This window comes from Leptodactylus fuscus, chromosome 8 (genome assembly GCF_031893055.1).
Source record: "Leptodactylus fuscus isolate aLepFus1 chromosome 8, aLepFus1.hap2, whole genome shotgun sequence".
NCBI classification, from domain to species: Eukaryota; Metazoa; Chordata; class Amphibia; order Anura; family Leptodactylidae; genus Leptodactylus; species Leptodactylus fuscus.
Window position 1 is genome coordinate 21,993,906 of NC_134272.1, and position 56,739 is coordinate 22,050,644.

At 42.8% G+C, this 56,739-nt stretch overlaps 3 protein-coding genes across 3 annotated transcripts in view; 1 reads left to right on the forward strand and 2 right to left on the reverse strand.

Annotated features, from left to right (window-relative positions):
* The window catches only part of LOC142217200 (taste receptor type 2 member 40-like), a 942-nt gene extending 61 nt beyond the window's left edge, over positions 1-881 (reverse strand). Inside the window, exon 1 of the mRNA XM_075285389.1 lies at positions 1-881. This exon is cut by the window's left edge and continues 61 nt beyond it. Within this exon, the coding sequence (XP_075141490.1) occupies positions 1-881 (881 nt within the window).
* Positions 882-49,245: 48,364 nt separating this feature from the next.
* LOC142217201 (taste receptor type 2 member 41-like) lies at positions 49,246-50,082 on the forward strand. The gene has a single exon (XM_075285390.1). The coding sequence runs from the start codon at positions 49,246-49,248 to the stop codon at positions 50,080-50,082; it is 837 nt and encodes a 278-aa protein (XP_075141491.1).
* A 974-nt stretch (positions 50,083-51,056) lies between these two features.
* On the reverse strand, positions 51,057-54,495 carry LOC142217202 (taste receptor type 2 member 1-like). The gene is made up of 2 exons (XM_075285391.1): positions 53,656-54,495; positions 51,057-51,221 (listed from the first exon to the last, which is right to left on the reverse strand). Exons 1-2 carry the CDS (start codon positions 54,493-54,495, stop codon positions 51,057-51,059), a joined length of 1,005 nt encoding a protein of 334 aa, XP_075141492.1.
* Between the last annotated feature and the right edge of the window lie 2,244 nt (positions 54,496-56,739).

Below are 56,739 nucleotides of genomic sequence, written 5' to 3' on the forward strand. Positions count from 1 at the left end.
TTTGGGTTACCATAAATAATAAAAATGGATTGTCCTGTGGGAAATGAGAGCAGAAACATTACACATATCCAGTATCCTTCACTTCTCTCAGGAAATATTTCTAGCGCACTTATGATTACAGCAATAATGACAAACAGGTAGAAGATCAGAAGACCGGTCATTGTCTGGACTGCGCTCCGATAATCCTTCACGTTGGAGTTGGCTAAAGTCCCATTATTCTTCTTCATCTGGCTGTTGTACATTCTGAGGACCCAAGCGCTGGAGAGAGTTGTCAGAATGATTACCATGAAAGGCAGACCATTGAGAAACAAGGTGATACTTGTAAAGTAAAGTCTTTGTCTTCTCGTTTCTTGTGTTTCAACTTCAATCATAGTTGAGTTTTTTTCATCTGGACTTTGTAGTGATAGGAAACTTACAACTACAGATATAGTTTCAGCCATCAATATCAACTGTAAGATAAAGGAACCAATTTTATTCTTAATGTTCATGAGAACTCCAGGTCGGGAAGGTATGATCTTCATGAAGTAGAAGAAGCAAAGTATGGCAGTCAGCCATGAAATGGATGTAATACTATACACGTTCATATAGGAGATTAAGTAAAACACAGACCTTACACTGTAGTAATATGACCATAAGGAGCTGGTGAGTAAGTACGCTGTCATAAATACGGTGAAGGACACATTGGAGACATTCAGGGATATCAAGATCCTGTTCAGTGGAGCAATAGTTGTCCTTTGGAAACCAGCAAGACAAAGAGAAATGATTATGAAGATACTGGAGGACAAGTCAGAAATAACTTCAAGAAGAAGAAGAACAGAAAGAAAAAACTCTATTTTAGAATTACTCATGTCAAGACTTGTAAGGTCGTTGTCCAGAGTCATCCAAGGTATAAAGCAAGTGCTAAAATCTTAATTGCAGAAAAGGCTGACCTTCAACTAAGATCAAATTGATATTCTGATGAGCCAATTACAGTATGGTCTGATATCATCTTAAGCAATAAAACCCAGTAAAAATAATTGTTCTAAACTAATTCAGAGCAAAAAGAAAAATCTAAGTTTAATCAAAAGCCCATGCAGATGATGTTCCTTCAGTAAATTTCCATGTTCTAGTGTAAATGCAGCTCTGGCTTAGAGAAGGATGTGTCCTTTATTCCAGCAGCCAAAGCAATGGTCACATGATCACGTAAGCACTAATTATCTGTATACCCATCATGGCCGCCCCGATGTGTTACTTTTCATATATGCAAACTCTGTATGTTCAGAATGATTCACGATATTTCAGCAGCACGGTACATCGAGCTCTTCTACTATGTTCACCCTTTCATTGGTACAAATATATGCAGGGCCGGCGTCAGCGCACGGCATAGTCGGGCAAGTGCCGGGGCCCACAGAGCCTCTGGGGGCCCCCCGGCACTTGCCTGTCACAATTTCAGCTCATCGGCGTCCGTCCGCCGATGAGCTGAAATACATACGCGATGCAGGAGCTGTGAGATCAGCTCCTGCTTTAAAGCTCCGGCCCCGGCTTGCGTGTGTAGGCGCGATGACGTCATCGCATCACGCCTACACACGCAAGCCGGTCCGGAGCTAAGCAGGAGCTGAACTCACAGCTCCTGCATCGCGTATGTGACTAGAGAGGAGCATTGGGGGAACGAGGGAAGGTGAGTGATAGAAGGTGAGTGATGTAAGTGTTTGTTTTGTATTACATTACATATTAAGGTGAAACATAATGAAGGGGGCCCATGAAACTGGGGGGCAAATGAAGGGGAGGGGGGGAACGGCATGACACTGGGGAAGATGAATGGGATGGGGAGAGAACGGCATGAAACTGGGGACAGAGATGGAGGGGGCCCAAAGAAACTGGGGGGGCAAATGAAGGGGAGGGGGGAACAGCATGACACTGGGGCAGATGGAGGGGGGGAGAACAGCATGACACTGGGGCAGATGGAGGGGGGGAGAACAGCATGACACTGGGGCAGATGGAGGGGGTGGGGAGAGAACGGCATGGAACTGGGGACAGAGATGGAGGGGGCCCAATGAAACTGAGGGGGCAAATGAAGGGGGGGAGGACGGCATGACACTGGGGCAGAGACGGGGGACATTAAACTGTGGGCAGATGAAGGGGGAGAACGTGATGAAACTGGGGACAGAGATGGAGGGGGGACATGAAACTGGGGGCAGAGGAAGGGTGTATATGAAACTGGGGGAGAGATGGAGGGGGGGCATATAATTTGCGGGTGACTGTAGGAGGATTATACTGTGTGGGAGCACATAATAAATGAATGAGAATGGGTGGAATCAACATAAAAGTGGGTGGAACTAAATTTGCCGCGGCGCACAGAGCGCGCCGCACATTTTGCCCCTCTTTCTACTCTTTAAAAGATTGGGAGGTATGGCGTTGGTGACGCCACACTCCTGCATGACGTCACTCGCTTCATCTGCAACGCACAGTGTCTCGACTCCCCCACCTCCTTTACAAGAGGGCCCACTGAGGCTCTGTCGCCCAAGGGCCCATAAAAACCTGGAGCCGGCCCTGAATATATGCCACACCATATCAAAAAGTATGTTGTAAGAAATTAAAAATGAAAATCTGAATTTTCATGAAACACATCGACCCCTAAATAAAGTCACCAGTTGGGGGTTTAGGGACTTTTCTAGAAATTCAATTTATTTAGACAATGTTTTATTCTAGAAATGTATTTCTACTGTTAAAGACCATAGGGATGCAATGGATTTGCACTCACTATTCTACTAGTGCAGTGAGGGGGCATTCACACTTGTGCCCATATCCGCCCGCCCGGTCTCCATCCTATTGCATAGGGATGGCTTCTCGGCAGTTAGTTTTAAAACCCATTCATTTGAATAGGTTTTTAAAGCAAACCGCCAGTGTCCATATGCAGCCTCTCCACGGGGAAACAGTTTTTTCTGGACGGACACAAAGTCCTGCATGTCCGACTTTGTGTCCGTGAAAAAAATTGGTTCCCTCCGGAGAGGCTGCATATGGACACTGGTGGTTTGCTTTAAAAACCTATTCGAATTAATGGGTTTTAAAACTGACCGCCGGGAAGTCATCCCCTATGCCAATTCCTGGGGAATAGGACGGAGACCCGGTGGGCGGACATGGGTGCAAGTGTGAACATCTCTTCACTATGTACATTTCTGATATTAGAGATCCTGTATTTATTTTGAGCTACAGCCTAATACCAGAAGGCTCCAGACCAGCAATCTGACAAAACTTCTGCTTTTATAGAGCTGCTCCTACTTCATGATTATTCAAGGGCATTTGATTAATAGACTTGACTGGTACTACTCTCTCATTTCCTATGGAAGCATTGAAGGTATATTTACATTTTGGACTTGTTCTGTTAAGTAAATAATGCCATGGAGTAATTTGTTGTCTATTATTCATCTGAGGTTAGATTTACCTAATTTTACCTAAGAACTAGATTTGATGACCATGTATATTTTTATTATACAATAGAACTTAGTGATGGCCATGGGTTGTTCATATGGAAAAGGTTACAATTGTGAAACATGAAAATGACTTCTGTTTTGCATCACCTTTGTTTATGTTTCCCTCCCTGGAGAAATTGGAGATATTGGGAATTTGAATGAAGTCAAATCCAAGCTTTCCCTCAGTTTTCTACGTTCAGAGATAAAAACATACACAAAAAAATACACAGTGAATTTTTCTTTTATAGAATTGAGTGTAAAAAAGATACATAAAGGCAAGACTCCACATATAAGATAAGAAGCTCCCATTGGATTTGGATTGAAGAACCATTTTTGAGCTAAAATTGAAGGGAAACAAGAGTGAGATGAATCCTGACAATAGTCACATGGTCTTGGCTCCCGTCATTGTTATAATCCTGGAGTTGATAGCCGGACTGTTTTTGAATGTTTTTATTTTAGCCATAATCTTCTATGACTTCTACAGACAGAAAAACCTGAGCACCAGCAATAAAATCATGAGTTGCCTCATTGTTTCGAATGTGAGTTACAACATCTTCATATCTGCTGGCTTACTGGATGAGTTTATTGGCCTTCAAGCCTCATTGACTATTTACTTGTCTTTGTTGTACACCACCTTACTGCTCTATAGTGTCGGCTCCTGTTCCTGGTTCACGGCTCTCCTCGGAGTCTTCTACTACTTAAAAATATCACAGGCCAGATATCTTTCTTGGATCAAGCTCCACCTGTGCTCCATTATTTCTTGGATGCTGTTGGTGGTAGAAGTTGTGTCTTTCATTGTCAGCTCCTTTAGTAGTTTATTAGTCATTTTGCCTCAGAACAGTTTCCGAAACATCACGGACAGTCTTCCATCTGTTATGCAGGTGGTAGCAAAGAACAGATCAGGACTTATTAATGCTGTCCTAGTTGCTACTTCCATGCCTTTTACGATAATACTCATCTCCACTGTGTGCACTGTGTGGTTACTGAGAAGACACAGTCATAAGATGGAGAGAAGTATGGAAACTGCGGACAATGGACAACTGATGGCATACATGCGGGTGGTTTGTAGAATGACGCAGTCTCTCCTCTTCTATGGAATATTTTATACGTTAATTTTGATTTTTTATTTTTCCATTGTCACAAAATTTGAATCAGGATTCTGGGTAATCTTGTCGCTTATGTGCTCCTTCACCCCTGTACAAGCCGCCCTCCTCATTCTTGGTAACCCAAGACTTAAAAATGCCTGGAAGGACATATTTACCAGGTTGTCTTGCAAGACCAATGAGGGATGAGCATGAGTATATGGTACAGTAGATGTTCTGGAAGGTCAAGAAATATTGTACTCAGTAAACTTGTGATACTACATGTGTGCCGGTGTAAATAACTCCATCGGACAGTAGAGTCATGTAGAGTTGTGTGGTTTGTGTTGTGCATATATAGCATATATATATATATATATATATATATATATAATTCTATATTAGAGATGAGCGAACAGTAAAATGTCCGAGGTTCGATATTCGTTTTGAGTAGCCCCTCAATATTCGACTACTCGAATCGAATATCGAACCCTATTATAGTCTATGGGGGGAAAATGCTCGTTTCAGGGGTAGGCAACGTTTGATCAAATTATACTTACCAAGTCCACGAGTGAGGGTCGGGCTGGATCCTCCGAGCAGTCTTCTCCTTGCAGTGTCCTCGTGGCGTCTTCCGGCTCTGAATTCACTCTGCCAGGCATCGGGCCTGGGCAGAGCCGACTGTGCATGCCCGCACTACAAGCAGACATGCGCAGTCGGCTCTGCCCAGGCCCGATGCCTGGCAGAGTGAATGAAGAGCTGGAAGACGCCGCGGGGAAGCTGCACGGAGAAGACTTCTAAAGGTAGGAGAAGAACCAGCATTGATTGGCCGACTGTATAGCATTCGGCCAATCAATGCTGGTTCTGCATCGAACTTTTACATTCGAACAGCGAGTGGTACTTGATTGAGTACGAGTATTTCGAATACCGTAGTATTTGATCGAACACCTACTCGATCGAGTACTACTCGCTCATCTCTATTCTATATATAATTTGCAAAACTCTATTGGATTATGTGCATGGTAAAGGCTAAAGGTGATGTTATGAGAAGTCACAATTTCTATATGTTTTGCATACAATTTGCTCACTGTTTGCTTGTTGCTTACACATGTCAGCAGAAATTGTGTATGTTAAATTTTGCATAAATACAAATCTTAGTTCTCCATCATTTTACTAGTCACATAGATTAAAAGTACAGAAACCCAAGAATCATCATATGAAGAGTTCTGGACAAAATTCTGGAAAACCCTTTTTGTTGAGCTGAGAATGAAAGCATACAGCGGTGACATGGATACTGGTTTTGACATTCAGAATGTTTTTGGGCCTGTCATTGGTTTAGTCGTGGAGATAACATTGGGATTATTTTTCAATCTTTTTATTTTATCCGTCATCTTCTATGACTTCTACACACAGAAAACCATGTGTAACAGTAATAAAATATTGGCGTCCCTCGGTATATCAAATGTGATTTATAACATTGTGATATCTGCTGGCCTCCTGGATGAGTTTTCTGGTCTTCCAACCTCCTCGACTTATGACTTGTGTTTTTTGTATATCACACTACTGCTCTATAGTGTCAGCTCCTGTGCCTGGCTCACGGCTAGCCTCGGAGCCTTCTATTTCATAAAAATATCACAGATTAGACTTCTCTCTTGGATCAAGTTCAACCTGCGCTCCATTGTTCCTTGGATGTTGTTGGTGCTTGAAGTTGTGTCTTTCATCAACAGCTCCTTCAGCAGTTTACTGCTCGTTCCTTCTCAGACCAGTTATCAAAACATCTCGGATAGTCCTCCATCAGTCATGAAGATGATAGCAGAAAGCAAGTCAGAATTTATTACTGCTGTTTTATGTGTTACTTCTATACCATTACCTGTAGCAGTAATCTCCACTGTGAGCACTGCATGGACTCTGAGAAGACACAGTCTTAAGATGAAGAAAAGCATAGAAACAATAGACAATGGACACCTGACGTCATATCTGCGGGTGGTTCGTAGAATGACGAATTTATTTTTCTTCTATGGAATCTTTTATGTAATATTGGTAGTTTTGGTGTTTTCTGTTACTGCGAAAATAGAGTCAGGTTTCTGGTTAACCGTATTGCAAATGTCTTCCTTCACTCCTGTACAATCTGCTCTCCTCATTTTTGGTAATCCAAGACTTAGAAATGTCTGGAAGGATATGACGCATTACCTTGCATTTACTAGGTTACTATGTGCAAGCAGTAAGTGATGAATTGGAGCAGAATGTACAGTAATAGAGATAAGTGAGCAGGTTCGAATCAAACCCCATGAACCCAAATTTTCCAAAAGTTTGGGGGGTTCTTCACCAGAGAACCAAAAAAGAAATTGTTATAATAGGTTGAGGCCCAATAGAAGTGTGAAAAAAATAATGTCTTCTGCGTCATCTGGCACTCTCTCTGGGTCTTTAGAGATGATATTTGCAAATTTTCAAGCCCTATGACTGGACCTCAATGGCTCAGAAGGTTGGAAAACGCCATAAGTGGACCCAAGGGAAGCGCCAGATGTCAAAAGGTTGTCCCAGAAGATGAGAGGGTAGAAGAGTATAACTGCTTGGTATTTTTTTATAGTATGGGGGTCTATGGAAACTCCATAGTATAATAATTTCACTTCTGGCTGATGATGAATGACTCAAAACAAATTTTTGGGACATCCAAAACCAAAACAATATGAATCTTCAGATATGTGTGAAAGTCTATACAATAGATGTTCTTCTGTAGAAAATTTGTTATATCTGGAATAAGATATGATGGAAAAAGTGATATATTAAGAAAAACTCTTTGACATGGCTATCCAAATTTCCATTAAGATGCCCTCTTTTATATGCTAACTAGAGATGAGCGAGTAGTATTCCATCGAGTAGGTATTCGATCGAATACTACGGTATTCGAAATATTCGTACTCGATCGAATACTACTCGCTATTCGCAGTAAATATTTGATTCAGAACCAGCGTTGATTGGCCGAATGCTATACAGTGTATAGCATTTGGCAAATCAACGCTGGTTCTGCAGCAGGCTCGTCCTTGCTAGTCGGGAGAGCTGGCAGCTAGCTGTTACGAGGGAGCTTACTTTTTCTCATAGGAATGCATTGACCAGCGTTGATTGGCCAGTGTACAGCATTTGGCCAATCAACGCAGGTTCTGCCAGAGGCTCGTCTGTGAGGAGGCGGAGTCTAAGATCGGACCACAGCATTGTGGTCCGATTTTAGATTCCAACTCCTCACAGACGAGACTCCAGCAGAACCATCATTGATTGGCCGAATGCTGTACACTGGCCAATCAATGCTGGTCAATGCATTCCTATGAGAAAAAGTAAGCTCCCTCATAACAGTAAGCTGCCAGCTCTCACAACTAGCAAGGACGAGTCTGCTGCAGAACCAGCATTGATTTGCCGCAGGCTCGTCTTTGCTAGTCGGGAGAGCTGGCAACTTGTGGCTACGAGGGAGCTTACTTTTTATCAACGCAACTGCAAGCGCTGTGCAGTTAAAGCGCAAAGTCTTGTTGTTTTGAAAAGTTGGTCATCTGGTGACTAACCTTTCTTCACATCTTCAGAGAAACTAACAATGGACACACCTGTAGGAATAGATCATTTCTTATTACATTATTATTATCTAGGGATAATTAGGTTACTTAGGTGGTTGTAGACACATCACATGCTTGAACAAGGTCTACGAAATGTACATCTTAATGTAATAGCAAGCATACAAAATAAACTTCTTAAAAGTGGATATTCAATTCAAAAAAATCTTTAATAAAGTGTAAGTTTTGTCCTTTTGAACAAATGAAGAATTCTTGGAAGTCTTTAGTTTTGTTAATTCTATTTCTATCCCTGGGTGATATGCTATTCCCCCACTAGGCCACTCCGAAGAAGATGGCTGAAGCCACTACAGAGTTGAAAAAGGCCCTAAGAAGTGTCCTCTGGACTACAAAGGCCCTCAGCCTCCTGAGCAGGTAGAATCTGCTGTAACACTTTCTGTGCAACGCATTCAGATGATCAGCCCAGTCCGGCTTTTTATTAAGAAGCACACCCAGGTGCTTATAGGTCTTGACTACCACAATACCTGTCTCATGGATGACCACTGGATTCAGAGTACTTCTCTGCTTACTAAAGTCCACCACCATCTCCTTGGTCTTACCAGCATTAATCCTGAGATGGTTCCACTGGCACCATTCTACAAAATCCCAGTTTAAGCCTCTGTATTCCCTATCATCTCCATCTTTGATTAGGCCTACGAAAGCACAATGTCATGTGTCAAACAGAGTAGTGTAAAGTACAATGCCACCATCAGAGCACTGCACTTGTTATGTGTAGTAACTAATCCCACTTCTCTAGCTGGTAGTCAGATGGACTAGTCTGGGTTTGATGAATGCCAGGAGAACATTATGTGGAAGAGGGAATAGTCTTATATTGATATTTTTCAGGGGTTGACTTAGGCCCTTAGAACTAGTTAAGAGAAATCTTCATAATTCAGCAACCCAAGACATTTTAAACAATTGTGTCTTCCAACTTTGTGAGAACATATTTTGGGAAGAGGCTTTTCTGTTCCAGCATGACTGTGCTCCATGCACAAAGCAAAGTCCATAAAGAAATTTAGTATGGATGAACTGACCACAGTCCTGACCTCAACCCTATCCAACACCCAAGGGATGAACTAGAATGGAGATGGTGAGCCAAGCCTTCTCAATATTCACCTCACAAATGCTCTTCTGGATGAATGCGCAAAAATTCTAACAGATACCTCCAAATTATGGTAGAAAGCTTAACCAGAGGAGTGCAAGAGGGAGGGAACAACTCCATATGAATGCCTATGGATTTAGAATGAGATGTCAAGTATAGGAGTATAATCATCCTTAAAACAGTATACACAAGTAAGTGGTTTTAGAAGTGATTTTGATAGTAGACTCCATATTAGCTAAGGATTCTTTAGGTGATCCTCACTGTGCTCTACAAATTGATGAATCTGTCAATCACACATAGTGACCTGTAGACCCAATAAAAAATTATTTATAGGATTTATAAACAAAGAGACTCTGTTGGCTCATATTTACCCCTTAAACCTTCAGTCCACCCTATTAGTTAAACAAACTGAACTATACTGAAGTAAATGACTAGCTTTGCATTTATTCAAATTAGCCAACCAAGGACTTTACTCCAGCCAAGCATCTGGACTTTGCTGTGCTCACAACTCACATAGGAAAACAAGGGCACTGAAAGTGGAGGAGACAAGGGTCTACAAAGTCTTAATTTATTAAAGTCCATCATCCACATCAAGTAAAGAACATGGATCCCAATAGTGATTGTACCCTGAATCTTCAGGGCTTCTACCTATCAGTGGTCTCTCTATTAACTATTGTTGCAGTACTGGCTAATGGCTTTATAATAACTGTGAATACCTGTGACTGGTTGAAGGGTAGAATTCTGAGCCTAGTGGACAACATCCTGGTGGGAATCGGCCTCTGCAATGCTATACTATCCTTCTGCTTTGGAAACTACATTTTCTTTGCATTTTTCTGGCCACAGTCCATTTTAGCAGGCTCTCTCAGCCTCATGGCTCACGGCTTGGCTTTGTCTTTACTTCTTTGTTAAGATTACTCACTTTAAGTCTTTCTATCTTGTTAAACTCAAGTTGATCATTGATGTGGTGGTTCCATGGCTTATTCTGTTCTCTGAGGTCATGGCGTTCTCCAGCTCTCTCTGTGTGATTTGGTCCTTCACTGGGCCCGCGGCTTACAACTCCACATCATACAATCAAACCGGACCAATCATGTTCATGCAGCTTAACAATGCGTATTATAACTCTGTCCTTGGTTTTAGTAGTGATTCTGCTTTATTGATTATCCTCGTGTCCACAGTCTGTATAGTTTGGTCTCTCTGTAGACATACATATCAGATGAAGAAGACCATCTGTAGTGAAGAGTGTTCTCGGATAAGGACTCATCGGAGAAGTGCCAAGACTGTGGCATCTCTTCTTCTCATCTACATTGTATTTTATGTGACTTACGTCTTGATGACTCCATTGTACTCTTATAATAGTTTCAGCATTTACTACTGGATCATTGTATGGATTTTGCAGTCCACATCTATAGCAATGTCTTTGGTACTTATACTTGGTAATTCCAAGCTATGCCAGGCATTTCATAAGATACTGTATTGTTCACCTTAAAGGAGTTTTCCAATCTCACTGTTTCAACAGTCTACTGTCTCTTCTTCTCACTTCCTGTATTTCTCCTTCCCCCATCCCAGCTTGCTGAATGGGACAATGAAGTATCACAATACTTATGCAGAACAGATAATATGCACATGCTTGTAAAGAATGGACTTAGTGTTATCTGTGTGTTTAAATAGAGAGATAACAGACTTGACTGCAGTTAGCTGAACTGATTGTCTTGTTGTCAGAGCAGTAAGTGACGTCACTTGTCCTATCTCACAGATTCATGATTATGGAAACGTTGTGTAAATAATTGGAAGAATAAGGTCACATAGCAGAAAAACAAAGCAGAATTTCTAAAGCAATATTTAGGAAAAGTCTTCAATTTACATAAGCTACCAGTATAGATAGGATCCTTGAGATGGAAATACCCCTTTAATACTGAGGTGTTTCATTGTCCAAAGACCAACCAGAGTCATCTCCTAAAGTTCTTATTTCATCACATATAAAGAACAGAATGAGTCTTCCGTAAGTCAATGATGGCGGACTGACTTCCAAAACATGTATCACACACAGCCTATACAGTATTGTGAAATGTCTCACACAAGTGAGGAACGAAACGCTTCACAGTAAGAATACATTCAGAAATAGAAGGGTTAATAGTATATTTTGGTCAATTAGGATAATGTCAATGAAGAAAAGTGGCCAATATTTGGTGTGATCTTTGCCTTTGGAGAAGGAGTCTTGGAAGTGACAATGTGGCCCCCACAAATATAGCCCTAATCCCAACATCATTCAGTCTGTCAGGATGAGGGGTTGTCCTGGATATTAAAAAAAAAAAAAAAATTGCATTAAACCCACCCCCCCCAACAAACACACCCAACTACTTTATAAATTATGTTTATTAGTAAAAGTGAATATTTACCATAATCACTGGGGTGGTCACATGATCGCCCCAGGCGCATTCATAGTATCCTGTGACTCTCTGTCTTTCTGCTTCTGGAGATGGGGTCACATACTATATCCTCCTTCTCTCTCCTCCCCTCCCCTCACTACACCCCACCCAGCATACAAACCTTTCCTTCCTTCCATCACCTGTCAGGTTGTCACCTGTCATCAGCGGCACACGCTCATCAAGTTTTTGTGGGCTATTGCGCATGCATTAGGTGCCTGGCGACATCACAAAGATGTCTGCTGGCAGTGAAGTGGGTTAGCTAGCTAGGTTAAAAGGGAGGGGGAGTGTTTTGAAAGGGAGGGGGATAGTGAGTGTGAGAGGGAGGTGTGATGATGGATACCTAGTATTCTAATGATGGCTGCTGAGGGTGTAATGGGCAGGCTTGCTAAGGAAACAAGGAGGGGGAATGTGTGAGAAAGGGAGGGGTTAGTCAGTGAGAGAGGGAGGAGAAGTGAGGCATCCTGGAACTTGTAGGAAACACAGAAGAGGAAGTTATGGATGTAAACAAATACAGAAGATGCAAGGAGCTCACTGAGAGCCCCAGAAATCACTCAAAACACTGCTTAAGGTATTTAGTGGCATTTGTTAACCCATTAATAGCACTAATCGGCCTTTTTTATAAAATGATTTTTTTGCCCAGAAAACCCCTTTAACTATTAACACTTTTATTTCTAAATGCATCCTTGCTTTGTGCATTTCCCATATCTTCCTAAAAATTTAGCACAATACTGTATATGTATGGTATTAGAAAGATGCACTCTCCTAGGTGTCTAGAAGTGAGTGAAGTGAATAGATCCCTCGAGATCTGATTTGGTTCTGGGTTACTGTGGATAAGAAAAATGGATTGTCCTATGGGAAACTAGAGCAATGTTATTGCACATATCCAAAATCCTCCACTTCTGTCAGCAAATATTTCTAGATTCATGAATGATGACAGTGAGAATAATAAACAGATAGAGGATAAGAAGACTGATCGTTGTTTGGACTGCTCTCCCATAACCATTCACTTTGGTATTGGCTAAAGTCTCAATATTCTTCTTCATGTATACCATCCTGATGAAGGGACTGTTATAGTAGTCCCGAAAGCTCGAAATATGTCATCAAAAACTTTTTGAGTTAGCCATTAAAAAAGGTATCAACTACTGAGGACTTCTCTCAGAAAATTTCTTTCATTTCATATCCACTGGCTAACACGGTACAAGGATATATATTTATTCTTCTTCATCTGAGGAACCAAGCACTGGTGATGGTCGCCGTTAAGATTTCAGTGTAAGACAGACAATTGGAATTCAGTATGATATTTGTTATTTTCAGTTTTTGGCTTCTTATTTCTTCCTGTTTTGAGAAGGTGACAGGCGGAGTGCTGGAGTCCAGATATATCAGCCTCAGACATATGTGTGGTCCAGGGCGGATCTGGAGTAGGCCTCAGCCCAGGTGTAGATCCTTGGCTCATTACTGGGCCAGAAAAGTCTGCGATTCCTGCATTGTGTGCAGTTCTATGAGGGGAAAGGAGGTATATGGTTCTGTCCTGTAACTCTGAATCCGGTGACACAATATTGCTCCTGTTTTGTTTATGTGGCAGGAAGTATGATTAGGTTATCTGTTCTGTTTAGTTAGTTGCTCAGACGAGCAGGTTTATATTTTGTTTTTGCCTGAAGTTAAGGCTGTATTTTGTTTTGCTCATTTTATGCCTGAAGTCAAGGTTTATTTATTTTCCTGTATTTTCTGAATAAACCAGTTTGCTGCACATTTTGTGTCCACGTCTTGACTGTTTTTTCACATTGTGTTTTGACTTTATTCATAGTTGAGTTTTTCTCACTTGGATGTTGGAGTGATATAAGTATTGATAAGAATCTCTCAACTACAGACACAGTTTCAGCCATCAATATCAACTTTACATTGAAGGCACCGATATTCATGAGATGGGAAGGTGTGATCTTTATCAAGTAAAAGGAGTAAAGTATATAAATAATATTGTAAGTGATGCCTGTGTAATATGTTATAGGCTTCACTCCTTAAAGATGTACTAGACACTGATCTTCAGCTCAATTTGCAGTAATGGATTAGAGGTCGATGTTTTCTTTATACCGACAACCAAAGCAATGGTCTCAGGTTTACCTGAGGATTAATTACATGGAAAACCAGCAGGAGCTCGCCAGGCCTTTACTTTTCATGTATGCAAATACTGAAGATTGAGAATTAGTTAACGCTTTTATTAGAACCTAGTAGAAAAATATTCCTTCAGCACAAGAGGTCTATAGTAAAACTTGACTTTTATTGGAAAAATATAAAAAATAGGTACCAGACATAGGAAAAAAAGATGTAGAAAAACTTACATGGTCAATTCCAAGTATGCATGTATGGTTGAAGACAGACAAGCCTACGCGTTTCGGGACATCCGTCCCTTACTCATGGCAATACTGCCAATATTGCCATGAGTAAGGGACGGATGTCCCGAAATGCGTAGGCTTGTCTGTCTTCAACCATACATGCAAAAGGTAGGAGAAGAACCAGCGTTGATTGGCCGACTGTATAGCATTCGGCCAATCAATGCTGGTTCTGCATCAAATTTTTCCATTCGAATAGCGAGTAGTATTCGGTCGAGTACGATTATTTTGAATACCGTAGTATTTGATCGAATACCTACTCGATCGAATACTACTCGCTCATCTCTAGCAGTGACGTATCAGTAGTGACATCTATAGTACTGCACTTGTGACTACTGAGACCAATTGGCTGTCATATGAGAATCAACACTTCTGGTCAGCCAGTCCTGGAATCAAAAGGAATGGGTGATGTGCCATCCAAATGGAGGAATGGGTTTACTGTATTTTACACCAGCATTGGCCACCCCTGGGTTTCCTATTTATCCTGGAAAATGTTTTTCAAATGTTTCAGTTGTTTTCAATGTGTTTTTTAAGGGATCATGTCAGTGTAATGATATAACATAGTTGATCATAGAGGGTTTAAAAAGCAATTAAATGTGTGTGACTACTATGTAAGTCAATGGCTAATAGGTTTCTAATGTACCTGCTCCCCTAGTCTTCATATGGCAAGTAATAGATTCTTTGTCTTCTCAAAGTGTTCTACACATAGCACTCTATATATTTAATGTGTGTATCATATGTTATGGCAATTCTAATTGGAAGTAATGCCCTAAAGGCATAATTTCCATTGGATCGAGTCTGTTGGTCGATGCTGTGAGGTCAGTTTAGAAGACTCCACACATTTCATGAGTCTTGAGTCCTGTCTTCTCTCCAACTGGAGTCCATCATAATCCCTATCTCCACAGGTTACTTCAGATTCAGAAGCAGATGTAGTAACTGTTAAGTGTGGATGTATATTCAGGGCAAGAGCTACATTCCTTGACATTACTGGTTAAAGGTACCCTTTTCTGAAGCTGGTAGTGTAAGTCAAAATCATCATATGGGATCTATAAAGCAGTATATAATAAGCAAAAGCCCAGTGGAGTTGTGGAAAAATAATACACATTCATATTTATCTTCCCTCAACTCTATTGGGCTCCTTCGTAGTGTCTGGTACTCCTTTGCTGCTGTCTTTGAACTTCTTATGGTCAGCTCTAGCCTCCTGAGGCCTATGATTGGGACCAACCAGTGTACCTCACATGACAGCTGAGACCCAACCACAGACCTCATCAGTCCCTAGGGCCACTAACATCAAAGAGGCCAAAAGAGTATTGAAGATGTTAGCAAAAAAGCGACCAACAACCACAAGGGAGACCAGGAAGATGGCGAAAGGGGAGTGTTTGTGTTTATTATTTTTCTGCACCTACTTGGGCCTCCTCTTATAGTCTGGGGTCTGAATATACTTCATAGTGTAGTAATAGAACCAAAGTAATAGTCCAAACAAGTTCAGCCTGAAACAAGAATGGCCATCCCTACTACTGTCATTGACAGTTCCTGTCCGCTTTGACTATCAGAAAAGGTGAACATTTATGTTTTTGCCACGTGAAAGTAATATCACTGTCCATTCCTGTCATATGCTAGATACTGCATTGGAAAGGGTTCATTTAATTTTAATCCTTGATGCTTCTTACACTTCAAACTTTAGCTTTGTACCATATGGTACAGGGATGTAAAGTCACATTGCAAACCAGTGACCATAAGTCATATGCACAACATAGACCTCCTTATCTCAACTTCTGTAAAGTTCTAGATATTATGGAGGGGAACTGGAATGAAGAACCAATTTGACGTTAGGCATCTACTTGGCTTCCTATCATTTATGAATTACTCGTATATATTGGGGTCTCACCATGAATATGTTATTGGGTTCCTCCAAGTTTGAGTAGTGTGTGGAATTCTGGTTGTCCTTAGAACCTGATGAAAAACAGAATAAATAAGTACAAAAAAAATTCCATAATTAGAGATGAGCAAACAGTAAAATGTTCGAGGTTTGATATTCGTTTCGAGTAGCCAATCAATATTCGACTACTCGAATCGAATATCGAACCCTATTATAGTCTATGTGGGGAAAATGCTCGTTTCAGGGGCAGGCAACATTTGATCAAATTATACTTACCAAGTCCACGAGTGAGGGTCGGGCTGGATCCTCCGAGAAGTCTTCTCCGTGCAGCATCCCTGCGGCATCTTCCGGCTCTGAATTCACTCTGCCAGGCATCGGGCCTGGGCAGAGCCGACTGCGCATGCCCGCACTACAAGCGGACATTCGCAGTCGGCTCTGCCCAGGCCCGATGCCTGGCAGATTGAATTCAGAGCCGGAAAACGCCGCGGGGAAGCTGCACGGAGAAGACTTCTAAAGGTAGGAGAAGAACCAGCGTTGATTGGCTGACTGTATAGCATTCGGCCAATCAATGCTGGTTCTGCATCAAACTTTTCCATTCGAGTGGTACTCGATCGAGTACGAGAATTTCGAATACCGTAGTATTCGATGGAATACCTACTCGATCGAATACTACTTGCTCATCTCTACCCATAATGTGTCTATCTTTGCTTTCAGACTTAGTATATTTTGTTGATGTGGAAAAATTTAGTAGAGAAGTAAACAAGTATCAGGTGAATCAGGTGTATCAGGTGATGTAGATGTCAGAAGTGGAACCCTTATCAGATATCATCTAGTTATATAAATGCCGGCACTGCGAGTATTTGCATTTCATGATCGGTAGGATGAGGACACTGAGCTGTCGTCTCCTTCTCCCTGCAAACATTCAGAATTTCCTACTTGGTTGAGGACAGTCCACCAAGTGAAGGACCATGAAGTCAACACTGAAGATTGTGAGGTTTATTACTATGGTCATTACTGGAGTCTGTGGGACTTTCCTTAACTCATTTATTGTTGCGCTGAATTTCAGATTCTGGAGAGACATCACTGCCTCTGGGAGCTACAAGAAAATTCTCTTTATCACTGGGCTTATAAACATTATCTTCCAAGGAATTTTTATCATTGAAACCATTTGTGAGGCTTTTGATTTTGACAACAAAAGCTCCCTATTGATTTTAGCTCTCGAATTCATAGTTATTGGAGTGAATGTCTGGAACACGACCTGGCTCTCCATTTTCTGCTGTCTTCGGCTGCTGAACTCCTCCAACAGCTTTTTCCTTAAGATAAAATCAAAGTTCTTTTCTACAGTCACTTATCTCTTTGTTGGCTCAGTCTTGGTCTCTATGGCCATTCATTTCCCACTTTCTTGGACAGCCACTCTGGATTTCCCTCAAAATACAACTGAATATCCAAACATGTCTGGTTATCGATATGTCCTGGACTATTACTACATTATCTTCAGCTTACTTTTTGGCTTTAGCATTCCCTTCTTTATGACTTGTGTCTCTATAGGGCTCAGTGTCACTACTTTATTAAGACATGTCTGGAGAATCCGGCACAGTGACTCCCATCTAACATCAGCCCAGCTGCAGGGACATTACCGGGCGGTCAGGACAATAGTCATACGTGTTATGTTAGACATCTTATTCTTTCTTGTATTAGTTATAGGAACTTCAGACCCAATCATTCTTAATTCATATGCATATTCATTCTTCTGGATACTTGTTCTTGTGCATCCAACTGCTCAAGCTGGTGCTTTAATCTTTGGAAATCCCAAATTAAAGAGTGCGGTGTATGGATTTATGAAGGCGTTAATATAACTTGTGAATGTCTTGTACATTAAAATGTGTAAAATTGTGTATTTGCTGACATAAATATAGATCAGAACTCTGGGACGTGCCCTGATTTACTACAGGCTGTTACTGAAAGCAATGCAGTGTAGAGTCAATATAGAGAGACCACATATGGTCCATATTTATCAAAAATGCCAAGTAGTTATAGTTGTACAACTAGGTCTACGCCAATATCTCTGAAAATGTTCCAAAACCTGGATAAATGTACCAAAATACCTGAAAATTCACCAAATGTGCCGAAACATTTCTCCATTCTTTAAAGATTAAATAGTTAGCCGTCGAAGTGGGGCCATAGTGGGATGTTCATACTGTCAAGGGTGAGCATAACAAGCTGTTACAGTATGCAAGAGGACAAGAATAGATATTTTGTAGTGTGGGGGGCTCAGACTTATAGACATTTGACAGAGATGGGTAAACCAAAGTAGAATTATTTCATTCTGTGTTCAAAACACTTCTGCAATCAAAATCATAATATCACCAATGACATGAAAATCCTGGTTTTAAGAGGAAATTTCAAAAGCAGAAGACATAGAAGGATATGGGAATATAAACTCATGATGACCACAACTAGACACCATGTGAATGATCAAAGGAACCATAAAACTCAGGACTAGAGATGAGCAAGTACTGTTCGGATCAGCCGATCCGAACAGCACGCTCCATAGAAATGAATGGATGCACCTGGTACTTCCGCTTTGACGGCAGCCGGCCGCTTAACCCCCCGCGTGCCTGCTACGTCCATTCATTTCTATGCGAGTGTGCTGTTCGGATCGGCTGATCCGAACAGTACTCGCTCATCTCTACTCAGGACGCTTCCTGTGAACTGGTATATATTAGAGATGAGCGAGTAGTACTCGATCGAGTAGGTATTTGATCGAATACTACGGTATTCGAAATACTCGTACTCGATCGAATACCACTCGCTGTTCGAATGTAAAAGTTCGATGCAGAACCAGCATTGACTGGCCGAATGCTATACAGTCGGCCAATCAACGCTGGTTCTTCTCCTACCTTTACAAGTCTTCTCCGTGCAGCTTCCCCGCGGCATCTTCCGGCTCTTCATTCACTCTGCCAGGCATCGGGCCTGGGCAGAGCCGACTGAGCATGTCCGCTTGTAGTGCGGACATGCGCAGTCGGCTCTGCCCAGGCCCGATGCCTGGCAGAGTGAATTCAGAGCCGGAAGACGCCGCGGGGACGCTGCATGGAGAAGACTTCTCAGAGGATCCAGCCCGACCCTCACTCGTGGACTTGGTAAGTATAATTTGATCGAATGTTGCCTACCCCTGAAACGAGCATTTTCCCCCCATAGACTATAATAGGGTTCGATATTCGATTCGAGTAGTCAAATATTGAGGGGCTACTCGAAACGAATATCGAATCTCGAGCATTTTACTGTTTGCTCATCTGTAGTAAGGACCCAAGGGCACTTGATAAAGACCCCTGCATGGATCAATATGTGGTTTGTGATGCTATTGTTTGAATAAAGAATAAAAGAATAAAGTTGCTGATGGACTGGACTGCTTTTCTTCTTCTTTAGATATATACAATGTTATCACCACAAGCATACTGACTACGGGGGGCGAGGAGCTAGGTGGAGTCAGAAAAAAAAGTGACTTCAAGGGGGGGAGAAAGTCAGCAAAATAAATTAAATAAAAGTAAATTAAATTAAATTAAATTACACATCACGAACCACACATATTGTCAAGGGTGAGGGAAGCACAAAAGGTGTGCCCTTTGACTAACTGGAGCCCCCATCGCCATGACCAACTCCTATACTCAATCAATTAGCCATAGCAGTGTAAGCTAACCATGGTGACCAGGTCTTAAGGTACTTATCATGTTTATGGAAAATCCAGCTAGAGAGTTCCCCAAATCTGCAAATTTCATGAATTTTGGCAAGCTATTAGTAGCTCTAGTAGGAGGTTCAGACTGAAACCATTTCAGAGGTATCAGCAGTTTTGTTGCAGATAGCATATGTGTTGAAAGAAGAAGGCTTAAAAGATTGATCTGGTAAGCTAAGAGCTACCTGAGAGAGTGTAAGCTGGAGAGGCAAACCAGTGACATCTTGGATCACAGACTCCACCATGGTCCAAAAGGCGTCAGCACCTGGTAGTGCCACCAGATATGAGAGAGAGATCCAAATCACTCCTTGGCATCAACAGCACGTTTGATGTCGCCTGCTTATGTGCATACAAGAACTTTGGGGTTTTATACTACCTAGTGAGCAGCTTGTAGACTCGGCTGGAGAATGTCCGTCTGTCATTGCAGGTGGCTCTAGAGCACGGGGAATCATCGGCAGTGGTGAACCTAGCCTCTCTGCTTCCTGAGGCGGAAGATCAAAAGACGCCCCCTGGTATCTTTTGATCATCCGCCTCAAACAGCGGGGAAGGAGGGGGGGGGGTGGATGCTAGCGGTAACATTACAATAAATACAATGCAGTAATATTTTGAGCAGTAATTCTCACAGAAGACGTCTTCCCACATTTCCCGTCTCTTCCCTTTGGACCGCCATGACCACTTCTTCCAGCTGTGACTTGACTCTATAAAGTTTGAAACACAGATATCTTTGACTCTTCACTTCTCCACGCACCCAACCCCTATATATATATATATATATATATATATATATATATATATATATATATATACATACAGGGGTGAACCTACCCGTTTCGCCGCCCGAGGCGAACTACAGAAAACTGCCCCCCCCCCCGGGAGGAGGCGGCGGCATGGCGGAGCGAAGGGGGTGTGGCCCTGTGGAGGGGGAGGGGCTTAGTGCCATTCGCAGGCAGAGAGCAGGCACGGAAAGGACCTGCTCTCTGCCTGAGCGTGAGGGGAGGCTGCCAGTGGCCTCCCCAAACCACCGCTTGGTGCTAAGCCAATCCAGGACAGCTTGTCCTGGACTGGCTTAGGTAAGCAAAAATTCCGCCCTCCCTGGGGCCCTGGCAGAGCGCCGCCTGAAACGGTCGCTTCAGGTCGCCTCATGGGAGGTGCAGCGCTGTATATATATATATATATATATATATATATATATATATATTTACCACAGCGGCCCCTGCAGCCTATATTATGCCCCACAGTGGCACAATAGACTGTAGGGCATAATAGAGGTTGCAGGGGGGCAGCTGTGGGGCATAATAGAGGTTACAGGGGCCACAGTGGACCCTTCAAGCTCTATTATGCCCCACAGTTGCACACCCATGAACTATTATTATACTCAGTGGTTATTTCAAACCCCCAAGTATAATAATCGGAGGCCCAGGGAGATGAGGGAACATAATAAATACTGTTACTCACCTCTCCGGGATCCAATATTAATCTCAGCAGGCTTCAGTCCTGTATGGTAATGTGTCAGACGACAATTCATCTGGGATATTACCATATAGGCCCAAAGCCTGTGCTAACAGTACCATATAGGCCCAAAGCCTTTGGTAGCAGTAACAGTCTGTTGCCATACAGGCCCAAAGTCTGTGCTAGCAGTAACAGGCTATTACTACTAGCACAGGCTTTGGGCCTATATGGTAATATCCCAGACCACGTGACGTCTGGACATTACCATATAGGCCCAAAGCCTGCTAGGATTAACATCGGATACCAGAGAGGTGAGTAACACTGTGTATTATGTTCCCGTACCTCCCTGGGGCTCCGATTATTATACTCGGGGGGCTGAAAAGACCCCCGAGTATAATAATAGTGGTAGTGGGATCGCAACCTAGGCCCGGGCCTATTCACTACTGCCCTTCTTGGCCTATAGTGCAAGGGGAAGTGGGGGTGACAGTGAGAAGGTGGGAGGTTGGTAAATAGGTCGCTACCTGCTGCGGATAATCCAGCAGGTAGCAGCCTATTATAAAACAAAAAAAAAGTTATTTTACTTACTGACCTCGCTGCTGCTCTCGCTGCCGCCTCCTCTTCACCCGGCAGTAAGAAGTCTGCGTCTCAGCGTAGGCAGCATGATAACGCCATCTGCGCTGAGATGCAGACGTCTGAACCAGTTTAGGGGGAAAAAAGTTTTAAAAAAATTGTTAGTACAGGGGGGGAGTAAAAAAAAAAAAATAATAAAAAAATCACCTGTGCTGCTGCCCCCTCCAGAACACTGCCCGAGGCAGTCGCCTCACCTCGCCTCATTAGAGGTGTGGCGCTGACCGTCGGGAAGCAAGTATTTGGCAGCTATAGACAATGTGGGCAGCAGTGTTTCCTTGCCCCAGTAGTGGCCATAAGCCAATAGCAGAGCAGTAAGCAGAGCAGCATGCCCAAGAAGGAGTAAGCTGCAGATGTAGGTCACGGCAGCCTGGCTCGTAGGTACAGGAGCGCCTCCAAGTAAATGACTGTTGACTCCAAGTAAATGCACTGTTGACTGCAATTGACTATTTTAATAGACTTTTAATAAAATTGCACTTTAAGTTTATATTTTGTTGCTGTAGAAAACTTCAGCAGGAAAGTATCAGGCGTGTCAGCTGTATCAGGTGCTGGAAGCTTTAGAAGCAGAACCCCTATCAGATATCTCCTAGTTGTATAAACAGACACAGCAGGTTTTTGCATGGAATAATTGGTAGGATGTGAACATCGAGCTGTCCTCTCCTTCTCCCTGAAAGTATTCAGAATTTCCTTCTTGGTTGAGGACAGTCCACCAAGTGAAGGACCATGAAGTCAACAGTGAAGATTGTGAGGTTTTTTATCATGGTCATTACCGTAGTCTGCGGGACTTTCCTTAACTCATTCATTGTTGCGCTGAATTTCAGATTCGGGAGAGACTTTACTGCCTCTGGGAGCTACAAGAAAATTCTCTTCATCATTGGGCTCATAAACATTATCTTCCAAGGAATTTTCATCTTTGAAAACATTTTTGAGGCTTTTGATTTTGGGTTGGACAAAAATATATCCTTATTGATTTTAGCTCTCGAATTCACAGTGATTGGAGTGAATGTCTGGAACACGACCTGGCTCTCCATTTTCTGCTGTCTTCGGCTTCTGGATTCCTCCAACAGCTTTTTCCTTAAGGTAAAATCAAAGTTCTTTTCTACAGTCTCTCATCTCTTTGTTGGCTCAGTCTTGGTCTCAGTGGCCATACATTTTCCATTGTTCTGGACCACCACTCTGGATATCCCTCAAAATACAACTGGCCATCCAAACATGTCTGGTTATCGATACATCCTGGACTATTACTACGTTATCTTCAGCTTACTATTTGGCTTTAGTATTCCCTTCTTTATGACTTGTGTCTCTATAGGGCTCAGTGTCACTACATTATTAAGACATGTCTGGAGAATCCGGCACAGTGACTCCCATCTAACATCGGACCAGCTGCAGGGACATTACCGGGCGGTCAGGACAATAGTCATACGTGTTATCCTAGACATCTTATTCTTTCTTGTATTAGTTATAGGAACTTCAGATCCAATCATTCTTAATTCATTTACGTATTCAGTCTTCTGGATACTTGTCCTGGTGTATCCAACTGCTCAAGCTTTTGTTTTAATCTTTGGGAATCCTAAATTAAAGAGTGCGGTGTATGGATTTATGAAGGCATTAATATGACGTATAACTTAATTTAATGTGTTGTCTATTAATACATCTACATATGAGCTCAGTAATATCTCCTAATTTACTATAGGCTACTACTGAATGCAATGCAATGTAGAGTAAATACACAGTGACCACATTATATATACTATGGCCCATATTTATCAATAAATTTAGATTTTACACTTCTCATTCTGAAGTTCACTACTTAATGCTGCTCATAATATACAGTCAAGGAATGTTTTTTTGTACATTCTACAGAATATTTAAAGGTACCATTACAAAGTACAATTTGTCCTGCAAAAACTAAGTCCTCAAAATAGCTATGACTTTTGGAAGGTAGGATGTAAAAAAAAATGAAAGAACTAAATACAGGTGTGTCATGAGTAGGTTAAAAAGAGAAAAGTTGGTATATTTGGTATTGACACCTCAACAAACCGATACAATAAAACAAATGCATTAACATATCTTGCATGTGGGCATTAACCCTACTGATGCCTCATCCAAATCTAACTGAGGATCTGTTTTACGGGTGGACCTTGAGATGACATCCAGGGGCAGCTATGTGGTACTGTGACAGTCCAGAACCTATGCAAGGCTCCCTGGTATGTCATCAGTATACTTCTATTATAGGCTGTGCTACACAACCTGTAATAGTAGTTTAGGGATTTTACAATACATTGCAATTCATTAGCATTGCAGTGTATTGTATTAGTGATCAGCCCCCAGCATTAGGGATCTTAAAGGGGTTGTCCCATCACAAGGATCCTATCTATACTGCTTGTTAATGTGGATTTAAGACTTTTCCTAAATACACTGCTTCAGCAAAACTGCTTTGTTTGTCCACTATCTTACTGTATTCAATTCATTGTTGACACAGCCCTTGACTTATCTGCTCAAAAGTCAAGTGATGTATCTGCTGCTCTCAGGGGGAGGGAGGAGGGGCTAAGTGCAGGGAGCGAGCCTGTGTTTCTAGCTATGCCTCTGTCTACACCACATAACCTAGGTCCTGCACTCAGATAGGGGAGAGGAGCTGCTTTCATTTCTGAACGTCTTCTGTTCTCCCAGTTATCAGGCTAGCTAATTCAATTGTGTTCATTATGGCAGAGACAGACAGTCTCTGTATGTAACATAGAATGGAGTTGCTCCTGCCTGTACTTCATAGTCCAATATTGTGCATATAGTGTTTAAGGACCTTTGATGACATCACAGGCCCTTCAGCCGCCCCATAGGATCACACCATGCGGTGGGCGGAGCTACACACTAATTTGGGGTGGAGCGAAACAGCAGGTTGCATGTGAAACTCTATGTCCAGTTGCTACAAGAACAAGGGAAGTCATGTTCATCTTTCCTGAGAGCATGGGAGTCAGAATTACAGATCTCCTTGTCCCCAGATGACACTAAAATTATATTGAGACGCACTCTAGATTTCAGAAGTGGCCATCTACAGGAATCAACTTACAAACTACCCAAGAGGTGGCAGAAAATGTCCATTTTTCTCATCCACTGGCAACAACTCCCGAACTACAGTCTATCTTTACTTGTAGATTTACATTATATTTTACTGATGTACAAAAATTCAGCAGGTGGAAAAATATAATACAGGGAAATAAACAAATACCGTGTGTATCAGATGATGGAAACCTCAGAGGCGAGGCCTTATCAGATATCTCCTAGTAGGATAAAAAGATACTGCAGGTATTTGCATGGACTGTTTAGTAGGACGAGGACATTGAGCTGTCGTCTTCATCTCCCTGAAAGTATTCAGAATTTCCTTCTTGGTTGAGGACAGTCCACCAAGTGAAATACCATGAAGTCAACAATGAAGATTGTGAGGTTTATTATTATGGTCATTACTGGAGTCTGTGGGACTTTCCTTAACTCATTCATTGTTGCGCTGAATTTCAGATTCAGGAGAGACATCACTGCCTCTGGGAGCTACAAGAAATTATTATTTATTATTGGGATCATAAACATTATCTACCAAGCAATCTTGATCATTAAAACCATTTTTGAGACTTTTGATTTCAACATGGACATAAATGGATATTTTTTCATAATAGCTCTCGAATTCACAGTGATTGGAGTGAATGTCTGGAACACGACCTGGCTCTCCATTTTCTGCTGTCTTCGGCTTCTGGATTCCTCCAACAGTTTTTTCCTCAAGATAAAATCAAAGTTCTTTTCTACAGTCTCTTATCTCTTTGTTGGCTCAGTCTTGGTCTCGGTGACCATTCATTTCCAATATTTCTGGACAACCACTCTGGAGATCCCTCAAAATACAACTGACTATCCAACCATATCTGGTTATAGACTTCATATGGACTATTACTATGTTATCTTCAGCTTACTATTTGGCTTTAGTATTCCCTTCTTTATGACTTGTGTCTCTATAGGGCTCAGTGTCACTACTCTATTAAGACATGTCTGGAGAATCCGGCACAGTGACTCCCATCTAACATCGGACCAGCTGCAGGGACATTACCGGGCGGTCAGGACAATAGTCATACGTGTTATCTTAGACATCTTATTCTTTCTTGTATTAGTCCTCGGAATATCAGACCACACCATTCGTAATTCATTTACATATTCAGTCTTCTGGATACTTGTCCTGGTATATCCAACTGCTCAAGCTGGTGCTTTAATCTTTGGAAATCCCAAATTAAAGAGTGCGGTGTATGGATTTCTGAAAGCATTAATATAACTTCTTAAAGGGATCCTATCATTGGATACCCTTTTTTCTGACTAATATGTAGAAATAACCTTAAAGGGGTTGTCCCATCTCAAGGATCCTATCTATACTGGTAGCTTATGTAAATTGAAGCTTTTTCCTAAATATATTGCTGTAGAAATTCTGCTTTGTTTACCTGGTATGTGAATTTATTCCCCCATTGTTTACACAGTGTTGCTATAACCACGGACCTATAGGACAAGTGATGTCACTCACTCACTCGCCGGCAGGGCAATCTGTTCAGATAATTGCAGTTATCTCTCTAAGTAAACACTCAGAAAACACTTTGTTTTCTTATATACAAGCATCTGCAGATTATCTGACCTGCAGAAGTTTTCTGTGTCCCGTTCAGCAGGAGGGAGGGGGAGGGAGAGAAATACAGGAAGTGAGAAGCAGACACTGCATGCAGCCTTGCTGAAATGTTGACATGGGAAAACCCCTTTAAGAAAGGCTATTTTTCTCTTACTCTTAGATGTCTTCTCCATGCCACTGTTCGGTAGAAATCCCGCTTTTCTTCGGTATGCAAATGCACCGGCATTTGTATGGCTCCAAAGGACAGTAGAGTAGAATGTTTATAAAATAAAAAAGGATATGAAACTCATGTTATACTAAAGATCCAGATACAGAAGTGATTAGAAGATAACCATCACTCATCTGCATGCCATCCACACACTATATATCTCTCTATAGTATAAAAATGAATTCTTGTCTGTCCGTCTGTTCTCTAATGCGAACCAAACGACTGGACCGACCTTCACCAAATTTAGTACAGAGCTACATCAGGTATCCGGGAAGGTTTAAGATGAGACTCCAACTCGCTCGGACGTACCTTTGCTGAGATACAGCATTCCAAACACAATTCCCCCCCTCCTTAGCCAATACAAACCTGCAAGTCTTTCACTCATATTCCAACTGCAATACACACAGTCACTCCACATACACAACCCAACACTGATATCCAAACTGAGATACACGCATCAGAGGATTAGATACACAGATCAGCACACAGTACCACACGCCCGAGGATTAGATACACGCGTCTGCACACAGTCCCACACACCAGAGGATTAAATACGCGCTTCTGCACACAGTTCCACACACTGAAGGATAGATACATGCGTCTGCACACAGTACCACACACCGGGGGATTGGATACATGCGTCTGCATACAGTACCACATGTCAACGGATTAGATACACGCATCTGCACACAGTTCCACACACCAGAGCATAAGATATGCACCTTTGCATACAGTACCACATGCTGTAGGATTAGATACACGCGTCTGCACACAGTACTACAAGCCATAGAATTAGATATGCGTCTCAGCGCACAGTACCACACGGGGGAGGATTAGATACACACATCTACACACAGTTCCACACGGCGTAGGATTAGATATGTGCCTTTTTACACAATACCAAACAGGGGAGGATTAGATATGTGTGTCTGCACACAGTAACACACTTTGGAGGATTAGATACATGCTTCTGCACATATTATTACAAGCCAGAGAATTAGATACGCGTCTCAGCACACAGTACCACACGGGGGAGGATTAGAAACGAACGTCTACACACAATTCCACACGCTATAAGATTAGATACACGCCTCTTCACACAATACCACACGGGAGAATTAGATATGTGCATCTGCACACAGTTCCACACGCTAAAGGATTAGATACGTGTGTCTGCACAAAGTACCACACGGAGGAGGATTAGATACACACCTCTTCACACAATACCACTCAGGGGAGGATTAGATACTCACATCTGCACACAGTTCAATATGCTAGAGGATTAGATACACATGTCATCACATAGTACCACCGCCAGAGGATTAGATACGCGTATCTACACACAGTACCACACGGGGGAGGATTAGATAGACGCATCTGCACACAGTACCACATGCCATAGTCCATAGTATTAGATATTTGCGTCTGCACACAGTTTCACATGCCGGAGGATTAGATACGCGCGTCTGCACACAGTACCATACGCCGGGGTATTGGATACATGCGTCTGCACACAATACCACATTCCAGAGAATTGGATACGTGCATTTGCCCACAGTTTCACACACCAGAGGATTAGATAAGCACGTCTGCACACAGTACCACATGCCGTAGGATTAGATACGTGCGTCTGCTTACAGTTCCACACGTCAGAGGATTAGATACGCGTGTCATCACACAGTTGTACACGCCATAGGATTAGATACATGCGTCTGCATACAGTACCACATTCTGTAGGATTAGATACGCACCTCTTCACACAATACCACACAGGGGAGGATTAGATACGTGCGTCTGAACACAGTACCACACTTTGGAGGATTAGATACATGCCTCTGCACACAGTACCACATGCCAGAGAATAAGATACGTGTCTCAGCACACAGTACCACATGGGGGAAGATTAGATACGCGCATCTGCACACAGTATCACACGCCAGAGGATTAGATACATGCGTCTGCACACAGTACCACAAGCCAGAGAATTAGATACGCACATCTGCACACAGTGCCACGTGCCGCAAGATTAGATATGCACGTCTGCACACAGTTTCACTTACCGGAGGATTAGATACGCACCTCTTCACATAATACCACACGGGGGAGGATTAGATACACGCATCTGCAAACAGTACCACACGCTGGGGGATTAGATATGTGCATCTGCACACAGTACCACACCAACAAGGATTAGATACTTGTGTCTAAACACAGTACTACACGGGGAAGGATTAAATACAGCTTTACTCCAGGTATCCATAACAACTGATCACAGGTTTTTCACTGACATCCGAAATGAGATACACATAATCACATGACGCTTATGGACATACACACAAACCACATACAAAATACACCGGTGCAAAATTGGACAATTCTTATGGGGCCACTACACAAACATAAAATGTAATATACCCGTGCGAAGTCGGGTCCTCCCTCTAGTAGAGAGATATAATTTTAATGGTATTAATAAAATTCTAGTATTAAATGTTCCTTTGAGAGTATATCACTGAATGAAAAAGAGGGGGACTCTGATAAAATAATAAAACTTAACTTTTAATAAATATAAATGAGTAAAATGTCTTTTTTTATATAAACAAAGAGTGGTCAAATGTTTAGTCACACTTTCAGATGAAAGACTGACTAGTATATAGCAACAACGGCATGCTATCTACACACCCCTTCTCTTGATATAAGGGGTAGTCTAATAAATGGTAAGGAGTAGGACTTAGGCCAGGATGTACCACACTACCACTGTGTCTACTATCAGCACCTTATAATGTCAGCAGCTGGTCCTACCTCCCTATACCACAGACAAAATGCATGCCATAGCACATCCCATAGGAGTAATGATATAGTGTAGGTAGACCTCAAGGGATAACAGCAGAATGTTTCATCAAAGCATTTATCCTGAGGATACTGGCCCACTGCCACACCAACAGGAATCAATACCAAATGAACATCTGACGCTAGGTTCACACCTGCATTCATGTCTCCGTTCTATGGTTTCTGTCTTCAGCATGGCAGAAGACGGAAACCATAGACCGGGTCCGGCCGTGCGCGGTGGTGAGCGCTTTAGGCTCTCCGCCGCGAAACCGGATTTTTTAATCCGGACACAGAGTACTGCATGTCCGACTCTGTCACTGCCGCTCACGGCCGGACAGCTTTCTCACCCATTCAAATGAATGGGTGAGAAAGTCTCCTGCAGGTTTCCGTCTCTTGCTCTGTTTTATGCAGGAAACGGAAACCTGCAATAAGGACAGATGAACGCTGATGTGAACGAGCCCTGACTTGGGTCAACAATACTCCTTATGGCGGTGCTAACACAGACATGAAGCTAAATGTCTCCTGTCTTTCAATTATTTCTGCCCATTATTTCCTTTGAGAGTACACTCACCTATCCTATCCTTTTTTTTTTTTTTTTTTTTTTAAATCTAATTGGAGTCCGTAGCTCTTCTCTTATCATATAATTTTTTGGAACCCACCATTCGACTCAGGAGGGTCAACAAGTCCACTATGACACCCCAGGAAATGATGACAGTCACATCTAGAGCTGCACTCACTATTCTGCTGTTACATTATGCCTTATACTCCAGTCACCTCCAGAGCTGCACTCATTATTCTGCTGTACATCATATATTATACTCCAGTCACATCCAGAGCTGCAGTTACTATTCTGCTGTACATCATAACTTATACTCCAGTCACATCTAGAGCTGCAGTCACTATTCTGCTGTACATCATGTCTTATACTCCAGTCACCTCTAGAGCTGCAGTCACTGTTGTGCTGTTACATTATGTATTATAGTCCAGTCACATCTGGAGCTGCAGTCACTATTCTGCTGTCACATTATGTCTTATACTCCAGTCACATCTAGAGCTGCAGTCACTATTCTGCTGTACATCATGTCTTATACTCCAGTCACATCTAGAGCTGCAGTCACAATTCTGCTGTACATCATGTCTTATACTCCAGTCACATCTAGAGCTGCAGTCACTATTCTGCTGTTACATCATCACTTATACTCCAGTAAAATCTAGAGCTGCAGTCACTATTCTGCTGTTACATCTTCTCTTATACTCCAGTCACACCCAGAGCTGCAGTCACTATTCTGCTGTTACATCATCACTTATACTTCAGTCACCTCCAGAGCTGCAGTTACTATTCTGCTGTACATCATGTCTTATACTCCAGTCACCTCTAGAGCTGCAGTCACTGTTCTGCTGTTACATTATGAATTATACTCCAGTCACATCTAGAGCTGCAGTCAAGATTCTGCTGTTACATTATGTCTTATACTCCAGTCACCTCTAGAGCTGCAGTCACTATTCTGCTGTTATGTCATGTGATATACTCCAGTCACCTCTAGAGCTGCAGTCAGTATTCTGCTGTTACATTATGTCATATACTCCAGTCACATCTAGAGCTGCAGTCACTATTCTGCTGTACATCATGTCTTATACTCCAGTCACATCCAGAGCTGCAGTCACTGTTCTGCAGTTACATTATGTCTTATACCCCAGTCACATCTAGAGCTGCAGTCACTATTCTGCTGTACATCATGTCTTATACTTCAGTCACATCTAGAGCTGCAGTCACTATTCTGCTGTCACATTATGTCGTATACTCCATTCACATCTAGAGCTGCAGTCACTATTCTGCTGTACATCATGTCTTATACTCCAGTCACCTCTAGAGCTGCAGTCACTATTCTGCTGTCACATTATGTCGTATACTCCATTCACATCTAGAGCTGCAGTCACTATTCTGCTGTACATCATGTCTTATACTCCAGTCACCTCTAGAGCTGCAGTCACTGTTCTGCTGTTACATTATGTATTATACTCCAGTCACCTCCAGAGCTGCAGTCACTATTCTGCTGTACATCATAACTTATACTCCAGTCTCCTCTAGAGCTGCAGTCACTGTTCTTTTTTCTTTTTCTTTTTTTCTTTAAAGAGGACCTTTCACCATTTTTCCCAAAGGCAGTGTTATATACTGCCGGAAAGCTGACAGTGTGCTGAGCTCAGCGCACTGTCGGCTTTCCCGATCTGTGCCCGGTGTGAAGAGCTTACGGTCCGGTACCGTAGCTCTTCTATGGTCAGAAGGGCGTTTCTGACCATTAGCCAGGAATGTCCTTCTGCCTCGCGGCGCCAATCGCGCTGTGCTGTGGAGCCGGGAGGAACGCCCCCTCCCTCTCCTGATAACACTCGTCTATGGACGAGCTGTGTGAGCAGAGGGAGGAGGCGTTCCTCCCCGCTCCACAGCACAGCGCGATAGGCGCCGCGAGGCAAAAGGACGTTCCTGGCTAATGGTCAGAAACGCCCTTCTGACCATAGAAGAGCTACGGTACTGGGACCGTAAGCTCTTCACACCGGGCACAGATCGGGAAAGCCGACAGTGCGCTGAACTCAGCGCACTGTCAGCTTTCCGGCAGTATATAACACTGCCTTTGGGAAAAATGGTGAACGGTCCTCTTTAAATGTAGATTGGGAGCCCACGTAGGGCTCACAATGTACATTTTTCCCTAACAGTATGTCTTTGGAATATGGGATGGAAATCCACGCAAACACGGGGAGAACATACAAACTCCTTGCAGATGGTTTTTTGCCCTTGGCGGGATTCGAACCAAGGACTCCAGTGCTGCAAGGCCGCAGTGCTAACCACTGAGCCACCGTGTGGCCTCTTCTTTTTTTTTTTTTTTTTTTTTTTTTTTTTTTTGAGCTGCAGTCACTGTTCTGCTGTACATCATAACTTATACTCCAGTCACCTCTAGAGCTGCAGTCACTGTTCTGCTGTTACATTATGTATTATACTCCAGTCACATCTAGAGCTGCAGTCACTATATAATAATAATATATTGTAATGGTGTGAACGTAGAGGGCACTATAGAGCGGCCCAAAACAGAGTTAAAAAGGACTCTGACCGCACCCATAGCTGAGAGAGGGGTTCCACTCCAGAGTGAGTGCACACAGCAAGACAGTGCTGTTAGTGGCCTGCAGGGAGCAGGTGCACTGTGGACCAGTTGGAGACGGGCGGGTGGCCTGTGCCAAGAAGACTGGACTTCAGAAGGAGCCTAACTCCAGAGAGAGAGTACAGATTGTGACCTGCAGACACAGGTGGACCTTGGAGCAGTTAGAGACAGACAGACGGTCTGTCCCAAGAGGACTGGATTCCAGAAAGGACTTTGAACCAGACTGGTGAGATGAAACCTCAGCAAAGTATCTTGCCCTTGGTAGAATAGACAGGGTTCAAGTAGTGAGGTAGTGCCCTGTGTGCGGGCGAGGCTGTTTGTTGTTTTGTTCCTGTGTAAGCTGAATAAAGCCACTTATTTTGGATTGTACCACCTGATCTGCTGTTTAATTGGCACCCAGCGCCACCAACACCTCTGTACACCCAGAACACCGCTTACCTTTGCTGTTAAATAACCCCAACTATCACTATATATATATATATATATATATATATATATATATATATATACACTCACAAGATTGTAAAGAAGAAGATTACGTACATTTTTATTGCAGGAAATTGTGTACATTTTATTGCGGTTTTATATTTTGTATTGCACGGTTTTGGTGCTCATGATGACTACCACCTTCGTCTCCGTCTCCGTCTTCTTATAATACAACGGACTCGGCACATTGGGCAGTGTGGTTGGCTCCTTACCCAGGTGGAGATGCAGGGTTGGTGGTAGATGTGGGCACATGGCAGTATGTTGAGCTCTTCTCCGGTGACAAAGTCTTCTAAGCAGATCGCACATGATTGGGTCTCCTCAGCGCCTGCGTAGATCTGCGTGGGCAAATAATGATACCGTCTCATCGTCCGGCCTCGTTCATGGCTGGGGGCTGGGGTTGCTGGTGTTGGGTCTGGCACCGGATGGCTCGGTCCAGGAGTTGGTTCTGGCTGGTCAGATGTGTGTGGAGAAGCAGTAGATGGGGTAGAGGGTCTCCGGGTCTCCGGGCGCTCTGTGGAAAGGCGCAAAGGTGACCTACTTCTATTCTCTGACTGCGGCCTGCGACGGGGTGGATCACTACCACGGTGTCTCCGGTGGTGGTCGGCATTGGGGTCAGCAGCATCCGTGGCCCGTCTTCTGAGGTTATACCTCCGTCCAGTAGAGTCTAGAAATAAAAGAGAGAGGATTAGTGAGATGTAACCTCCATAGATAGAGCGCCCCCTACCCCACAGAAGACGGATCTCTTACCTGACGGGGTCATCCACGTGCTCATATCCATCAGGAGCCTCTGTAACTCACGTTGGCTCATTGTAAGGGGAAGGGAAATGGGAGAAAAAACAAACTCCAAACGCACTAGATCAGGTATTAGAAATCACTTCTACCTAATATAGCAAAGAACCTCTACCTGCACCTCCACCGGCGCGGAATTATATAGGGAGCGGAACTGAGAGGTCATAATTACATGACATCACCACGAGGTGGCCAAGGCCGTGTCACAATGGATATGGGGGGCCATATAATAGGTACATAACTGCAGAGATGACTCTACAGAGGCTCCGCCCTTCATAATGACATCACGATGTTCCCGAGTGGTGATGACATCATGAGTGTTCCATCTGACATTTCATTTACATCTCTACAATCCATGTACAAAAACAGATTATTGCCCTAGTAATGGAAATGGAACCGACTGGAGTGTAAGAGACTGCAGCTCTAGATGTGACTAGAGTATAAGATATGATGTACAGCAGAATAGTGACTGCAGCTCTAGAGGTGACTGGAGTATAAGACATAATGTAACAGCAGAATAGTGACTGTAGCTCTAGAGGTGACTGGAGTATAAGACATGATGTACAGCAGAATAGTGACTGCAGCTCTAGAGGTGACTGGAGTATAAGACAAAAGGTAACAGCAGAGTATTGACTGCAGCTCTAGATGTGACTAGAGTATAATAGAAGATGAAACAGCAGAATAGTAACTGCAGCTCTAGAGGTGACTGGAGTATAAGACATAATGTAACAGGAGAATAGTGACTGCAGCTCTAGAGGTGACTGGAGTATAAGACATGATGTAACAGCAGAATAGTGACTGCAGCTCTAGATGTGACTGGAGTATAAGACATGATGTACAGCAGAATAGTGACTGCAGCTCTAGATTTTACTGGAGTATAAGTGATGATGTAACAGCAGAATAGTGATTGCAGCTCTTGAAGTGACTGGAGTATAAGTGATGATGTAACAGCAGAATAGTGACTGCAACTCTAGAAGTGACTGGAGTATAAGTGATGATGTAACAGCAGAATAATGACTGCAGCTCTAGATGTACTCCAGTCACTTCTAGAGCTGCAGTAACTATTCTGCTGTTATATCATCCCTTATACTCCAGTCACTTCTAGAGCTACAGTCACTATTCTTCAGTAAAATCTAGAGCTGCAGTCACTATTCTGCTGTTACATCTTCTCTTATACTCCAGTCACATCCAGAGCTGCAATCACTATTCTGCTGTACATTATGTATTATACTCCAGTCACATCTAGAGCTGTAGTCACTATTCTGCTGTACATCATGTCTTATACTCCAGTCACATCTAGAGCTGCAGTCACTATTCTGCTGTTACATCATGTCTTATACTCCAGTCACCTCTAGAGCTGCAGTCACTATTCTCCTGTTACGTTATGCCTTATACTCCAGTCACCTCCAGAGCTGCACTCACTATTCTGCTCTACATCATATATCATACTCCAGTCACCTCCAGAGCTGCAGTCACTATTCTGCTGTACATCATGTCTTATACTCCAGTCACATCTAGAGCTGCAGTCACTATTCTGCTGTTACATCATGTCTTATACTCCAGTCACCTCTAGAGCTGCAGTCACTATTCTCCTGTTACGTTATGCCTTATACTCCAGTCACCTCCAGAGCTGCACTCACTATTCTGCTCTACATCATAACTTATACTCCAGTCATATCTAGAGCTGCAGTCACTATTCTGCTGTACATCATGTCTTATACTCCAGTCACCTCTAGAGCTGCAGTCACTGTTCTGCTGTTACATTATATATTATAGTCCAGTCACATCTAGAGCTGCAGTCACTATTCTGCTGTTACATCACCACTTATACTGCAGTCACTTCTAGAGTTACAGTCACTATTCTTCAGTAAAATCTAGAGCTGCAGTCACTATTCTGCTGTTACATCATCACTTATACTCCAGTCACTTCAAGAGCTGCAATCACTATTCTGCTGTTACATCATCACTTATACTCCAGTAAAATCTAGAGCTACAATCACTATTCTGCTGTTACATCATCACTTATACTCCAGTAAAATCTAGAGCTGCAGTCACTATTCTGCTGTTACATCTTCTATTATACTCCAGTCACCTCTAGAACTGCAGTCACAATTCTGTTTCATCTTCTATTATACTCCAGTCACCTCTAGAGCTGCAGTCACTATTCTGCTGTACATCATGTCTTATACTCCAGTCACCTCTAGAGCTGCAGTTACTATTCTGCTGTTTCATCTTCTATTATACTCTAGTCACATCTAGAGCTGCAGTCACTATTCTGCTGTTACCTTTTGTCTTATACTCCAATCACCTCTAGAGCTGCAGTCACTATTCTGCTGTACATCATGTCTTATACTCCAGTCACCTCTAGAGCTGCAGTCATTATTCTGCTGTACATCATGTCTTATACTCCAGTCACCTCTAGAGCTGCAGTCATTATTCTGCTGTACATCATGTCTTATACTCCAGTCGGCTCCATTTCCATTACTAGGGCAATAATCTGTTGTGTTTTTGTACATGGATTGTAGAGATGTAAATGAAATGTCAGATGGAACACTCATGATGTCATCACCACTCGGGAACATCGTGATGTCATTATGAAGGGCGGAGCCTCTGTAGAGTCATCTCTGCAGTTATGTACCTATTATATGGCCCCCCATATCCATTGTGACACGGCCTTGGCCACCTCGTGGTGATGTCATGTAATTATGACCTCTCAGTTCCGCTCCCTATATAATTCCGCGCCGGTGGAGGTGCAGGTAGAGGTTCTTTGCTATATTAGGTAGAAGTGATTTCTAATACCTGATCTAGTGCGTTTGGAGTTTGTTTTTTCTCCCATTTCCCTTCCCCTTACAATGAGCCAACGTGAGTTACAGAGGCTCCTGATGGATATGAGCACGTGGATGACCCCGTCAGGTAAGAGATCCGTCTTCTGTGGGGTAGGGGGCGCTCTATCTATGGAGGTTACATCTCACTAATCCTCTCTCTTTTATTTCTAGACTCTACTGGACGGAGGTATAACCTCAGAAGACGGGCCACGGATGCTGCTGACCCCAATGCCGACCACCACCGGAGACACCGTGGTAGTGATCCACCCCGTCGCAGGCCGCAGTCAGAGAATAGAAGTAGGTCACCTTTGCGCCTTTCCACAGAGCGCCCGGAGACCCGGAGATCCTCTACCCCATCTACTGCTTCTCCACACACATCTGACCAGCCAGAACCAACTCCTGGACCGAGCCATCCGGTGCCAGACCCAACACCAGCAACCCCAGCCCCCAGCCATGAACGAGGCCGGACGATGAGACGGTATCATTATTTGCCCACGCAGATCTACGCAGGCGCTGAGGAGACCCAATCATGTGCGATCTGCTTAGAAGACTTTGTCACCGGAGAAGAGCTCAACATACTGCCATGTGCCCACATCTACCACCAACCCTGCATCTCCACCTGGGTAAGGAGCCAACCACACTGCCCAATGTGCCGAGTCCGCTGTATAATAAGAAGACGGAGACGGAGACGAAGGTGGTAGTCATCATGAGCACCAACACTGTGCAATACAAAATATAAAACCGCAATAAAATGTACACAATTTCCTGCAATACAAATGTACGTAATCTTCTTCTTTACATTCTTCTCTGTATATATATACTAGCTGGTAGCCGCGACTTCGTCTGCGGGTTGGCGGTGGGGCTGAACCGCTTAAATTTCTTGTCCCCCTATCTGTGCCCCCAGTCCACTTCATCTGCCCCCAGTTTCTTGTCCCCCCATCTCTGCCCCCAGTCTCATGTCCCCCCATCTCTGCCCCCAGCTTCATGCCCCCCCTCCCCTCCCCCACCTACATCGGCCCCCCCGGTATAGTAGCACTCACCTTGGCCTGTGTCCTCCACTGCAAACTGTGCAGACAGTTCTGTGTCGTTTATGTAGCAGAGCAGGCCTGGCATCATAGCAATCAGCAAGCCAGAGCCTGCCGTGCTAGATATAGGACACAGGCAGCGGCTGTATGCAGCGAGGAGACACAGGAGAGGAGGAGAGAGGCCGAGGTGAGCGCTACTACACGGGGGCCGATGTAGGGGGGAACTGAAGCTGGGGACACCCCCTCCCCCCGCTGCACTCACCTGTATGTGTGCAGTGTCGGGTGCAGCAGCCTCCTCCGTCTGCTATGTGTGTGGCAGCCTGGCATAGCTGCAGCTCCGGGACCCTGTGGGCGTCCGCCATCTTCCTCACTGTGTCCCTGGTGAATCGGCACGCCCACATGCCACCCCCAACCTATGGTTCCGCAGCCCTGGCTGTATAGCCCGCCCACAGCCTGCCATGCACCAATAGGAGCAGCGTGGACAGACCAGCGCTGGCAGAATGCCAGCTTCTATAGCCGAAGCGGAGGGGTCTTTGGAGGGTGACGGTGGCAATTTGGGGTGAGTGACCCACATTTAAAGTAGCCTATTTGTATTTCGTGGGAATTATGTAGGTGTGTGTGAAATTTCCCCCCAATCCGTTCAGCCGTTTGGGTGTGATTGAGGAACAAACATCCGAACACAAACCCACAAACATTCACCTTTTAGGATATATATATGTATATATATATATATATATATATATATATATATATATATTGTGCATATATATATATCTATATATATCTATATATATATATATATATATATACTGTGTACATTGCTCCTCAGTCGTATATGTCACATTGTTTCACTTATTCATTTGTTCATTCAGTCATTCATTCATTCACATCTATTTCTACTACTCAATAATAACAATGAGTTCCGTCCAAGGGTAAAAACACACAAATATTATATTCACAAATAGTTTACAACATAAAGCAACCTTTTTTCAGTTTATTTTATTGATTTCACAACCATCACTTTAAACAATATATCTTTACTAGAGATGGGTTATTCATTTTGAGTTTGGCTCCTTGGTCCCAGATTCATTTCAGGGTGCTCATGATCAGTATGAACCACACCTTAAATTGGCTTAAAACATAGTGTATGACACTGTCAGGGCTCCTAGGAACCTATCTATAAATCATAGTGTATAACACTGTCAGGGCTCCTAGGAACCTATCTATAAAACATAGTGTATAACACTGTCAGGGCTCCTAGGAACCTATCTATAAAACATAGTGTAGAACACTGTCAGGGCTCCTAGGAACCTATCTATAAAACATAGTGTATAACACTGTCAGGGCTCCTAGGAACCTATCTATAAAACATAGTGTAGAACATTGTCAGGGCTCCTAGGAACCTATCTATAAAACATAGTGTAGAACACTGTCAGGGCTCCTAGGAACCTATCTATAATACATAGTGTAGAACATTGTCAGGGCTCCTAGGAACCTATCTATAAAACATAGTGTATAACACTGTCAGGGCTCCTAGGAACCTATCTATAAAACATAGTGTAGAACACTCTTAGGACTCATAGGAACCTATCTATAAAACATAGTGTAGAAACCTAGTGTTAGGATGGGGTCCCGCAGGCTTCCGTTCCGGCGCACAGCGCCACCTGCAGGTCAATCCGACTCTCACCCTCGGCCTCATGCAGTGAGGCATCGAGAGACTAAGTCCCATTTCTCCTCTACTGAGCATGCTCGGACTTTTCGGAGCCGCTCAGAAGTTAAATCCCATTTTGGCCATACTGAGCATGACCGATGAGGTCATGGCCACCGCCCTGCTGGGCGGGAACTTCCCTTTATATACGTTGAGTGCGCCGCCGTCCGGCGCTCACACTTTGACTGGAAATTGTTAATGACAGAAGTTCAGGGCTAGGTTCCACTGTTAGGCAGGTTGCCAGTCTAGGCCCCTGTGTTTTATGCTTCGGTCCCAATCTGGGCACTGTTAGTAGGACCTGTAATTCTCCTGAACTGGCAGCTCTACACTAGGGCTTGGAGCAGTGGTCTCTGTTCCAGCCGGTGGCATGTCAGCAGGTTTGGTCTCTGGGTTAGCCTGTGCCCTGGCCCTCTATCCCTGTCAGTTCTGAATACTAGGGGTCTGTGAGCCACTGACCTCGGTTTTGTGTTGCTGACCAGGAGTTCAGACAAACAGCTGCCCTCTGGGCCTGTGGACCTCGACTGCGACTACTAGCTCAGTCTAAAGGGTTCTGCCGTCATTAAAAAATATATATAGGCAGAACCGTAACACCTAGCTATACAACTTCTAGCTTTCTAAGGCAAACACAGCTGTTATGTATATGTGGAAGTGACAGTATTATACTATGGGCAGTTTTTATTTTTCGCCATTTTGCCTCCAATGAAAATGTGAATAAATAGCAACCAAAACATAAGACGTCCTTGTTATCTAGCATAAAACAGAATTTCAGAATTTGAGAATTTCATATCTGAAATTATATCTAAGTTGGGGACTAGACTCACAGATTTGCGACAAAGCTGGCATTATAGTAGAGACTAGAGATGAGCGAACACTAAAATGTTCGAGGTTCGAAATCCGATTCGAACAGCCGCCCACTGTTCGAACGGGTTTCGAACTCCATTATAGTCTATGGGGGGAAATGCTCGTTTCAGGCGTACGCAACATTCGATCAAATTCTACTTACCAAGTCCATGAGTGAGGGTCAGGCTGGATTCTTCTCCCTGTGCAGCATCCCCGCATCCTCTTCCGGCCTTCAGTTCACTCTGCTAGGCATCGGGCCTAGGCAGAGCCGACCGCGCATGCCCGCGCGGACATGCGCAGTTGGCTCTGCCCAGGCCTGATGCCTAAGCAGAGTGAATGCAGAGCCGGAAGAGGACGCGGGGACGCTGCGCAGGGAGAAGACTTCTAAAGGTAAGAGAAGAACCAGCGTTGATTGGCAATGTATAGCATTCTGCCAATCAACGTTGGTTCTGCATCGAATCTTAACTTCGAACAGCTAGTAGTATTCGATTGAGTACGAGTATTTCGAATACCGTAGTATTCGATCGAACACCTACTTTACTTGATCGAGTACTACTCGCTCATCTCTAGTAGCGACATCAACCTGGCAGCGTTGAAGTTGGAGTCCTCTGAACAATCCACCTCTTGGATAAAAGTTTCAAAATCGCCCACCAACGAATCTCTTGTACCTACTCTATGCCCAGTTGCTACAAGAACAGGAAAAGTCATCTCCATCCTTCCTGAGAGCATGAGAGTCAGAATTGCAGATCTCTTTGTCCCTAAAAGACACTAATACTCGGACTATATTCAGATGTTCTGTAGGCCCGCTCAGAAGTGGCCATCTACAAGAATCAACTTACAAACTACCCACGAGCTGGCAGAAAATGTCCATTTTTCTCATCCATTGGAAACAACTCCGGAACTACAGTCTATCTTTGCATGTAGATTTACATTATATTTTACTGATGTACAAAAATTCAGCAGGTGGAAAAATTTAATAGAGGGAAATAAACAAATATCGTGTGTATCAGGTGATGGAAACCTCAAAAGTGAGACCTTATCAGATATCTCCTAGTAGGATCAAAAGGTATTTGCATGGAATGTTTAGTAGGATGAGGACATTGAGCTGTCGTCTTCTTCTCCCTGAAAGTATTCAGAATTTCCTACTTGGTTGAGGACAGTCCACCAAGTGAAGGACCATGAAGTCAACACTGAAGATTGTGAGGTTTATTACTATGGCCATTACTGGAGTCTGTGGGACTTTCCTTAACTCATTCATTGTTGCGCTGAATTTCAGATTCTGGAGAGACATCACTGCCTCTGGGAGCTACAAGAAAATTCTCTTTATCATTGGGCTTATAAACATTATCTTCCAAGGAATTTTTATCTTTGAAACCATTTGTGTGGCTTTTGACTTGGACAACAAAAGCTCCCTATTGATTTTAGCTCTTGAATTCATAGTTATTGGAGTGAATGTCTGGAACACGACCTGGCTCTCCATTTTCTGCTTTCTTCGGCTTCTGGATTCCTCCAACAGATTTTTCCTTAAGATAAAATCAAAGTTCTTTTCTGCAGTCTCTTATCTCTTTGTTGGCTCAGTCTTGGTCTCAGCGGCCATTCATTGCCCATTTTTCTGGACAACCACTCTGGATATTCCTCAAAATACAACTGACCATCCAACCATATCTGGTTATAGACTTCATATGGACTATTACTATGTTATCTTCAGCTTACTATTTGGCTTTAGTATTCCCTTCTTTATGACTTGTGTCTCTATAGGGCTCAGTGTCACTACTCTATTAAGACATGTCTGGAGAATCCGGCACAGTGACTCCCATCTAACATCAGCCCAGCTGCAGGGACATTACCGGGCGGTCAGGACAATAGTCATACGTGTTATCCTAGACATCTTATTCTTTCTTGTATTAGTCCTCGGAATATCAGACCCAATCATTTTTAATTCATTTACATATTCAGTCTTATGGATACTTGTCCTGGTGTATCCAACTGCTCAAGCTGGTGCTTTAATCTTTGGAAATCCCAAATTAAAGAGTGCGGTGTATGGATTTATGAAGGCGTTATTATAACTTCTTAAGGGAGCCTTCAAACGGAGTTTCCGCTCCGCTCATTCTGAACGTAAACTCGTTCAGAATGAGCAGCGTAAAAACAGATCCCATTGATTTCTATGGGTGCCGGCATCAATGGGAGGCTTTTTTACCTATTGCTTTCAATGCCGGCACCCATAGAAATCAATGGGATCTGTTTTTACGCCGTTCATTCTGAACGAGTTTACATTCAGAATGAGCAGAGCGGAAACTCCGTGTGAAGGCTTCCTAACTATAGATCCGAGCTCAGGGCCGTGTCCTGATCCTTTCCCTACAAGCTATTATAGGAACTAATGGAAAATACAGTAAATACAAAGTAACCGCATTGTATATATTATATGGTTAAAAGGATTTTCAGGATGGTGATAGTGATGGCTTATCTTTGCAATAGGTCGTCATTATTAGATGGGTGGGAGCCCAACACCAGGCACCCCCACCAATAAGCGCTGTGCCCTCTTCTCAAATACTAGGTACAGGGTACCACGGCTATGTTTGGTATTGCAGCTCAATCCCAATTACTTGAATGGGACTGATCTGCAAACAGGCCATGAGACTCATGAATGTGACCTCTCTGGCCTGTGAAAAGGAAATAGTGTTCACCTAAGGCCACTTCAAACAGCTGATCAATGGGGGTGCTGGGTGTTTGACTTCAGCAGATTTTGGTAAAGATCATTTATATTAAAATCCAAGAAACCCCTTTAATCCTGTTGTATTCGATGATGGGCTGGGGTTCTATTATAGAAGTTTATATTATGAGGCAGGACTATATATCTTGTATAAACTTTGAGCATCTTGTACTTGTTGTGTATATGTATCTGCAGAAATCGTATACATTAAGAAGTTGTAGAAATGCAAATCACGGTCTTAAATCATTTTCATCTCCAAGGGTATGTTCACACAGAGTTTTTTGCGGAATCCGATGATGACCAGACGCTCTCAGCTCTTGTCTTTGGTTTAGTCATGGAGATAACAGCAAGATTATTTCCGTTATCTTCAGTAACTTCTACAGACAGAAAACTGATTTGTCACTTCTTCACTGATTTTGCAGAACTCGGCATGGAGATTGTTAAAGCCGCCAGAACTAAGCACAGATCTTCTGTGGATATAGATTTGCCTAAATCCTTCTGTATCTTCATGTCATCCCAGACAGACTGGATAATGTTGAGATCAGGGCTCTATGAGGGCCATAGCATTACTTCCAAGATTCCTCACACCAAATATCAATGGTATTTACTTTCACTCTATCTCGTTAATTGACCAAAATAAACTTTTAACCCTTCAACTTTTTTCACATGGGCCTATAACTTTTCACAACATTGTGTATTAATACATTGCTAATGCCAGTGATATGTGTGTTTTTGTAACAAATCTTCTTGTATGGCTCATAAGGACAGTAGAGTTGTGCAGTCTGCATTGCAAAATGTATATGGAAAAATAAAGGATATAAAACTCATGATATAAAACTCATGCCATCCACACTATATATATATATATATATATATATATATATATATATATTATATATACAGTCCTATGAAAAAGTTTGGGCACCCCTATTAATCTTAATCATTTTTAGTTCTAAATATTTTGGTATTTGCAACAGCCATTTCAGTTTGATATATCTAATAACTGATGGACACAGTAATATTTCAGGATTGAAATGAGGTTTATTGTACTAACAGAAAATGCGCAATATGCATTAAACCAAAATTTGACCGGTGCAAAAGTATGGACACCTCAACAGAAAAGTGACATTAATATTTAGTAGATCCTCCTTTTGCAAAGATAACAGCCTCTAGTCGCTTCCTGTAGCTTTTAATCAGTTCCTGGATCCTGGATAAAGGTATTTTGAACAAACAATTCAAGTTCAGTTAAGTTAGATGGTGGCCGAGCATGGACAGCCCGCTTCAAATCATCCCACAGATGTTCAATGATATTCAGGTCTGGGGACTGGGATGGCCATTCCAGAACATTGTAATTGTTCCTCTGCATGAATGCCTGAGGATTTGGAGCAGTGTTTTGGATCATTGTCTTGCTGAAATATCCATCCCCGGCGTAACTTCAACTTCGTCACTGATTCTTGAACATTATTCTCAAGAATCTGCTGATACTGAGTGGAATCCATGCGACCCTCAACTTTAACAAGATTCCCGATGCCGGCATTGGCCACACAGCCCCAAAGCATGATGGAACCTCCACCAAATTTTACAGTGGGTAGCAAGTGTTTTTCTTGGAATGCTGTTTCTTTTTGGACGCCATGCATAACGGCTTTTTTTTATAACCAAACAACTCAATTTTTGTTTCCAAAATGAAGCTGCCTTGTCCAAATGTGCTTTTGCATACCTCAGGCAACTCTATTTGTGGCGTACGTGCAGAAACGGCTTCTTTCTCATCACTCTCCCATACAGCTTCTATTTGTGCAAAGTGTGCTGTATAGTTGACCGATGCACAGTGACACCATCTGCAGCAAGATGATGCTGCAGCTCTTTGGAGGTGGTCTGTGGATTGTCCTTGACTGTTCTCACCATTCTTCTTCTCTGCCTTTCTGATATTTTTCTTGGCCTGCCACTTCTGGGCTTAACAAGAACTGTCCCTGTGGTCTTCCATTTCCTTACTATGTTCCTCACAGTGGAAACTGACAGGTTAAATCTCTGAGACAACGTTTTGTATCCTTCCCCTGAACAACTATGTTGAACAATCTTTGTTTTCAGATCATTTGAGAGCAGGCTGTCCATGTTCGGCGACCATCAAACTTAACTGAACTTGAATTGTTTTGTAGAAAGAAATGGTCCAAAATACCTTCATCCAGGATCCAGGAACTGATTAAAAGCTACAGGAAGCGACTAGAGGCTGTTATCTTTGCAAAAGGAGGATGTACTAAATATTAATGTCACTTTTCTGTTGAGGTGCCCATATTTTTGCACCGGTCAAATTTTGGTTTAATGCATATTGCGCATTTTCTGTTAGTACAATAAACCTCATTTCAATCCTGAAATATTACTGTGTCCATCAGTTATTAGATATATCAAACTGAAATGGCTGTTGCAAACACCAAAATATTTAGAACTAAAAATGATTAAGATTAATAGGGGTGCCCAAACTTTTTCATAGGACTGTATATATATTCTGTGTACATTGCTCCTCAGTCCTGTATGTTACATTCTGTTTCATTCATTCACATCTATTTCTACTACTCAATAATAACAATGAGTTCCATCCAAGGGTAAAAACACACAAATATTATATTCACAAATTGTTTACACCATAAAGCAACCATTTTTCAGTTTTTCTTATTGATTTCACAACCATCACTTTAAACAATATATCTTTACTAGAGATGGGTTATTCATTTTGAGTTTGGCTCCTCGGTCCCAGATTCACTTCGGGTTGCACAAGATCAGTATGAACCACACCTTAAATTGGCTTAAAACATAGTGTAGAAGACTCAGAGTTCCTAGGTACCTATCTATAAAACATAGTGTAGGACACTTAAGACTCCTAAGACTTCTGCGCCTCAGCGCAGGTGGCATCATCACAGACGTCTCACTGCTGGGTGAAGTGAAGAGGCGGCGGCAGCAGGAGCAGCAGTGAGGTCGGTAAGTAAAGATACTTTTTTTGTTTTATAATAGGCTGCTACCTGCTAGAGTATCCCCAGAAGGTAGCGGCCTATTTACCAACCTCCTTAAGCCTGCTCATGGCCAGCTCTCTGCTTCCCTTTCTACTATAGGCCACGGTGGGTGGTTGTGAGCAGACCCGGGCCAAGGCCGCAAACCCACTACTGCTGTTATTATACTCGGGGGTCTTTTCAGACCCTCGAGTATAATAATTGGAGCCCCAGCGGAGGTGAGGGAACATAATAAACAGTGTTACTTATTTCTCTACTATCCGTTGTTAATCCTAGCGGGCTTCGGGTCTATATGGTGATGCCCGAGACATCTCGTGGTCTGGGACATTACCATACAGGCCTGAACCCTGCACTAGCAGTGCTGTACAGGCCCGAAGCCTGTGCTAGTAGTAACAGTCTGTAACTGCTAGCGCAGGCTTCGGGCCTGTATGGTAATGTCCCAGACGTGAGAAGCCCAAAGTCTGCTAGGATTAACATTGAATCCCCAGAGAGGTGAGTAAAACCGTTCATTATGTTCCCTCACCTCCCCTGTGTCTCTGATTATTATACTCGGGGATCTGAAAAGACCCCCCAAGTATAATAATAGTTCATGGATGGGCTACTGTGGGGCATAATAGTAGGGTGGGCAACTGTGGGGCATAATAAAGGTTGCAGGGTCCACTCTGGTCCCTGTAACCTCTATTATGCCCCACAGCAGTCCCCCTGCAACCTCTATTATGCCCCATAGCGGCCTCCCTGTACCCTCTATTATGTCCCACAGCGACCCCCATAACCTCTATTATGCCAGACAGTCTATTGGTCTATTGTGCCACTGTGGGTCATAATATAGGCTGTAGGGGCAGCTGTGGGATACATGTCTCCTGTAAGTATTACTGCACAAAATATTGCATTGCATTGTATTCACTATAATGTTACCGCTAGCACACCTCCCCCTCGCTGCCTGAGGCACCACTGCTTAGAGCTCCTAGGAACCTATCTATACAATTTCTAGCTTCTAAGGCAAACACAGCTGTTATGTGAATGTGACAGTATTATACTATTATATTATTATGGACAGTTTGTTTTTTGTTTTGTTTTTTGCCATTTTGCCTCCAATGAAAATTTGAATAACAAGCATCCAAAGCATAATACATCCTTCAAAATGGAATAAATAAAAAGTATTGAGCAAGCAAAAGAGGTTGCCGCCCTCTTCTTCCAGATCACCAGGATGGAAAGTCAACGTGAGAAATCAGTGGCTCAGGTGATTCTTTTGGATCTCATACTACATAGAAAGCAACTCAAGGATTACATAAATCTGAAAGTGGCCAAGGCAAATCTTTCTGTCACTCATACACACTACATGCATGATTGTAAGCCATGTACCGGGGTGGGCTCCCCAGCATACAGCGAAGTCATGAACCAAGGAAGTGAGTCCAACTCTATTTAGCAGAGACAAGATTTTACTTAGTTTAGTAACCCCCTTTACCCAAAAGAACCCTTCCAGATATTTACATTCACTCAGCCCAGAAGCTGAGACCCTGGTGTTGTACAGCGCGGTGCCCACTGATGTGGCCTTCAATATACTCCAAGCTTTTACCTATCTGCAGGCTGCAACTATACAGGAACAATTCAGTGAGTGTGACACAGGCACCGGCGGTATAACACCAAGGCTTACAATCTTATAACAATATCCCTATTCCCCCAAGCAAAGTACAACCAAGCAAATAAAATAGTTAGTTAGCTTGCAAGCCAAACAGTGTGAGGTTAAACTGGATGTTGCTCCCAGACTTCCTTACAAGTCCCTTTCTGAGAGATATAACTCTGTAGAATCCTCTGAGTCTTAGTCCTTTTACCAGACAAGTAGATATTTCACCAGTAGTGCAGCCTGTGATGCTGGTTATGCCTATCTAACTACAGGCTCTTACTCAGTCCCAAACACTTTGGCGCCAAACTTGTAGCATGGTGAGTGCACGGTTGCTTCTGTTAGGTGCCTTTTAGCCTTTATTTGGAACAGTTGGAAGAGCGGCTCCTCAGACAGCATGTGGTCTAACTGACAGTGTCACTTCTCAGCCAAGTCTCTGACAGCAATCTTCTCCTTAGGATGGTGTCTGGATAAACTCTGGAAGTCTCTACTTGAGCTCCACTTGCTGTAGCTCCGGTCCCTTAAGGATCTTCTCCACACAAGGATGCCACTGCAGCCCTTCCTTCTTCCAAGCTCAAAGCACACACTGTCCAAAATGGCTGCTGCACACACTCTCTCCTTCTTCTGAGCCCACCTCCTCTGAACAGGGTCTCCACGTCACTACTCCAGGGGCAACAAGCCTTTTCCCTTTGTCTTGTGGTCTTGCAACAGTCAGATTATGAAAAAACAAACTTATTTACAGGAACAGACACATTCAGTACACAGGGGCTGTTTCACTCTCTTACGTAATAAACGAGGCAAACTGATGGCTTATCTAGCATAAAAGAGACACACTCAGAATTTCATATCTGAAATTACATCTAAGTTGGGGACTAGACTGACAGATTTTTAACAATACTTACTAACCTCTCATTCTATCAGAGACATCAACCTGGCAGCATTGAAGTTGTAGTCCACTGAACAATCCATCTCTTGGATGGAAAAGATTCAAAATCACCCACCAACAAAAGTCTTGTACCTACTCTATGACATATGCAGAAAAATCTTAAATAGCGAATTTATAAAAACACCAGATACCAAAAAATAATGAAAAAAAAAATAGACTTGGAAGCTTCACTCATTCACTGTATATATTTTTGGGCTGTGGACTTTGCATTATATTGTATACCTACTCTATTCCCAGTAACCTACAGGAACAGGGGAAGTCATCTCCATCCTGCCTGAGAGCATGGGAGTCAGAATTGCAGATCTCCTTGCCCCTAGAAGACACTAAAATGAAATTGAGACACACTCTAGGCCTCTCCAGGTGTCAATCTACATGAATAAACTTACAAACTACCCACGAGGTGGCACAAAACGTCCATTTTTCTCATCCATTGGAAACAATCCTCGTAAACAAAAAAAATCCTGTTCTACAGTCTATCTTTGCTTGTAGATTTACATTATATTTTACTGTTGTACAAAAATTCAGTGGGTGGAAAAATGTTATACATGAAAATAAACAAATATCGTGTATCAGGTGATGGAAACCTCAAAGGCGAGGTCTTATCAGATATCTCCTAGTAGGATGAAAAGATACTGTAGGTATTTGCATGGACTGTTTAGTAGGATGAGGACATTGAGCTGTCGTCTTCTTCTCCATGAAAGTATTCAGAATTTCCTTCTTGATTGAGGACAGTCCACCAAGTGAAGGACAATGAAGTCAACAATGAAGATTGTGAGGTTTATTATTATGGTCATTACCGGAATCTGTGGGACTTTCCTTAACTCGTTCATTGTTGCGCTGAATTTCAGATTCAGGAGAGACATCACTGCCTCTGGGAGCTACAAGAAATTATTATTTATTATTGGGCTCATAAACATTATCTACCAAGGAATCTTGATCATTAAAACCATTTTTGAGACTTTTGATTTTGACATGGACATAAATGGATATTTTTTCATAATAACTTTCAAATTCACAGCGATTGGAGTGAATGTCTGGAACACGACCTGGCTCTCCATTTTCTGCTGTCTTTGTCTTCTGGATTCCTCCAACAGTTTTTTCCTTAAGATAAAATCAAAGTTCTTTTCTACAGTCTCTTATCTCTTTGTTGGCTCAGTCTTGGTCTCTATGGCCATACATTTTCCATTTTTCTGGACAACCACTCTGGATATCCCTCAAAATACAACTGAATATCCAACCATATCTGGTTATAGACTTCATATGGACTATTACTATGTTATCTTCAGCTTACTATTTGGCTTTAGTATTCCCTTCTTTATGACTTGTGTCTCTATAGCGCTCAGTGTCACTACTCTATTAAGACATGTCTGGAGAATCCGGCACAGTGACTCCCATCTAACATCGGAACAACTGCAGGGACATTACCGGGCGGTCAGGACAATAGTCATACGTGTTATCTTAGACATCTTATTCTTTCTTGTAATAGTCCTCGGAAAATATCAGACCTCACCGTGCTTAATTCATTTACATATTCAGTCTTCTGTATACTTGTCCTCGTGTATCCAACTGCTCAAGCTGGGGCTTTAATCTTTGGAAATCCCAAATTAAAGAGTGCGGTGTATGGATTTATGAAGTCATTAGTATAACTTCTTAACTATAGATCCAAGCTCAGGGAAGTGTCCTGATCCTGTCCCTGCAAGCTATTAATAAATCCCCCAGATAGCGGACCCACAGGGGTAGCGTAAAGGGGCTCATGACAGTAAAGAGGAGAAGAGCTAGACAGGTCTGAAAGAGTTTAGGAGGTCATCTATAGGGCAGGATGTATGGAATAGGTTTGTTTATATAAAGAGAGGGATGCAGAGGAGGGGGGGGGGGCATATCATAACAGGAGCTTGTAGGAAAGTTGTCCCACCCACTCTCCCTTAAATTTTATCTTTGTCATGGCGGCGTAGAAAGAAGGGGTCTGTGGAGGCTTAACTGATATTTTAATCAGCAGTTGGGGTGGAGGACCAGGGAGTCATCTCCACTCCATTGGTAGTTTGGCAAAATGGATGCTGGTTGGAGTACCAGTCTAGTTTATACGTCCTGTGGTCAGGGTACAAAGGTTGGAGATATCTTCTGATGCCAGGTGTATCACGGGTGGGGGTAAATATCGGAGGGGTGAGACGTGAGCTGGGATTGGTGCCTTTAGGGACCCCTCCTTCTAGGGCAACTGGTAGCCATTGGTGAGGACATTAGTTTTAAGGGGGTTGTTATATATTTACATGTTATTTTAATGTTATTTAAATGTTGATATTGAATAAATTATGGTAATTTGGTTGGTAATAAATGCTGCTCTGGCCTTTTCTTCCAGCCTGGTGTCTGCGTCTTATTGGGGAACTTTATGGTAAATTGGGGGTTGGGAAGGTAGTGGTCACAGCACACATAGACTATTTTACTAGTCAAGGGAACTAATGCAAAATACAGTAAATACAAAGTGACCGCACTGTATACATTATATGGTTAAAGGGATTTTTAGGATGGTGATAGTGATGTTTTATTTTTATGATAGGTCATCAATATTAGATGGGTGGGAGCCCAACACCAGGCACCTCCACCAATAAGCGTTGTGCCCTCTTCACTGAATACCGGATACATGTACCATGGCTTTGCAGCTCAATCCCAATCACTTGAATGGGACTGATCTGAAAACAGGCCATGTGACTCATGAATGTGACCTCACTGGCCTGCAAAGAAGAAGTGGTATTCACCTCAGGCGACTTCAAACAGCTGATCAATGAGGGTGCTGGGTGTTTGACCTCTTTAGATATTGGAGAAGATACTGGTAATGATGATCAGACGTTCTTGGCTCTTTTCTTTAGTTTAGTCATGGACATAACAGCAGGATTATTTGTATTTTGTCTGTTATATTCTATGACGTCTACAGACAGAAAACTATGTGCAAAAGGACTAAAGTCTTGGCACTTGGCATTTGTAGACAGGTTTTGGCAGAACTCAGCATGGAGATTGGTAAAGCCTTCAAAACTAAACACAGATCTCCTGTAGATGTAGGCTTGCTTCAATCCTTCGGTCTCTTCATGTCATCCCAGACAAACTGGACGATGTTGAGATCAGGGCTCTGGGAGGGGCATATCATCACTTCCAGGATTCCTCACACCAAGTATCATTGGTATTTACTTTCATTTTATCTTGTTAACTGACCAAAATAAACTTTTAACCCTTCTACTTTTTTCATATGTGCCTAAAAATGTTCCACAATATTGTGTATTAACACATTGATAAAACCTAGTGGTATGTGTGTTTGTATTCCAAATCCTCTTGTGTGGCAAATAATGATTAGAAGGAAACCATCACTCATCTGCATGCCATCCACAATATATATATATATATATATATATAGAGAGAGAGAGAGAGAGAGAGAGAGAGAGAGAGAGAGAGAGAGAGAGAGAGAGAGAGAGAGAGAGAGAGAGAGAGAGAGAGAGAGAGAGAGAGTCAGGGTCTGGGGTTACTAGGTGGGGTGGCATAGACACACAAGTCCAGTTTCTTTAGTCCAAGACAAAGGTAGAGTTTATTTCCACTCAAAAAGGTAGTGCAGCGAGAAAAGGAAACAATACAAAAATAAATCCCTGCCCGGCTAGGCTCTAACTAAACATAGAATAGGTTACCTCACATAGAATCACAGAAATCAAAAGCCAGTAGAATCATTCAGGACACAGCTCCAAGAATATGACCTCTTTCTTTGGCTCTCCAGTCAAACTCTGCCCAGAAGCTCCCTTGATGAGCAGACTCTCTGCAGCTGAGTCGCTGCCAGAACATCCCCAAAGTGTGGACTGGAGGGGGGTGGAATGACAGGTCCCACTACCAATCCTACCTGCCATTCCTAAAAATCCAGCCCAATATTGAGCATTTACCAAAATGCTCAGCAGATGAAAGTTGTCTGCTGAGCACAAAACATTCCTTCTGGAGTTTTCTCATCTCACTCACCTTAGCAGTCTGGGTGAGATGTATACCCATTACCCGACCAGCCATCGGCTTACAATATATATACTGTGTACATTGCTCCTCAGTCCTGTATGTCACATTCTGTCTCATTCATTCATTCATTCATTCATTCATTCATTCACCTGTACTCCTACTACGCAGTAATATTTTTCAGTTTATCTTATTGATTTCACAAACAAAATTACAATATAATTAAGTAAAACAATATATCTTTACTAGAGATGGGGTATTCAGTTTGAGTTTGGCTCCTCGGGTCCCTGATTTGTTTTGGGTCGCACAAATTCAGTATGAAACACACTATAAATTGGCTTAAAACACAGTGTAGAACACTCTTAGATCGCCTACAAACCTATCTATAAAACATAGTGTAGAACACTCTTAGGACTCCTAGGAACAGATCTATCCAATTTCTAGCTTTCTAAGGCAAACATAGCTTGAAGTTATGTCAATGTGAATGTGATATTATTTTAGTTTGGGTTACCTTCACATGAAAGCCATACTCATACTCACCTCCCGTTACCTCTTTGGGCCTGTTTATGGCTTTCAGCACTCTTCTGGTGATGTTCGGCACTCTTCTGGTGACGTCATTGGCCCAGGAGTCACGGCTAATGTCTGTGATTGGACCAAGAGTAGTCACATGGGTTTGCCAAGCATCATGTCACCAGGTCACTGTTCGGACCCAATCACAGGCCTCAGCCTTAGCCTGGACTGATGACTTCACAGAAGAGTACCTGATGTCACCAGGAGTGCACTGGTCTCTGTGAGGAGGCGCAAAAGAGGTAATGGAAGGTGATTATAAATGTTTGAGGTTTTTTAACACCTCCCCTCGGCCTCCACCTATTATATTCTGGGGTCTGAAGATATCCCAAAATATAATATGGTGATCATTTTAGTACAGTTTTGAATATTCAGGTCAAACCCAGCTCGGTATGAACGTAGTCACCCATATCTAATCTTTACATATGTTTAACCACTTTCGAATCATTGCTGATTATACACGTCCAGACGGTCCACTCGTAACATTGTGCAGCTGCCGAGGCAGAGACGCAACCAGCTGTTGCAATAGGAATTTAGCTCCATTTACTACCCCTTAAGCAAGATGTATTGTTCTCACTTCCACTACATACTACTTATCATTTTACAAGTAAATAGCTTTGCCTTAAGTTTAGGATTTCCCAGAATGAATATGATGGACTGTAAGGTAGAATACGACATAAGAAATAGCCAGCATGAAGTGTCCACCACGACCTCAAATGTCAACTCCGACGATAATAAGCCAGAAGCTACTAAACATAGGATCAAGTCTAGAATCAGGCGTGTGACCATCGTTCTCACTGCCCCAATATGGGCCTTTAGCTTAGGCCTCCTGAAGTTCATGTTATTGCTCTTGACCTTCCAGATATGGCTCAGGAGGGAACTGATGCTGAGTACAATTGATGTAAAAATTATAAGAAAGGGGACAACACAACCAAATATCATGTTACAGATTGCGTGTGGATAAAGCATATGAAAAATATATTCTGTTCCATTAGGATGAACTGTGATTCGTAGAGTCCAAAGAAACGGTACATTAATAATAAACAAGCCTATGATAGATCCTACAAGAAGCAGAGGAACATAGGAGGAGAAACGTAGCTTCATCTGAAGGAAGAACTGATATGGAAGGTTGACCAGCTTCAGGCAGTAGTAGATGGCGAGCCAGGTAGCATGCCAAAAACTCAGTTCTATCAGGAAATAAAGAATGGAAAAGTCCATTACGTAGACTTCATGTAGAAAAATCACATACCTATCACAAACATATAGGAAACCATCAACAGAGATGGAGCACTGCAGGAGGACATTGGTTACTGCTGTCGAGAAGAAGATGTAACCACCAGGTTGATGCCTCTGCTTCCAGGTTCTGCAGTACTCAGCGACTACTGATGAGCTTATTGATAGTCCAGTTATGGTTGTCACACTTAATATGATTGCCTTGACTATCCTTACTGATGGCAACATGTTAGTATGAAGGATGGATTCAGGAGGACAATGGATGAAGGACTGGCCAATAACAAGGAAAAATCAACATAGGATAGACAAGATGCAAATATGGAGGATATCATATTGCCGTTTGTAAATTTTGTTTTTTGTTTCTTCATAGCAGGGAAATTGTGTTAAAAATCAAGACATTCCAGGATATACCAAGAGAAGATCCGGTGCGTACGAGGAGAGGCAGAATACACACTAGGGTGAGTCTTGATTTATTTTGGAATGCCCCTACTTAAAAAACAAAAAATGTAGGCCTTAGAGTTGCCATGCCCATGCCAGTCACAGTGTCACTAAAATACTACCAGTCACAGTCTCCCCAACTGCACCAGGTACAGTGACCCCATAAGAGGTCCAATCACATTGTCACCATGAGAGCAGCAGTCACAGTGTCACTATAAGATTTCCAGTCACAGTGACACCATAAGACTAACAGTCACAGTCTCCACAACTGTAAAAGGTACAGTGACCCCATAAGAGTTCCAGTCGCAGTCTTCCCAACTGCAACAGCTATAGGTACTCCATAAGAGTTCCAGTCACATTTTCACTATGAGAGTACCAGTGTGAAGGTTATAATCATGTAATGTATGAAAAACATTATTATCCGTAGAAACTGAATGCTAGATATAGTTGCTTATGCTTGAAACTGGTATAATGTTATATGATAAGATGGCGCCTGCATCCAGGATGGGAGCAAGAAAAACAAATGCTTGGCTTGCTGCCAGAAGACATCTCCCCAAGGTTACCACGCAGGACCTGGAGAAGCTGGCTATATACAGTATGGAACTGCTTAAACTTTTTCTGTTTGATTGAGATGTCCCATACCAATCAGGAATGAATATGAAAACTTACATTGTTGTTATCTTTCTTCATTTCTCTCCTACTATTTAACCCCACATTGTTTTAATAAAACTGCGTCAGTATTTCCTTCTTGGTTGAGAGAGGAACTAATACTAATACTAATACACATTATGTTGTGTCTGGTGTCATTTCCTTAAGTACCAACCACAGGGGCACAATAATGGTGACAATCTCAGTGTGTCCATGACAGTTCCGTATATTCAATATTACTTTCATATTTCCATATGTCCTCTCTTATCTTGTAGATCAAGTGACCAGAATTTCTGGCATAAAAACATTGACTAGATGAACGGTAGGGTAGACTAGGAAAACTCATCACAGTCACTCTCACTGTACTCAAAATATGGTGTGAACCCGGCCTTACATGTATAGATGATGAATGCACCGGATGAGGTTTAGAATGTATTATAGCTCATTCCCTATACCCCAGTATTGTAGCAGTAATGCTATATTTTACAATATAAAAACCCTGTGAAGATGAAATGTAATAAGTAGGTGTGCACATAGCCAAATGTTCAGTGGCGTAACTAGGAATGGCGGAGCCCCGTTGCGAACTTTTGACATGGGGCCCCCTCCCCGACCGACACTGAAGACCTTCACCGCCCCCCTCCTCCGCATTCCTGCACGCTCTATTATGCCCCATAGTGGCCCCTGCACACAGTATTATGTCCCTTAGTGGCCCCTGCACACAGTATTATGTCCCTTAGTGGCCCCTACACACAGTATTATGTCCCTCAGTGGCCCCTGCACACAGTATTATGTCCCTCAGTGGCCCCTGCACACAGTATTATGTCCCTCAGTGGCCCCTACACACAGTGTTATGCCCCAGAGAGGCCCCTGCACACAGTATTATGTCCCTCAGTGGCCCCTGCACACAGTATTATGTCCCTTAGTGGCCCCTACACACAGTATTATGTCCTTCAGTGGCCACTACACACAGTATTATGCCCCACTGTGGACACCCATAATTAAAGGGATTCTACCATTAAAAAACTTTTTTTTTAGGTAACACGTCGGAATAGCCTTTAGAAAAGCTATTCGTCTCCTACCTTTGGAAGTGATCTCCGCCGCGCCGTTCGTTCAAAATACCGGTTTGTACCGGTATGCTAATTAGTTCTCTCGCAGTGATGGGGGCGTCCCCATTGCTGCTCGAAAACCGACTTCGGCACCACCTGTCTTCTTCTGCATCCTCCCCTTCCTTCTTTGGCTTGACGTCGGATGCCTGCACAGTACGCTCTGTTCGGCGAAGTTCTCTATATATAGCTATAGGGTCACTCTCCTCTTTATATAGTTATGGGGTTACTCACCTCTATATATAGTTATGGGGTCACTCACCTTTATGTATAGTTATGGGGT

Bases quoted from the DNA above. Each gene is read 5' to 3' on its own strand.
- LOC142217201 (XM_075285390.1), top strand. From the start codon at position 49,246: ATGAAGTCAACAATGAAGATTGTGAGGTTTATTATTATGGTCATTACC.
- LOC142217202 (XM_075285391.1), bottom strand. From the start codon at position 54,495: ATGTTGCCATCAGTAAGGATAGTCAAGGCAATCATATTAAGTGTGACA. The intron at 51,222-53,655 runs GCAAAGCTATTT...TCTTCTTTGCAG, and splicing joins TGGGAAATCCTAAACTTAAG to GCCAGTGAGGTCACATTCAT.